Below are 72,089 nucleotides of genomic sequence, written 5' to 3'. Positions count from 1 at the left end.
CTGTCACACTGTTTAGGCTAACCCACGACCTATCACCTGGGTTCTTGGCCTCGAAGAAGTAGAGGAAGACGTCGGATGATGGAGGGTGCCCGAAATGGTTGCACAGGATTTCGAACGCGCGGATGAAGCCCCAAGCGTTCGGATGAAGTTGGCAAGGAGCAACGTTTAGCTCAGTAAGGAGCTCCTTCACAAAGAAGGTGAAGGGTAGGCGGAGGCGCAACCTCTTAAAGATCGCCGAGTAAATGAATGTGAAGGGCACCCCATTGGAGGCCCTATCATCTACGCAGATAGGCATGCCTTGGGGGGGGGATGCGCACGCCCAGGTTCCGGTCGTCTTCTCTATCGACGGCGCGTGAAGGATCGTCATCAGCACCCTTCAGCAGGGTGGCGAGATGATCAGTTGGGAGTTGGCTGGACGTTTCGGCAAGTAGGTGGAGGGGAGCCCACTTATACGCTTGCGCGTAGTCCTCTGGAGCGAGCGTCGCCTGGGGCTGTGTGTCCGCCAAGGGAGTGGCACTCGTGGAAAGCGATGAAGGTGCACTGGCGGAAGGCTGTGCACCCGAAGACGATGGGAAGGTCGTTCCCCTCGACCTTGGGGATTGAACTTTACTTATTTAAACTTCATTTGTAAATTTGTACTTTCTAACACTTGCTCTATAATTCTGACACTTAACTTTATTTAAATGTTTATTCGAGCTTTACTTTTACATCCTCGTGTACTTGTAGCTTCTTTGTTTTATTGCTTGCTTTACTAAATCAAAGGCATAATTGGTACTTACTTTCGATGCATCGCTTCTTCGCCTTGTCTTTAACTCTTTAGGTAGCACGTGACCTTCTCTCTTACCCTTCCCCTCTGAGTCGCGATGCATACCCTTCTCCTGATCTTTCCACTTAGAACCCCACTTGGCCTTTCTATCTGCGAGGAATCTTCCTCATGAAGGCGTCACCTGCCTCGTCATTGCCCAAAGGCAAGGGAGGATTTTAACTTTGCGTATTTTCCTTGTCTCTGATAACTCATGCTTTTATGCTTCTCTTTCTCACTTTTCGAGTTTCTTTTTCCCTCTGAACTTGTAAAATCTTCGCCCTGCTTCTTACTTACCTCATCGCTTTAGGATGAAAGAGGGAGTCTCTTTTTTTTGGGCCTCGACATCGCTCAAAGGCGTGGAGGACTTATCCCACCTGTACTGGGTATCTATTCTCGAGGAGAGACTTGCTCTGGGTGTCCTCAGCGTGTCTAAACACTTTGGGACAAAAGTCACGTTCTGGTGCCCACGCCCACGGAGAGGCCTATACAATAGTACCGTATCGTCCATGGAGTGTCTAAAGCACTAGGGCAACTTAGCCCTTATCATTTTGCGTTTGGTGCCCACACCTGAGAAGAGGCCTGCTACAGCAACGTCGTATCGTCCTTAAGGTGTCTGAAAACACCAAGGCGAAATTTTCTGAACATCAGACGCGGGGGCTAGCTGTTCATACCTGAGAAGGGGGCGTCCCGAAGGAATCCCTTAACCCCTACTCAAGGACTAGGCACCCAGATTCTAGCTTACATCTATCGTCTGATACCGGGGCCAGTTATCCTGAGGAAGGGGTGTCCCAGAGGAATCCCTTAACCCCTGCTCAAGGACCAAGCGCCTGGGTTTTTAACTTATGTCTAACATCTGATACCGGGGGCTAGCTATTCATACTTGAGGAGGGGGCATCTCGAAGGAATCCCTTAACCCCTGCTCAAGGATTGGGCTCCCGGATTTTTAACTTGTACTCAACATACCTATTATCTTGCTTCGCATCTGACTCCCGCTTCTTTATCTGGCGATGCCTTCTTCTGGCGACGCCTTGTTCTGGTGACGCCTTATGGTGATGTCGCTAACTTGGTGACACCTTATCTTGGTGGCGCTACATTTTTTGTTGGTGCCTTACTTTGGCGACGCCTTATCTTGACGACGCCATACCTAGGCGACGCCTTATCTTGGCGGCGCTTTACCTTGGCGACGCCTTATCTTGGCGGCGCCTTATCTGGGCGACGCCTTGTCTCTGTTTCTTTGATCTTACAAGAAAGGGAAAAACTAAGGCAGAAATATCTTAAACTTTTCTTTTCTTTATTTGGGTGACCTCATTAAAAAACCCTGGGAGGGAAAAAGAGTGTCCCCTTTACAAAATAAAACTTTAAATTAGCCGCATTCCAACTACGTGGGATGGGGGCCCCTTCTAGAGTTTCTAACTTATACGAACCATTCCCTTTGCCTTTGGTTGCTCTGAACGGTCCAGTCCACTTGGGAGACAACTTGTTTTCTAACTCGTAAGGGTGAGCTTTCCTCATGACCAGGTCACCAACCTGGAATTGTCGCAGCTTCACCTTGGAGCTGTACTGACGCTCCACTCTTCTCTTCACAGGTTCACCCTCCTTTCTTCGTTGGACTCTTCTGCCACAAAACCTAGGAAACGTGGCGAGCTCTCGTGGATTTCCACCGGGATCATGGCATCAGATCCATACACTAGGCTGAAAGGCGTCTCCATGGTGGAGGATTGAGGCGTGGTGTGGTAAGCCCATACAATCCTTGGTACTTCTTCTGCCCACGCCCCTTTAGCCTTCTCTAATCTGCGTTTCAAACCCCTCAACAAAACTCTGTTTGCTGACTCCACCTGCCCATTCGTCTGGGGGGGTTCGACTGATGCAAACACCTGCTTGATTCCTACTTCTGTACATAGCTTCCCCAACTGTTGGCTTGCGAACTGGGTGCCATTGTCTGAAATGAGACGCCTTGGCACCCCAAAACGACACACAATGTTCTTCCAAACAAAGTGTTGTACCTTGTGCACGGTGATCTGTGCCACTGGTTCGGCCTCTATCCACTTGGTGATGTATTCGATGGCAACGATCAAGTACTTCATCTGTGTTGTCGCCAATGGGAACGTGCCTAAGACATCAATCCCCCAAGTATGGAAAGGCCATGGGCTGTATATGGATCTCAGTTCCTCTAGCGGTGCCTTGTGCCAATCAGCGTGCATCTGACACTGCTTGCAATGCTGGACGTATCGCACGCAATCCTCTCTTACTGTTGGCCAGAAAAACCCTGCACGTATTACCTTGGATGCCAAGGATCTTCCTCCCACGTGGCTCCCACAAATACCTTCGTGGAGTTCAGCCATTATCCTGGTGCACTCGTCGCCGCTTACGCACGTCAAGATAGGGTGCGTAAACCCGTGCCTGAATAATATCCCATCTACTAATGTGTATCTTGCGGCGTTCCTCTTAATCTTCTTACCCTCTTCCGGCTCCACTGGGAGGATTCCGTCCGCTAGGTATCGCCTGTGAGGGGTCATCCATGTGTCGCCCTCCTCTAAAGCACACACCTGTACATCTTTTTCTTCTTCTGGCGAGGTCGCATAAGTACCGATGCAGGGTGCCCTCGCCGTATCTTGACTCAAAGAGCGATGACTCCTTGGTTATCCTCTTGTTGTACTAACATGAAGGACGTCCACCCTGTTGTCTGCAACAAACTTTCGCGGCGTCTTGAGGGTCTCTTGTATTACGGTCCTCTGCCTCCCCCCCTTGCCTGAGCTGGCCAGCTTGGCAAGCAGGTCAGCTCTGGCATTCTTCTCCCTAGGGACATGCATCAGCTCAAACGCAACGAAAGCTCTTTTCAACACCTCGACATACCTCAGGTAGGCGGCCATCTGTGGGTCCTTCACCTGATATTCCCCTGTCACTTGCCCTGTGACCAACTGTGAGTCGCTTTTCGCCAGTAGGCTCTGTGCACCCATTTCTTTAGCCAAAAGCATCCCTGCAATCAACGTTTCATACTCCGCCTGGTTGTTGCTTGCCTTGAAGGCGAAGCGTAAAGCTTGCTTTATCAATACTCCGTTAGGCCCCTCCAAGATTATCCCAGCGCCACTCCCTTGCTGGTTGGAAGATCCATCCACTGAGAGCATCCACTGTGACCCTAACTCCACTTCTTGGGGGTCTCCTCCTGGTGAAAGTTCCGCCACGAAGTCAGCATAGACTTGCCCTTTGATGGACCCCCTGGGTTCATATTGGATATCGAACTCTGACAACTCTACCGCCCAGCGAACCATCCTCCCTGCTACATCTGGCTTCTGAAGTACCTTTTGGATGGAGAGATTTGTCATCACCACCACCGTGAAGCTGTGGAAATAGTGGCGGAGCCTTCGTGCTGAGAATACTACCGCTAGCGCCGCCTTCTCTAGTGACTGGTACCTTAATTCTGGGCCTTGCTCACGAAGTAAATGGGCTTCTGCACCTGGTTTTGTTCTTGGACCAGTAAAGAGCTAATGGCCCACTCAGTCACCGCAAAGTATAAGCGGAGGGGGACGCCTACTTGTGGCTTGCAAAGCACAGGTGGCGTCGCCAAGTACTCCTTCAACTTGAGAAACGCTGCTTCACACTCATTTGTCCATACGAAACGGCTATTCCTTTTGAGGCATTGGAAGTAAGGGTGGCCCTTCTCCCCTCCAGCAGATACGAATCTCGATAATGCTGCCATTCGCCCCGTCAGTTGTTGAACTCCTTTCACTGAGGTTGGGCTCCTCATGGCGATGATGGCTGCACACTTGTCAGGGTTTGCCTCTATCCCCCTCTCTGTGAGCATGAAACCTAAGAACTTTCCCGCCTCCAAGCCAAAAACGCACTTTTCTAGGTTTAACTTGAGGTGATACTTCGATATGGTAGCAAATAACTCTTCCAGATCAGCTATGTGCTGCCCTCCCTCGTGCGAAGTTACCACCATGTCATCTACGTCATCTACGTAGGCCTGTACGTTCCTTCCCCGCATGGGTGCAAGGACCTTGTCCATCAGCCTCTGGTAGGTGGCGCCTGCATTTTTCAAACCAAACGGCATCACCTTATAACAGTAACTGCAGGTTTCCGTCATGAATGCCGTTTTGCTCTCGTCCCTGGGGTGCATCTTGATCTGATTGTAACCTGAGAATGCATCCAAGAAACTCAGCATCTTGCACCCCGAGGCGCTATCCACTAATGCATCGATGTTGGGCAGTGGGTACGAATCCTTGGGGCATGCTTTGTTCAATTCTGTGAAGTCGACACATATCCTCCACTTCCCATTTGCCTTCTTCACTAGAACTACATTGGCTAACCACTCAGGGTATTGTATCTCCCTGATGTGTCCAGCGCTGAGCAGCTTCTGCGTTTCTTCCTTCACGACGAGGCATCGCTCTTCGTTAAACTTCCTCCTTCTTTGAACTTCCTCCTTCTTTGTCTCACAGGGCGAACCTTCGCGTCCCTGGTGAGATGGTGGCACAAAAAGTCTGGGTCAATACCTGGCATGTCCGCCGCAATCCACGCGAAAGCATCTAGGTGGCGCGAGATTACTGCGGCTACCTCCTCTTGTTCACCTGGGCTCAGCAAGCGTCTTAATTTGAACACCTTACCCCCTATTTGTCTTTCTACTATGTTACCTTCTGGTCGGGGTTGCCCATTCTGCACATTCCCTGCAAGAGATTCATTCATGGAGTCCTCTTCCATAGGTGTCACCCCAACGGATGCGTCGGGCATCGCCTCCTCTGGCTCTTTTTCAGCGGGCGAGACATCGTCGTTTCTTCCTTCTGTATATGCATCTTCCATAGGCGTCGCCCATATGGTGGCTTCGACCGGCGTGGACTTCTCGGGCGTCGCCTCTTCCAACGGCTCCAACTCCATTTGCGAATTTGAAATGAGTGGTCGCTCCATCACCATGACCACGCCTCTTTTTGTCTTTAGACTATTTTCATAGCACTTGCGGGCTTCCTCTTGATCCGACTTGATTACGATCACCTTGTCACTAAGATCTGGTAGCTTCATCTTCATGTGGCGCGTGGAGGACACGACCCTTAATCTGTTCAAGGCGGGTCTGCCTAACAAAATGTTGTAAGCTGAGTTGGCGTTGACCACCAAGTACCGGATGCTCTCGGTGCGTGATGCCGCTCCATCAGTGAACGTCGTCCTCAACTCCAAGTAGCCACGTACCTCTACTGGGTTATCTGCAAACCCATATAAACATCCAGTATAGGGTCTCAAAAGGTTGGGGGACAACTATAGCTTATTGAAGGTCGACCAAAACATGACGTCTGCAGAACTGCCTTGGTCGACGAGAACCTTATGTACCTTCCTTCCCGCTGTGACTACTGAAATGACCACTGGGTCATTATCGTGTGGGACGACATCCCGCAGGTCAGCCCTTGTGAAAACGAGGTCTGACTCCCACGAGTCGTCTGGAAATTCCTCTGCAACCGAACTTACTGACCTCACATATTTCTTACGTTGAGAGGCAGTGGGTCCCCCTCCGGAAAAGGCGGCAGCGATGGTGTGCACTTCTCTGTGAGTTGGGATTTCATGCGCTTGACCTTCCTCTGGTGTCGCCGTGACTGTGGTCGTGGTGGACCCAGTGAGATAATCTTTCAAGAAACCATTCTTCACAAGCTCATCCAATTGATAGCCCAGTGCTAAGCAGTTGTTAATGTGGTTTCCAAATGCTTCGTGAAATTCGCACCATGATTCCTTGTGAGGTCACAGTACCTTGTCGGACTTCACCGGTGGCCTCAACTCGTCAGCTATGTTGGGCACAACGATGAGGTCTTTAAGTTCCACCACAAAGTGGTGCCTTAGGGGTCTATTTCCCTCTCTCCTTCCTTCTGATCGACTCCTAAGTTGGGTTCTCCTTGTCTCGTAGGTGCGTCTCCTATCTTGATTCTTTCTTTCTGTAGTGGCTTCGTGGACTCTAGCAGGTTGTGCGCGCATCTGCGCTCTCGGGCGTGCGGGCACAACAGTCGTGCACTTCTCGTATGCCTCGCCCTCAGAGGCAATGTGTTCTACCGCCCGACGCCTTACTTCAGCAAAAGTTTTGGGGCGGCTGCGATTGAGCGACTTGCTGAAAGATCCAGGGCACACCCCCTTCCTAAATGCGTCAACGATCATGGGTTCGTCTGTGGTATCTACCTTCACCACCTGCGCCCCGAAACGGCTTACGTACTCTTTCAGGGTCTCCCCTTGATACTGCTTCACGTCAAATAGGTCGTACGAGACTGGGGCTGGGGCCCTATTGGCTAAATACTGCTCTCTGAATAGCCGCAAAAGACGTGATGTGACCCTCTGGGAGGCTGATGAACCAGTCCATGGCCATCCCAGTCAAGGTGCTCATAAAGAGCTTGCAACTTACGGCATCAAAACCGCCTACCAGCATCATCTGTGTGTGGAATGCAGTGAGGTGTGCCTCAAGATCCTCCATCCCTGTGAATGTTACTTTGGGCCCCGTGAACGTGTTGGGGATTGTTGTCTCTAGGATTGCTTGTGAGAATGGTGTTGAGAATTCTCTGGGTGGGGTGGCAGTCTCAGGTTCATCTACGTCGCGCCACCCACGACGTAACTCCTCATTAGCGCGGTGGAGCTCATCGTTTCTCGCCTGAGATGCTGTGAGATCCGCCTGCATGCGTTCTTGCTCCGCTTTCGATGCTGTCATTGCTTCCTGCAGCCCTTGCATCATGCCCATGAGTTGTTCAATGGTCACTCTTCACTCCTAGCGCGTGCGGGTCTCATGTTCGTGGCTTCTGGAAGCCTTCTTGACTATAGTGCGATTTGAGAACTGGAACTGGGTTGGAAACTGCGACTGGAACTGAAAAACTATGTGATGGGACTGATGTTTTATATCGGCCCCACAATGGGAGCCAAATGTTCCCATCGGTTGACTAGGGTTGTCTTTGCGCGTGGCTTGTCCTCACGAGCTAGGGCACTTTCGTTCTGCTCCGTTTGTGAGTACCTGAAAAGAAGTGAACAAAGGGTCGCCCTCGCGGCCGTTTGCACTCCAACGATCAAGTCAGCTAGCGAGAAACATCAAAGGTGACACACCCCTAGTAGAACACTGTCACTGAATGCTCTGAGGGTGGTCGAATTCTATACTGAATGACTGAAACTGTGTTGCCCTAATCGTCTTGTGCGCACAGTGGGCGCAGCGAAAACAACTAGGTCAAAACGCGTTAAAGCGAGAATTAGGTCAAAACTCAGATCCCCTTTCAAATGCCCCAATGTCCCTTTTTATACATCTCTCGTGTTTAAAACGCGTTAAAGCGCATTGAAAGCGTATAAAAATATTCCTTGGAACGTTCGAATCTTAACTGAATTAGCGCGTACCTTAGCAAACTTTCACTGAAACATTTAATGAGCACGTGCTTTTTGCCACGTGCTCTTCTGACTTGATCGTTATTCTGCGCAGAGGGTCCCTCAGCGCCGTAACCCAACTTAGGGTTATTCCATTGTGTGAGCCCTCTTTCCTCGAAGTGCTTCTAGCGCATGGGGTGACTTCTTGTGTGGCAACTCATGCGCCCCAACCTCTAGTCACTCACCTTGGGAGTGTATCTACCTTTCTCTCGTACAATGCACGTGGTTCTCCCCTGGGCGTGGCCTCCTCATGGGTCGTATCTGTCCCGGGGTTTCCCAGCAGTGGCGTGGGTACTTCACGAGTCAGGTTACCCCCTACTGGTACTAGAACTTATGGCTTTGAAGCCACCTTTCTCTTCTCTTCATTGCTGTTCTGAGCCTCTGGGGCCCGAGACTTCCTCATGGTATTACCCCCCTCCATGGTCTTTCCTGCCCATGGGTATCGGGGGGTAACACCGTCGATGTCTTAACTTAGACTATTTCTTAACTTGGTGACACCTTAACCTGGCGATGCCTTAGCCTGGCGACGCCTTCCTTGGGCGACGCCTTTGCGAGGCGACACCTTTCTTGGGCGATGCCCCAAGCGGTCAACCTGTTGACCTTCCTTCCCTTCTTTGGGGCCTTTGAGCAGTCCCACCATGTGTTTACTTTGACTTTGACTTTTGGTCAACGCCTCGGGACGGTACAATTTTCACAATAAAAAAAATTGTCCATAAATGAAAAATAAAAATTAATAATAAGACACGAGATAGAAACTTAAATAGTAAAGTTCACGAAATAGCAATAATTATGGAATAAAATATATAACCTACAATTTTAAACCTATTCATCAATTATGTTTATTACAAAAATTGAAGAAAGTTTTGCCCTACTTGAAAGATACATGTGTGTGGGGTGGTCAATTACCTACCTTTCGGTAACGTTTCCATTACTCAAAATACTGTAAACTGTTTCTTTTTTTCTTTACCACCTCCATTGGTAATTGGTAACCATAACCATGTATGTCTCTCCCAAATAGTCACACTTTACCAATTATTCAGAACCAAATTCAGAGCTTGTTAGGGCCAATGTCTCACTATTATTAGCAAATTGGTAGCAGAGTTTACCACACTCACTCTCTGACTACATGAGTGGGACCCAAACCTAATCATGCAACCTATCTTCACCATCAAATCAGTTATCACAGGGTTCACCTACTCCTTCACATCTCATTTTGTTATCACTTATCAGGTCCAATCAATAGCTGCCCCAAGTTCACTAAACTCACCAAATTAATAACTCTCAACTTCAATGATCTTCATCACCATTTTGCATCTGCAAGGAAAAGAAATGGTGGAGTGATTGATGTGTGTGGTGTCCCACTTTGCACTTCTTGCCAATATTTTATTAGATCTTGTTCTTTGTTTTTAGTGACAGAGATTGGTGTTTTTGATGGTGAATTTTGTATGCACAAGCAAGATGACTTGGGATTCGATTGGAAACCTGAAATTACTTTAAAGGTTGTTTGTCTTGTTCATATATTTTTTATAATTTGAAAAAAAAAACATTAATTAGGGAACACCATACATACATGGAAGTCCGTGGATATTTTGTATTAGCATACAGTTAAAAAAATAGAATTAATTGTAAGTGTGGGTTAAGTGATGTAAAGTTATTTCAACTTAATCATGTCTTGAGTTGGAGTATCTGTTACTTTATGCAGTTGTTTTAAATTACTTTAAAAACAAATATTATTTCTAATAAAAAAGTAAATTATCTGAAATTTTTTAAAAAATATGATAAACTAGGTATTTAAATATTTGAGAAACTATTGAAAAAGAAATTAAGTTAGTTATAAATGTGAAAAAATATTATAATTATATCTACCAAATAAATGCAAAAAGAGATCGTATTTTTATAATACTCATAAAAATATAATAACTATAATAAAATATTTAGATTATAATCAATATTTTATTATAATTAATTATAAGTGGATATAAAATCGAAGGGATAATTTTTAAGATATTTAGATATTTTTTCATTAATTAAAATTTTTAATATTTGATTAAAATCTATTATTTTATTATAATAGAAGTAAATAATTAAAATAGAAATATTTAAATATTAAATAAGTTAAAATTAATTAATATAAATTTTGGTATTTTCGGAATAATATATTTTATTTTTTTATGATGAAATGTATCGTTTTTTCATTCATTAAGAATTTTAAAATAAATGTTTATTTTTATTTAAAATTTATTTTAAAATTGATTTGTTTTTTAAAAGTTAATTTTTAAACTAAACTGTTTTATAAAAATTACAGACATTGAAAAGGTATTAATATTTTATTTATAAGTAGATAGTTGGGTTTCGAAAGAAATTATTTAATTTGAGACGGTGATAACTATTTAAACATTTTTAATATTTAATTTTTTCTTTCCAATTGACCTCAAGTTAATTGGATGGGTAAGTTCCGTTTCTAGTCTATCTCTTCTTGGTGCACTAGAACAACACTCTGTTGAGATAGAGGAAACTCTACCTGTTGATCACACTCCGACAATCAAGTCAGTGAGAGATTACAAAATAATAATCAGTTTCAATCTCTAAATAGTGTATCTTTACCAGTGATCTCAAGTCTCTGTTATAGTTATCTCTTTAATAACTTTCACCCATGAGAATATAATCTTAACTAAAAGCATATATAACAAAAAGATATTTTGCCTACGGGCACCTTCTTTCACAGTGTTAATAATATAAGAGAATCTCGTGCGCCTTTATTCACGGGTGCTTGCTACTTAATTAACAGTTTTATCCATTTAACTAATGGCTTTATATATATCTAATAGCTTTTTCATATATTAACATATATGTTTGACTAATAGCTTTTACATAGATTAACATATATATTTGACTAACAACTTTATATATATTATCATATATATTCAACTCAATATTTTCTCTACTTTAATTATTTCTCACCATGCTTACCACTAAAACTGCGTCGAGCTCATGACCTGCCTTTTGAGCCCAAAGCCGAGCTGACCATACCCAAATGTTTGGACTGAGGTCCCGAGCACTCCTGTCCGGTACACAAACCCCCCAAGTTCGAGTTGAGCTTGACTTGGTGAAGAGGCTTCCTAGCATTTTGGCGGCTAACGCGACATTTTCCCCAGTGGGTAGGTGAGGCGCAACTACCGAAGCATCCCTGATGAGACATCTCATCACAATGAATTTGAGACGTCCACGTGGGTAGGAAGAGTTGTCGCTCCATTTTCCCTTTTAAACCAAAAAGCTCTCTCTTTGCACCTCTTATTTCCACTCAGCCGTCACACCAGGTATTTTCCTTTCACCAATATTTATTGTTGAATACTTCTCATCTTATCAATTGCATCGTCTGAACTGGAATTTTCTTTTGATCCATTTTCTTTGCCCTGAATTGTGCTCGTATCTGGTTTGTGTTTGTTTCGTGTTCTAGATATAACTATAATGAATTACAATGTCATAAATGAAACCTCTTTTTATACTACCTGTGAACGTGTTAGGTATTTAAGGAAGAGTGGTTGCACCTTTGGTAAGAGGCACGATAGGTCTGTAAGAATAGCATAGTGTAGGGAAGATGAGCCTGTATGTTGTGATGAATCATCGGACCCCGAGGGTCCATTCTGTTTCTTTTATGCCACCTCTTTTAAGAAAGTCCTTTTGCGTCTTCCTTTGTCAATTTTTGAAAAGGAGTTGTTAACCGAGCTCAACGTAGCTCCTGCCAGCTACATCCGAATAACTGGGCATTCATTCGTGCCTTTATTATTTTGTGTTCACAGCTCGACATTTTGCCGATTGTGGAAGTTTTCCTTTACTTCTTTGAGGACAAGCATTCAGACCGCCAATTATGGGTATCTGGAAAAGCTTTCCTCACACTCTTCCAGTCTTCTTACAAAAATTTCAAGGACAAGTTCCTAAAAATCCGAGCTACCAAAGGAGATCCGATGCTTGTGGACAGGTTTCCTTTATACTCGACCCCTGAACCAAGATTCTAGAGTGCTAGACACCTGGACGACTTGTCACCACAAGATCAGGGAGTATCTGAATTCTTGACGAACCTCAAGGTTTTTTTTGACACTTCCTTCCTCCTGAACAAAGAGTACCTTCCTGGTGTTTTGAAATCCTAGACTAGTACTCCTCGTTTCCTACCTTTGGTAACATAAACTCCATTACTGTGCTTAACCACGTACTTGTTTTTTTTTCTTTGCAGAAAGGATGTTGTCCGGCATCGGCAAATCATATATGGTTGAACGTATTAGAAAGATGAAAGTTGCTACCAACCTAAGCAAGGATTCTTCAACTAAAAAAAGGAACGCCCTGATCGAGGTCGTTCCCACCCCATCTGACGAGGATGAGCACACCAATTCAGCTTTGTTTTTAAGAGAAAAAGACGAGAAGTCGCTCCCCCCACTGAACCCTCCAACTCGGATGGTCGAGCTCCACATCAGGAGGTCCTCACCATCCAAGAGTGTGAGCTGAAAGCTCTCGCCGGGATGCTAGTTTCGACGCACTCGCTCACAACAAGGCCTTCTTTCTGATTCCTAAAGATAAAGCCAGATGTGGGTACACCGATCTCCACTTACACAAGTGAGGATTTGATGGGTATAGTCGTGACGAAAAAGTTTACCATCTATCAGGGTATACCTCCCCGCATTCCTCTTAACTGTCTTAGCCTCCATAGGCTCGACAACAAGTAACCCATCAGCTAGATAATGTTGGTAAGGTGTTATCCAAGTCTTTGTGGTGTCGACCTGCAAAACCTCAAGAAACTTATCTCCCAACAACCCATAGGTAGTTATCCTTGGGACTTTCAGGGTCTCGTGATTCATTGACCGATGTCTTCTCTCTTTTCCTGAGTTGATCCCCAGAACCTCCATGTGGCTGACATCGATTGGTTCTCCTTCAACTGTCCTGGGTGACTTCAATGTCTCCTGAATTACTAACCTCTGTCGACCTATCTTTCCCAAACTAGCCAACTTAGACAAGAGGTCTGCTCAAGATTTATGCTCTCTAGGCACGTGAACGAGGTCGAACGTAGAAAAGGTTGCTTCCAAGATCGTTACATACCTAAGATATAAGGCTAGCTGCGAATCCTTGGTCTGATACTCACCCATGACTTGCCAGTGATAAGCAACGAGTCACTCTTCACCAACGAACTCCCAACTCCCAACTCCTTGGCTAGCAACATCTCTGCTATCAAGGCCTCGTACTCAACTTGATTGTTACAAGCCTTGAACGCGAACCTCATGGCTTGCTCGATCAACATCCTGCTTGATCCCTCTAAAATGACCCCAACCCCACGTCCCTGCTGATTAGAGGATCCATCCACTGAAAGAACCCACTGGAAATCATTAGGATCAAGATGGGTGTCATCAGATGAAAGTTCTACCATGAAGCCAGCATATACCTGACCCTTGATCAGCCCACTAGGTTCATACTATATGTCAAACTCAGATAACTCCACCGCGCAACGGAGCATCCGACTTGCTTTATCGGGCTTTTGAAAGACCTTGCGAATGGGCAGATCGGACATCACAATCACGGTGAAGCTCTGAAAGTAGTGGCGACGTTGTTCAGCTGTAAACACCACGGCTAAAGCAGCTTTCTCGATAGCCTGATAATAGCCGGATACCGAGTTTTCGGTCCCTGCAGTACCTTACTCACAAAGTAAACTGACTTTTGGACCTTATCTTGATCTTGCAAAATGACTGAGCTAATTGCCCGATCTGTAATTGAAAAATAAATACGAATAAGGGTACCTGGGACTGGCTTACCAAGAACAAAGGAACTGACCAAGTACTATTTCATCTTGGTGAAGGCTTCCTCACATTCTTTGGTCCATACAAAACGGTTTTTCTTCTTGAGGCATTGGAAACAAGGATACCCTTTATTGCCACTGGCTGATAGGAAGCGAGACAGGGCGGCCATGCGCCCAGTTAAGTTTTGGACCTCTTTCACATTGGTCGCTCCTCATTCCTATGATTGCAGCGCATTTGTCGGGGTTCGCCTCTGTGCCCCTTTCATTTACCAAGAAACCAAGGAACTTCCCAACTTCCATCCCAAATTGTACTTTGCTATTGTTCTGAATAGCTCTTCTAGGTCGGCAATATGTCGATCCTTCTATTCTGACGTGACGACCATTTTGTCTACATATGCCTGTATGTTTCGCCCGAGCATCGAGGGGAGGATTCGATCCATCAGCCTTTGATAGGTGGCGTCAGCGTTTTTAAGGCCAAAGCGCATGACCTTGTAGCAGTAGCTACCGAACTCGGCCATAAAGGTTGTCTTGCTTTCATCCTTTGGGTGCATACGAATCTGGTTATACCCCGAGAACGCATCCATAACACTTAACAACCGACAACCTGAGGCATTGTCCACCAAGGAGTCTATGCTTGGTAAGGGGTACGAATCCTTGGGACAAGCCTTTGTTCAGGTCAATGAAGTCGACACACATCTTGCACTTCCCATTGGCCTTCTTTACCAATAGAACATTTTTGCAGCCTTAGGGTTTGACTAAGTCAAACCCGCATCCTAGGCTTGTCCTTCTAGAAACTAGGTCAAAATGCCTCCCAAAAGGGTTAAGAATAAGCTAAAATGCTACCCACACCCCCTATTATGCTAGAGGTACCTTATTCTAGCCTATATTTGCTATTTGGACCCATAAAGAGAGCCCAAATTAATTACTACATATTTGTATCTTATAAGAAGAACAAAAGGAAGAATAGTTGGTGTGTTGGTTTATGCTCAGCTCATCTGGTGAGGTTCATGTGATCCTTAGTGGGGTAACGAATTGGTCATTGAGATTTTGCATTTTTCTAATATAAATGCATCATTCACACTTCTTCAATCATGAAAATAAAATTTTAACTTTGTTAGGATTAGAAGTGAAAAGTGAGAGACTGAAAAAGAAAAAGAAAAAAAAGAGTAATAAAATGAAAACTCATTTTTTGGATAAGGAAAGATGAGTGCACACTGAAAATAAATATTAGAAAGTAAATATTAGAAAGTTTATGAATATTTTGATTTTTGTAATAGAATAATATATTTATAATTTATATATTTATAAATAATGAAATTATCTTTATGTTAAAAATGGAATATGATTATGTATTGGACAGGAGTGCTCGGGACCTCGGTCCAAACATTTGGGTTATGAGTAGAAGTGGTACAATTCAAATGACACATGAATATTTTATTATTAAATTTAAAAGATCATATAAATAGAAATTTTGTTATTCAGGTTTCATTTTAAAAAGAACCACCATCTCTCTAGAAAGTTCTTTTTCCTTTCCTATCCCTTCTCTCTAAGATTCTGACTTCCTCGCTCATCAGTTCGACGATTGGAGTCCACCATCAGACTCCTGGCAGTGAATACTACAAGACTGCCCGATCAGAATCTCTGATAGAGTAAGTTCATTTTTGCTCTTCTCTTTGAGTCAAATTTTGAACTTATTAGGTTGTTTTTGTTTTTTCTTTGCATGTGACCCTTTTAACTTCAGGGTTAATCTCTGTTAGCTCAGGGTCCTAGTGATATAGTTAGATTTTTTATTAGAACTTTGTGGTGCAGGTTAAGTTACCTTTGAGTTCTTGGTGGTTTTGGAGCTCTTAGTGAATATCTACTAAATTTCAGGTAAGGGAAGCTAGCCTTAATTTCCAATAGAATACTAGGCTAGAAGATCTGGATGTGAGGGTGACGTGGTCACCAGTCTCAAACTTTCTTCCAGGATTGTTTGTTTTAAGTGTATTAGAAATTGACTGAGATTTGAATGTGAAATTTGATATATGGTTGTTGTTATACAATTATAATGTTGTTAAGTATTAGTGGTTTGATGTTGATTTAGAGTAATTTCAGCTATAACAGGGACTTTGTTATTTTGGGTGCTCTCTGGTGTAATTTAAATCAAACTAAACTCTTTTCGTTCAATCCAAAATTTTTGGGTGCTCTCTGGTATCATTTAGATCAAACTAAACTATTTTCGTTCAATCCAAAATTTGTGGGTGCTCTCTGGTGTCATTTAGATCAAACTAAACTATTTTCGTTCAATCCAAAATTTGTGGGTGCTCTCTGGTGTCATTTGGATCAAACTAAACTATTTTCGTTCAATCCAAAATTTGTGGGTACTCTCTGGTGTCATTTAGATCAAACTAAACTATTTTCGTTCAATCCAAAAAATTTGGGTGCTCTCTGGTGTCATTTAGATCAAACTAAACTATTTTCGTTCAATCCAAAATTTACGGGTGCTCTCTGGTGTCATTTAGATCAAACTAAACTATTTTCGTTCAATCCAAAATTCCTGGGTGCTCTCTGGTGTAATTTAGATCAAACTAAAATATTTTCAATCAATCCAATTATATATATATATATATTACTATTATTATTATTTTAGCATAGTTTATTTTGGATTATTATTGTTAAATAACTTTTTGGATATATTTGGATTGTTAGAAAGTTTAAATTATATGTTATGATTGAATGGTGTATTGATGTGTTAAATGAAGTGTGCAATGATGTGAAAGTAAGATCAAGACATAGTATTTTCACGAAAGAAAATACCGTGTTGAGATTGTTATTAGGGTGTATTGATTTGTGAGTGTCCTGTGAATTAGATGATCCTGACTCTACTGACATAATGGAATCACATGGATGAAGTTATTCCGTTGGTGAGAGTCAATGGAGTTTCATATGACTTTGTTTGGGGTTTGAAATATAATCTGGTCTTTCAGGTCATATGAATTTACCCTGTCATATGAGTTGGTGAGAGTATATTGAGATAATTATGCGCATGGCTGTATGGATTTCACAACAGTAGTATGACAGGTGCAGGTCTCTGGATGCTAATTTCAATACACGAGTCTTCCGGAAGTAGAGTCAAGTGTTTATGTGATATGAGTCAGTGGAAGTCTGACATGTGAAAGATGAATATTGAATTTTAATAGACACTTGATGATTTGAGAATTTGTATGAGACTTGATGATTTGAGAATTTATATGAGACTTGATGATTTATGTTTATTAATTTAAAAATTGAAATTTTATAGAAATTTGTTTTATATAGCTAGCTTACCGTGTTATTTGTTTGTGTTGTTTCTTTATCTGTGATGATCGTGTATTTACACAGGAGCAGATGATGTTACAGGTGATAGAGCTCCTCAATGAGAAGCTGGATGATTGAATTAGTTTATTTGAAATTTGACTCTTTGTTTTAGATTTATGTAGATATTTAAAGTCTTATGAATATGTTTTGAAATATTTTAAGAAAGGGTTGTGGACATATTTGTATTATGTTTATATATTCATTTTAATAATTTATATAGATTATAGCTTTTAGATGTGAAAAAATATAGGGATGTTACAGCAAAAACATTGGTTTCTATTTAATGATTTTCGTGTAACGTAAAAAAAAACCCTACTGTTGATTAAACTTATAGCTAAACCCTAAACTTTTGTTTGAAAAAAAGTTTTCTAAAAGTATTGATAGAAAAATAAAAGTTTTAAAATATCTATTGACTTCCTCAACTTAGTGTACAACTAACTTTTAATAACATTACTTGATAATAATATTAGGAGATAAATTTATATTTATTTATTCACTAGTTAAATGAGATTTTTTTTTTCGTTTTGAAGGTTAAATAAATATTATCTCACATATTAAATAAATTCATTTATTATTAAATTCTTACAAGTTTTAAGTTATAAGTAATTTTGATCTTTTATAGGAGTATATTTATGCTTTATTGATATTGAATTTCTTGAAAATTCCAACAAAGTAAATTTGTAGGATCATCTTAATAACCAATTTATAAATAAAGAATGTAACATTGTTATTTTAAAAAAAGTTTAACTAATAGAATATACTTAGATATTAACATTAAAGTAAAAATAAAAAAGTTTTCCAATTCTACACCTGAACATTAAAAGAGTATTTGTATTAACATTAGAAAAAATGATTTTCATATTAAAAGTGATTTTTAAGTGATGTGGTTTATGTTATATTTTTGTTCTCGCCGGTTGACTCGCTTCGCCGGTTGATTCGAACACCAGCCTTTGACCCTCCTATCTCCGCCTGAGAATCGTACTTCCTTGATCAAAGAATCTCTCACCTGCAAAGACAAAAGGGCGTCTTGACGGTCGTTTGCACTTCGATGCTCAAGTCAGTATAAGGGCAAAGAAACACCAAGTGTATAAAGTAGTTTCAGTCTTAAAAACGGTGTACCTTGCTAGGGTTCTTAGCACCCTTTATATAGGTTGAAACTAGGATTTACCTTTGTTTCCTTACCCACGTCTAGGATTCCTTGGAGAATGTCCCTGCACCGCTATTACATAATCTTAGCGTTATCTGACACATGGAATTTCCCTTAACTGGAGTGCAACGACTAACAAAATAGCCGCCTGGGTACCAACTTATGCACCTAATCTCTGACGCCATCTGTTCTGCGGGTGCCCTAAGTGTTCACGTGCCATGCATGCAGTTTTCCTTGGAAACCCGAACCCTAATGGGCCTTAGTGCCTCCAAGGATTACTTACTCGTGCCGCGCCTGAATGTACTATACACACCACATGCATGAATCCCTCGTGACTTAGGCTTTTCTCATATCTGATGCTTTAACTGATAACTTAGTATAATTCTAGGGCCACCTTACGTGGCCCAATACAACTGTTCAGACCGTCGACATCCGATCTCTCCCTCTTATGGCGAGGTCTGATGTCGATCTCCAACGTCGAAGTCTATGGTACTGATGTTCAAAGACTGACCAACACCCTGATATGTGTATCTGGGACCCACCTTACGTGGCCCATCTTTGCTATCAGGCACCGGTGTGCGATGTCTGATGTTAGTCACTAGAGTCGATGTCCGAGAAATGATCGGGAGTATTTTTTTTTATAAAAATAAGTTAATTGTAAATCTTAATATATGTTTTCTATTCAACCTTAACAATTATCTAAAATAACTTTATAACTCAGAATAAATTTTGGAATCTAGAATCGATTTCTAAGTTAGTCATATCAACTTTTTCTTCTCTAAAACGATGTCATCTGGTATTTTAATATGATTATGAAGAAACTAAAAAAAAACACTTAAAACAAAATCAGGTTGAAAAAAAAGAAGAGAGATTAAAAAATGTCACGGGTAATAATGAATGATGTGATAAAAAAGGAAAAAGAAAATATAGAAAAAATGATGTACAAAAGAGGAACTAAATATATATTTTATATATTAATTTTTCAAACTAAATTTATATATCCTCGTCTAAATAGTACATACACACTTGTTTCCCTCCTCTGTCGTGAAAGCCAGAGACACATGTGGGTGTAGTTGTACACTTGTACTTGTACTTCCCTTTGTCTCTGACTCCATTTTTTTTCATCTCTTATAAGTTACTTATATTACTACCAATTTCAACTTTGTGTTCTCACGAAACTTCTATGTGTAGCAGAACAAATTCTGCTCCTGTTTTATCTATCTACGTCATCATTATTGTATTCCCACAAAACGTAGAGTATTTGAAGTAGTGTTGAGAAGGAGATAAATAAAAAGAAACAACTTAAGATGAGGTCACTTTGTTCAGATTTATGGTGCTTGTGGACCATTACATAATACAAAAGTAAAATGAAATTTTCTTGATGTATATTGTGAAATGTAAAAACATTGCTTTTGGAAGATGCCCAACAATGATACAGGTGAGAAAAAAGAACTTTGTTTTCTTCGGGATGTGTGGGATTTTAAAATTGAAGCTTTAAAACTTGATTATTCAAGTGGGATACTACCTTGGTTGTTTTTCTTGAAAAGATGTGCTGATTGCTTGCTTGATTCCACCTTAAGCTCTTTCCCGATCTCATAAAAACAGCAGTAGTCGGATGAAACAAAAAACATGAATAGTGTTCTGGTAAAGGAGTTGGATTGAGACATTATCCTGGTTGACTCGATAATTTGTTTTGTTTGTGACCATTTTTTTTTTATCTTGATCTTTCACTTTTTGTTTTTAAATTTCACTTTTTGTGTATAAGTTTCCGCTCATTCGGTATAAAAATATAATAAATATTATAATAATAATATATCTTTGTTTTAATTCTTTTATATATTCAGAGTTTTGATTTTATTGAATTTTTTTACTATTAAACCGATATTAGAACATGTATCATGATTAACATTCATATCATTTAATTTTCTTACAATTTAAATATGTCCTAAGACTATTCTGCCCAAACCGTACATAATAAAGAGAGCAACTAATGAACTATTTCGTCACTAGATTTGGACATGCTGCAACAACAAAACATTTTGCTTCGATTTGAGGGGAAAGAGACTCACTTTCTCTTTGATCACCTCTGACCTTTAGAATCAAAAGATATGAACAAATGGCCTAATTAATTACTTGCTAAAGAACTTTGTGATTTTGTTCTCTTTCCAGTTTTCTTGCAGTGCAAGTGGGTCACATTGTGAAGGGATATATGTACTATAATCAAGAGAGACACTAAACTGAGGGAGCAGCATATTCAAAAGAAGACTAAGAGTGAAATTAAAAGAAAAAAAAAGGTAAATCTGATTGTGTGGGTCTAAGCATAAGTCTGATTAATTATTGCTTTAGTGCAATTACATTATTTATACGCATAAAAACTCAAATTATAATATGAATAATTTTACCGAAACACACTCCAAAAAAGATGAACCTTCCTCACAATCAAATAGTGACGAAGTGCATCAAAATATAAATGCACACGTTCAATAAATATATTTAAGATCATTAAGTTATTCTTTTAATATGATATATCTTATTAGTGAGAATAATTTTCCAATTATTTGACTATGATCGTGTAACACTCCTTATTACTAATGAAATAATATTTTCAGTCTTTTTTTTTTAAAAAAAAAAAAACAATGTATCCATATATATTTGTCATAGTATATTATTTTTGTTATTGATTCAAATTGACATAAGTCTTGTTAATTTGAAATAAGACCTATTAATAGATCAATATTGTGTGATATAATTGACATACAACTATATTTTTATATATCCGGTTAGAATTTATTTTTTAATTATATTTATGTATATATGAAATAATATTTGTATACTCTTAGATAAATTTAAATATTTTAAAAGATTTAATCTTTACTTATACTTTCGATTGGAATCGGGTTAAAAGATACCTATAAATAGGTATTAGGGTCATATATTTAAATGTTTTTTTTTCTATCATTCAATCTCCCGTATTATTAAGATTTTAAGGGTTATATTACAAATTTAAGAACTTTTATTATTTTAAATTGTTGATTGATTATACTTATAAATCAGATACTCCATGGGTTATCCACCTAAAGCAAAATTTGGCAGACTCACACGTCCACATCTATCCTTTTTCATTCATTCAAAAATCAAAATCAAAATCATTGAACAAAGTTCATATTCTTCTCTCTATATAACAACGTGTTAAGTTCCCCACCATATCCAAGTCAAGTTCCACTAGCTTTCGCCTCACCACTGCAACACCCTTCTAGCAAAAACAATGGATTACATTCACCCTGCCTCATCTGCAGGATCCTCTTCAAAGATAAACAGAAGCAAGGAGAAAAAGGGTGCTAAGAAATGCAAAGGAGTGAGGCTCTCCACCGATCCTCAAAGCGTGGCAGCAAGAGAACGAAGGCACAGAATCAGTGACCGGTTCAAGATCTTGCAGAGCATGGTCCCTGGTGGAAGCAAGATGGACACAGTCTCCATGCTGGAGGAAGCTATTCAGTATGTGAAGTACCTCAAAACTCAGATTTGGCTCCACCAAACCATGATCAATTTCTTTGATGATAACGACTCACTTTCTCCTATCTACCTTAGTGATTGTTACTTCCCTTCTGACCCTTCTGAACACTTCATTTCCCCTCAGCAAGATCCACAGCTTGATCATAGCATGCACAATTTTCCTCATCTGCCACAACTACAATGCAGCTTCCATGGTGAAGACACAACCTACTTTGACATGCCTCTTTAAAATATTGGCCTGCTTAATTAGTCTCTTAGTTTCTCAACCCTCTTTGGTTCTATGTGTACTACTTTTATATGGGCTATGTCCATTGTTGAGAGTATGGTAATCAAGTTAATGTATTTTTTAATACGTTTATGACTGCTATATATATGATCTTATATATATGTGTGTGTGATTTTGGGAAAGCTTAGTGTAGAATTTAGATGTAATTGTGTAATGTGGCGCGTGGAATTGTTAATTAATGTTGGCGTATATATGTAACAAACACTTAGTTCTTGCTGCAGTTATGTGAAATGGTTGTGGCTGTTTATTAGCATATGTTGAACTTTTTTCTAAGTGGAAGAGAATAGGGTTCTTGCTACTCGTAAGCCAATATTTTTTAATGCATTCTCTAACAATCGATTTTCTTTCCACCTCTCTTCATTATACTCACTTTTTTTTCCTCTTCACTTTCCTCTTCTCTGTAATTGTATTTTGTTTGAGAAATTTGGCAAGAACCAATTTAATATTATCTCACATGATTTGTTAATATTTTGGATTATTATATCTTGCGTTGCATTAATTAAAAAAAAATGGCAGAATACAACTGTTATCATCTTTTTTAATTCGTATGATGTTTTTTTTAATGAATACTGAAAACTTAGAAGTGATAGCTTCAATTTTGTAAAACTTTATTATGTGTACAGGAAAAGAGTGTTTGAGGGTTCGGGACCTCGGTTATTAGACAAAAGGGTGCGACATGAGTTTAGTCTAGATGTTGGTCAGTCCATAAAAGATAGAGAAATATTTTATCTCTTGTGATATTATTCTGAAGATAAAAGATATAATTGTTATCTCTTGTGATGATATACATGTCAGTTGCATAATAATTAATAGTTGTTTTGAATAAAAGACAAGTATGGAAGAATAATATTTTTAGTTCAGATTTTATTCTCTCAAACGAGAACATGGTGCATGTGTGGATATAAAAGGGGTCAGATGAAGGTACACTGTTTTTGCACACTACACTGAAAACTGTTTACTTTTTGTGAGCCCTCTATCACAATGGAGTCACTTTTCAATTTAACAGAGAGACACAAATCAATATTCAACTGCGACAAAGAAAGAAGTGTTCAACCTAGTCAACCGGCTAGAACAATTTCTCTGTACTAAAAGGTGTGATATGTGCTTTTGGTTCGAATATTGTAATTTTGCAAGAAAAGGATTGGCTAAATTTCATGAGTGTTTTTTGAGATAAATTTGGATAAAGGAATCCAAAATTTATAATGCTTATATATAAATAGATAGATTAGTCGGTGGTAATTTTTATTTATGATTGTCGTTCAAAACTTGTAAACTAATGTTATATCGATGGAAGAAAAATTAAATAAATTCACACCTGAAACAGTTGGAATGTCAAACGCAATATGTGCTTAATTTAAGACATAAATTTAAGAAAGGTTAATTTGAAAACTGAAAAGTAAAATAATATTTAATTTAATAAATAAATTTAGAATATGTTAATTTGATAATTTACGACCCAAATTATAATTGAGATATAACTTAATATAATTTTAAAATTATTTTATCTTTTTATAAGTGTTCATATTTTAGTAAAAGATTTTTTTTACTTGTAATCTCGTGCAGATTATATTGTATATAATTTTTAATGTAATAAACTTAAATTTAAATATATAATAAAAGATTAATTTATAATTAAATATTAAATAAATATTAAATAAATAATATTAAAAATTATAATGTGATTATATAAAAAATATACATTCTAATATATCATTAGATAAACGAACTAGTTTAATTTTTATTTTACTTTTACGTGCTAATTTCAAGAATACAATCATAACTATTACAAGAAATAATGTTTTGAGGGCCCTTTCATGCTTAGCTAGGCACTCATACGCTGACTTTACAGAGAAACAACCAGATTCATCACTTCTCCATACCTGGGTGTCCACCTCATCCTTCCTAACATTGACCCTGGAAATGTGGTTCTCAAGCTCAGATTCCAATACCGATTCCCACTCAAATTTGTTACTCAAATTTGTTTCTCCTCCAGGTTAGGGTCCATCTCCATTCTAAATCAACCCACACTCCAACCTCTTCCACCTTCTGACCTTGGTTCAACGATAGAGAGAACAGTCTAAGAAACAATGTTTTCAAATTCAAGTTGCCTACCCACACGTCCTCCCAAAACCTAACTTTGTCTCCGCTCCCTATTAACCTCTGGAAAGCGAAGACCTTCCCTAATTTGCTGTTCACGGCTTGGAGAGCCTTGCTGGGCAGACTTCCAACAAGGTTGTGCTTGAGTAGGAGAGGGGTAGTGATGAATTCCACAGTGTGTGCTCTATGCTTGGCCGAGGAGGAGTCTTGTCAACATCTCTTCATGGAATGTAAACACGCACAAGGAGTGTGGAATAGGTGCTTTAGATGGATTGGTATTTTGTTTGTCCAACATAACGATATCGCGACCCATTTTGCGGGCTTCTATCTGACTACTTGCAGCCAAAAGCAGAATATGGTCTGGAGAGGGATGTGGACAACTATAGTACAGTGTCTGTGGGACCATAGGAATAAAGTGGTGTTCAATGGAGGTGTAGTGGACGAAGAAGAGGTGTTCCATGAAGCTCAACTTAAATCGTGGTTGTGGTTAAAACATAAAGGAAATAATTTTTCCTACTCTTTCTCTGATTGGGTGTTGAACCCTTGGACTTGTATAAGTAGTTATAAGTAACTTTCTGCAGGTTATTTTGGAAGATGATGCAAGAGGGAGTCCCGGGGGGTTTCTCGCTGTATTGGAGCAGGGACGAAGGCTGGACTAATGACAGGCTTATCAACCTTTATAGTTGTAGAAAGGCATAGCAGGGAAGAGAGGTCAGGGAGCACCGAAGCTCTCTCACGCTAAGGGTACTCTGCAGTTTGATCGTGTTTTGGGAGGCTATGGAGTCCTGTGGTCCAGTCCTGGGATGGAACGGTTCCTTAGATGTTATGCAGGTGCTGGTTGGAGATGGGGTGGTGATGTTGTAACTATGAGCAAGGACTTCAAGTTGCCACGATGCCTCAAGGACGCTCAATCATAATTGTGGCTGTCTTGAGTAGTAGTGGTACATGAGTGGAGATTGGAGGCATTTATATGAAGGCGCCACGGTGTTAAGGAGGAACGTTTTTCTGTTTTGTATGCTGTAGGCAGCAGCAGGTCTTGATGGGGTACCCAATGCTGGTGTGGGGTGACTCTGGAGTGATTGGTATAAAAGTACGGCTGAAGATGATATGAAGGTATTGGCTGGAGATGGGGTGGTGATGCTGTAGCCATGAGGCATTTACACAAAGGAGCAACGGTGCTAAGGAGGAACATATGTTATAGGTGTTTTTGTTGTCCTTTAAAGTGTTGAAGAGTAGAATGCAGGGCAAGGTTGCTGGTTTCTGATCCTTTTTTTGTCTGGTTGGTGGCACTGTAATGCATGATGCTCTCTTCGGTGTTTCGCTGTTGGTAAGCTACTAGGTTGCTGGTTTTGGTGCCCAATAGTTGCTACGGAGGGCTCTTGTTCTTTGGGTGTGTTTAGGCAGGCTAAGCAACTTTCTGATTGCTCCTTTTTCGGCCTTTAGAGAAGTATTTATATGGTAGTTGTATACGGGTTGGGGTACCCCTGAAGTACCCCGTTAATTTAATTCATTTTATTGCTGATAAAAAAAAAACAAGAAATAATGTTAACAATATTGTACCGACCAGTTCTCGGGTGTCGTTGACCACCAGTAATGTTGGGGCCATGTAAGCGGGGTTCCACGAGCAGCATAGGCCAGTGTCTCGTGAGGCACGTGCGCCAAGGGACCAAAGAATGGTCAGACATCGGTCACCAGGATGTACCGACGTGCCACTAGACAGTGTGGAGAGGTCGGACATCGGGGACTCGAACAGCAGAGCTAGGCCACAAGAGGTGGATCCCAGACCACACACCAATTATTAGTAAGGGAGGAGCCTAGGTCACGAGAGTCCATGCGTGTAGAGTGGATGACGCGTTCAGGCGTAACATGAGTATAGAGCCACTGGAAAGGATACGACCTTTGAGGGTCACATTCCAGGGGTGAGCAGCATGCATGGCACGTGAACAGCTAGGGCGCTCCCAAGACGGGTGACCCCAGAGATCAGGTGCACGAGGAGGCATCAGGTGGTCATCTCGTCAGAGGTTGCACTCCAGTTAGGGAACCCCACGCGCTAGGTTATCCTTAGAGTGGGTAACTGCAGCGCTGAGGCCCACCCTCTCAAAAAGCCTATTTTGGGTAATGGAAACCGTGGAAACCCTAGGCTATATAAAGGAAAGTAACAAATTTAGTAAGGTACGCTATTCATTTGCGCCGCTTAACACACACAGTTACACAAAGCCTTACGCTTAACAGTTTTGGTGTTTCCTAGCTCTAAGATTGACTTGAGCTTCAAAGTGCAAACGGCCTCTAGGGCGCCCTTTGTCTTTGTGTTTCAGGTGTTCAATCGGAAGGAAAACACGAGTGAACGCAGGGATTCTAGTGAGATTGTCGTAGGCGCACGAAGGCGTTTTCGGTCAACCGGCGGGAACATTTGGCGCCCACCGTGGGGCATGATACAAAACATTGTCCCACCAACAAGAACCAGAAAGATCGAGAAGATGAGAAATACGAGGCAAGGATCTGTTGCACCAAACGGGGGCGAAAGCCTCACCCTGCAACAGGTTATGGAAATGATGCATGCCCTCTAAGAAAAAGTGGCTGCGTTGAGAGCTGATCAAGAACGCATCCAGGTTGATCTGGCTGCGTCGCTGTTGAGAAACGAAGAATTGCAGAGAGCCAACGAGGAGTTGCACAGGGTCTTGCACAATCAGGCAGGGGAACGGGAAGTGGAAGATCAAAAACCTGCGCCGCCGCCCAGGGAGTTCCCGATGCCCTTCTCGCAAGAGATCATGGATGCCGTGATACCAACAATGTTTGTAGGGCCCAAAGTTACCTTCTACGGTACGGAGGACTCAGAGGCCCATCTCACAGCTTTCCATACGCAGATGATGTTGGGGGCTCCGATGCGGTGAAATGCAAGCCGTTCATGAGCACTCTGGTGGGAACAGCGATGGATTGGTTCATCAGCCTCCCTGATGGCGACGTGACGTCGTTCCCACAACTCACCAAGCTGTTCAGAGCACAATACATCACGAATCGGGCGCCCCCACCCTTCTCTTATGATCTCTTTGACATAAGACAATATCAGGGGGAGTCCCTGAATGAGTTCCTTCACCGTTTCTGAGCACAGGTGGTGAAGTTGAACACCAAGGACGAAACGATGATGGTGCACGCGTTCAGAAAGGGCATTATGCCAGGGCCCTTCTGTGAATCGCTTATCAGAAACCGCCCTAAGACTTTCGCTGAGATAAGGTGCCATGCGGTGGCTCATATTGCGGCGGAAGGGGAAGTTAATGAGCAGCGCACGTGTGTGGTTCCCACGCGCCCGCGTGCATCAGGTCGACCTCAACCCCTAAGGGTGCATGAGGTAACGACAAAGAAGAAGATCTCCGCAAAGCAGTAGCCCTATCAACCAAGAAAGCTTCAAACCAAGAGGTGTGAGAGGGAGAACGTGCCACCAAGGCACGACTTCGTGATAGAGGTGAAGGACCTCATCGCTATCCCCAACATAGCGGAAAGGCCGAAGGTACCCCCCAAGACTGACAAGAAGCTCGGGCCCTACAAGAACGCCTGGTCTGAGTTCCACCAAGCATTCGGCCACCCCATACGCTACTGTTTGGCACTGGGGCACCAGCTAGATGAGTTGGTGAAGAACGGTTTCCTGAGGGATTACTTGCAGGAAAAGCAGGGTGCGGAGGACGTGGCGGTGACAGGGGTGGCCAGGGGCATGAAATCTCCGTGCATGGTGAGATTCACACCATTGTGGGAGGTTTTTCAAGAAGAGGCTACACCGCTTCTCAGTGGAAAAGGTATGCACGGGCGGTGATGTTAGTAGAAGCACAAAGGGCTGACGATGCTTTTGATGTGGACCTTGTCTTCACAAGGGCCGACCTCCAAGACGTTGTTCCCCATGACAACGACCCGGTGGTAATCTTAATAGTAACCGCTAGGAGGAAGGTGCACCGTGTGCTGGTGGATCAAGGAAGCTCGACAGACGTAATGTTCTGGACGACTTTCAACAAGTTGCATTTTTCTCCTGACATGCTAAGGCCCTACACTGGTTGTCTGTACGGTTTCGCGGGAGACGAGGTGGAGGTGCGTGTGCACTTAGAGCTGATGAACACCTTCACGGATGGTACCGTGTCCCGTACGGAGAACATGAGGTATCTCGTCGTCAATGCCCCCTCCGCTTATAACATGTTGCTGGGCAGACCTACGTTGAATAGGATGGAGGCGGTGCCGTCGACGAGGCACATGAAGATGAAGCTTCCTGACTTGGCGGGAAAGGTGATTACCATCAAGTCAGACCAGAAGGAGGCCAAGAGGTGTTATGAGAATTGCAACATATCTTGCAATTCTTGTGTGAGTTTCTCTCTGTTTCTTCTCTGCCAATCATGGACTCAACTCCTCCCACCTCAAGAAGAGTCAAATCCAGAGCAGTAAGGTCTGGAGGAAGGCTGGAAGGATGGTTTTCTGGTGATAATGATCTTATTGAGAGGTATAGGTTTGAGACTAGCACCAAAGTGATAAACAACCCCAAGGTTGTTTTCTTTGATTGGCTGAAAAGCCAAAAGCTGGACAATGCCAGAAGGCTCCTCAAAGATTAATCCCTCAGAAAATTCTTGGAGATGAAGAGGAACATCTACCCAGATTTGATAAGAGTTTTCTACACAAATCTCAAGTTTGAGGGAAATAACCTTGTTTCTCATGTAAAAGGTGTAGATATGGAGATCACATATTATGTGTGGACTGCAGTAGATGGTCTTAAGTACTCTGGCCTCAGAATCAACAAGGGGAACCTTGGAGTAGTGGAGGATTTCAACAAAGTCCAATACTATAAGAGCTGCTTGAAGAACCAAAATGCTCAAGTTAGGACTTGTTCGGTTGGTGGCTTAAGGCTTGATGAAAGGTTGCTAACCCTCATTGTGACTTGGATTCTAACTCAAGGGGGAGCAATCATTCTATTCTTACAGAGGAGGACCTGGTGTACATCTTCTGCATTATGAAGAAGATCAGAATAAATTGGATCCACATGCAAAAGGCAATGAGGTTAAGTGACTATCACTATCCATATGCTGTTTTGGTTTCTAAATTTTTACTCTATTTTGAAGTGAACCTAGAGGATGAAACATCTGAGTTGGTCAAGTCAACTCAAGAGTTGAACAATGGATCTCTCAGTAAAATGGGATTCACCAAAGTAGGTGGCAAATGGATTAGCAAAAATGGTGATCTTGGTGCCTCATCAAGTGCTGCTGCTGATCTTGAAGAAGGTGAACATGCTGATGATATGGATTTTCAACATGAAGATCAACCTGAAACACATCAAGATGTTGGACCAAGTGCTGGTGCTGGAAATCAAGAAGAAAGAATGCAAACCATGTCTTCTTTTGAGAGACTCATGGTCAATAGGTTTGATAGCTTTGCGGAGAACCAAAGGAACCTCCATGATCTATGTGTTAGCAATTTCCAGAGGATTGATAACAAGTTTGACAGCATGGATGCACGGTTCATGACCTTAGATGAACAGATTGAGGCAGTTCAGAACCAGATCTTTGATCTTCAACACGCTGATGATGAGTGAAGAGGAAAAACAACCGGTTGATGTATCGAAACAACCGATTGTTTTTTATTGTTCTATAAGTTTGTCTTGTTTTCTATTTCTGCTTTTTAAATCTGTTGTATTAAGAACAATTATCTTTTTCATCTCTTCTTTTTTGTCTATTTTTTGAAGACAAATAGGGGGAGATTTATGCTGTGTTTAGTTTTAATTTTCTGCAAAACAGTTTGTATGGGTGAAACCTTATAGGTTTTTGCTCTTATATTGCTTGTGTTTTTTGCTCTGATTTTATGCTCTGAATTTCTCTTTTGCTTTGCTTTGATTTTGTGCTAACCAAATATTAGAAGTTCTATGCTTTGCTTAAAACTGTATCTTGCAGGAACTGCTTCAGATTCAATCAGGTATAACACAAGCATCAGGGATTTGTCTTCATCAAATAGGGGGAGATTGTTGAACCAAGTGGTGTTCAAGCTTTAAAGAATCCAAACCCTTTGAAGGATGATGAAGGCTGGTTGTGCTTGCTGTTGTTGAGTTGTCCTTTAGATAGGATCTGGGGTAGATTTAATGTGTAATCCACTCTTGATTGAATCCAAAGAATAAGCACTCTCAATCCTTTTAAAAGAAAAGTGTTTTTCAAGCTAAGTGAAAAAAACCTGTTGTTTTGTCGAAACAATCGATTGTTTTATACTTAGGTGTTTTTAGAAAAGGTTGAAAACTATTTTTCAAATGGTTGAGCTGTTAAAACCAAAACAACCGATTGATTCGAGGAAACAACCGATTGTTTCTTTTGGTACCATAATAGAAAAATGGTTTGTGCTTTGACTGAGCATTAAATGATTTTCTAACTGTTTACGCTCTAGTTTTTAATGCTTTGACCAATCTTTAAATGCAATTAATAGTTTGTTAAGATTTGATAACAAACAACATCTTTAATATATACAGAAAAACAGATTTCAGTTTTTCACAGATTTTGAGTTTTTGAAAGAGTTCAGATTGCTTAGAGATTGAGATTGATCAAAGAGTGTGAGCTAGGATTTTCTCTTGTATTGATTTCAGATTTCTTCTGTAAACAAGTGTAATCCTTGTATCTGTTGAAAGAAACCTTGTGTGTTTGCTGAGAAGTGTTGTGTGTTCTTGAGGGGATCAAGATCAACATTCTTAGTGTTGATGTGTTGACCAAGAGGAGTGTGTGTCTTGAGGGGATCAAGGTCACTTCTTTGGTTGTGGTGTAAGTGATCTAGGTTTGATTGCTTAGTGGAATTCCACAGTGGTTTCTGTACCGTCTTGTCCCCGGGCGTTGACCAAAGATCAACGTCAACACATGTGGGACCCCTTAAGGGACCCAAGGAAGAAAGTCAACAGATTGACCGCTCGAGTCACCGCCCAAGAAAGGCATCGCCCAAGAAAGGCATCGCCCAAGAAAGGCATCGCCCAAGAAAGGCATCGCCCAAGAGAGGCATCGCCAAGCAAAGACGTCGCAAGGAGGCTTCGGGCCTCGACAGTCCAGAACAGTAGCAAGGAGAAGAGAAAGGTGGCTTCAAGGCCATAAGTTCTAGCACCAGTAGGGGATATCTTGACTCGTGAAGTATCCAGGCCACTGCTGGGAGACCCTGGTACAGATACGACCCATGAGAGGGCCATGACCAGGGGAGAACCACGTGCGTGGTACGAGAGAAAGGTAGATACACCCCCAGGGCGAGTGACTAGTGATTAGGACGCATGAGTTGGCACCCAGAAAGTCAACCCACGTGCCAGAAGCACTTCGAAGGAAGGAGGGCCCACACAATGGAATAACCCTAAGTTGGGTTGCGGCGATATGGGACCCTCTGCGCAGAATAACGATCAAGTTAGAAGGGCACATGGCAATGCACACGTGCTCATTAAAGATTTCAGTGAAAGTGTACCGACCAGGTCATCGGGTGTTATGACGTGTCTTGCACGAGACTAGGTGGGGTGTGCTCAGCGGAACACGTAGGCAAGAGAAAGATGGATGGTTCAGAGGTGGGCGTAGTCGCCGGTTCATGGAACTGGCGTTCTGCAGTGAACATGGTCGGTTGTCGTCGGGTTATCTGTCATCGACACGTTGGGCGATTGGCGACCAAGTAGCTTAACATCGCCGCAGGAAGCACGTCGCCGGATTTCCCGACAGACTCAGTTGAGGCCACTGGAAATCCGGCGAGTAAGTCTAACGCTACAATTGTTGTGCCAACGTAGGGCGTGAAGGGCGTTTGGGTTGAGGGGACAACTTGCCTATCAGCGATAGGATTCCCAGAGTGGACATTCGTTGAAGGCAAGGTTTCCTCAGCCAGAACATGCATGGCGCTGCGGTAAGGAGGGATCTCAAGCGACAAGCGATATCACAGAGATGGTGCACTTTGCTGCACCCGATACTCGCCTTGTCAGGTGGTGTTCTAGAGCATGTCGCGTGCTAGTTTACTCCTTGAGTAGAGAACTTAGCCGCGCGACTAGTTACTACACAGAAATGACGTTCAAGTTGCCCCAACCCAGATGACGACACGGGTAGGGTTGGATGCTATCAGTTACTCCAACCCAGGTGATGACACGTGTAGGGCTGGGAGCAACAAAGAAATGACGCTCGAGTTATCCTGGCTCAGATGATGACACGTGTAGGGCTGGGTACAACATGCAACCCCAGCCTAGATGGTGACACGTGCAGGGTTGGATGCGAGCCACGCGTCCAAAAGCATAACGCACTGGAGAGAGAAGAAACCTAGCTATAAAGGTAAACTTAATAGAATTTGCAGAGGTAGGTTTTTCATTATGGCTCATTCTACTAGGGTTGTGTGCCTTTAGTACGGTCCAACAGAGCATATTTTCTCTCAGTTTTTTGGGTGTTCTTGTCACTGACTTGAGCGTCGGAGCGCCACCGGCCGCAGAGGCGCCACCTTGTGTGTTTCAGGTTCTCAGAGAGGCTATTTGTGGTGTGGACTTGGAGGGCACGTGGTATCAAACTGGTGAGGAAGATCGTGACGAGGCAACGCGCTCGCACTAGGTCAACTGGCAGGATCATCTGGCGCCCACCGTGGGGCCGTATAAAAGGTGATTCCCAACCATAGTTCGTGTTTGTTGTTGTTTTGGTGTTTTCTGTTCGACTGCTCGCTATCGCAGTCGATTCCTGGAGTTTTCATCGTTTGTTCGAAGTTTCTTTGAGTTGCTGAGTTTGCTGAGAAAAGATGAGGACAACACGCTCCAGTTCAGTCGCGCCGTCAACAGACGAGGATGCTGTGTCCATGACACAAGTGATGGACATGAGAAGGACGCTGCAGGAGAACGTGGCTGCATCGCGTTCTGAATAGGAAAGGATGCATGAGGCGCTGGTATCCTCGCAAGCTAGGAATGAAGAACTCAACAGGATCAACGAAGAGCTACGCAAAGCCCTTCAGGAGCGGGAGGAGCGCGCGGTCGGAGACAGATCTGCACCCCCATTCCCACCACGCAGCTTTCCCATGCCTTTTTCCCAAGAGATCATGGACTCGGTGGTCCCGGCTAACACTATGGCGGTGAAAGCGTCTTTCACTGGGGTGGAGGACCCTGAAGCCCACCTCACGGCGTTTCATACTCAGATGATGCTCTCGGGGGGCTCAGACGCGGTTTACTGTAAGGTGTTCATGAGCACTCTGAGTGGAACAGCGTTGGACTGGTTTGTCAGCATACCTACTGGCCACATTACCACATTTCAACAGTTTTCCAAGATGTTTGTCGAGCAGTATATAGTGAACAAGGCGCCACCATTGGTGTCTTACGACCTGTTTGATATAAGGCAGTACCAAGGGGAGTCCTTGAGGGATTTCCTGAACAGATTCGGAGCTCAGATAGTCCGTTTGCCAGGAAAAGACGAAGAAATGTTTGTGCATGCCTTCAAAAAGGGTGTGTTACCTGGGCCCTTTAGTGAGTCGCTTATCAGGAGTCACCCCACCACGTTTGCTGAAATCTGGCGACGTGCTGTGGCTCACATCGCCACCGAGAGCGAAGTCTCCGAGAAGAGGGGAAACGTGGCCCCAGCTAAACCGCGCGCCCAAGCAAGGGTCCAGCCGCAGAGGGTAATGGAGGCGGCAGCGGGGAAGAGGGACCAAAGGACGCGCCATCCTTACGACTCTAAGAAAAATAAGAACAAGGGGCCAGGGCGGCCCAGAGAGACTAATCGCCCCCCAAGGTATGTGTTTGTAATGGGGTTGGCCGATTTGATCGCCATCCCAAACATTGCTGCCAGGCTCAAGGTGCCTGAGAAAACGACGGAAAAGGTTTTGGGACCAAAACCAGACGCATGGTGCGAGTTCCACAAGAGTTTTGGCCACTGTATCAACTCGTGTTTGGCTTTGGGACACCAGCTCGCCGAGCTGGTCAAATGTGGTTTTTTGAAGGATTACTTGCAGGAGAAGCAAGCGGGCCAAGCGTCAGGATCCCAACCGGAGGGCAGCAGCACGAGGTGCCCATTCACGGTGAGATCCACACCATAGCCGGTGGATTCTCCGGCGGGGGGTGCACTGCGTCGCAACGCAAGAAGTACGCGAGGTCAGTAATGTCAGTGGAAATTTTTGAGGATCACTCACCCGACGTGGACATCACGTTCACCAAGGGGGACCTTAGGGACGTTGTGCCTCACGACAACGACCCTATTGTGATCTCGCTTGTAACGGCGGGAAGGACTGTCCACCGGGTGCTGGTCGACCAAGGAAGCTCAGCAGATGTAATGTTTTGGCCGACGTTCGAAAAGTTACAACTGTCCCCCGATCAACTGAGGCCATATGGGGGCTGCCTGTACGGTTTCGCCGGAGATCAAGTGGAGGTGAGGGGGTATATTGAGTTAAGGACGACCTTCACTGATGGTTTGGCCTCACTAACGGAGAAGATCAGGTATCTTGTCGTAAACGCCCCGTCAGCGTACAACATACTGTTGGGAAGGCCAACGCTCAACAGAACGGGAGTTGTGCCTTCGACAAGGCACATGAAGGTCAAACTGCCGTCTATGGAGGGTCTGATCATCACTATTTGCTCTGGCCAAAAGGAGGCGAAGAAGTGTTACGAAAACAGCCTCAAGAACAAGAGGTCTGTGTGCCACGTAACCGCAACGCCTCCCCCTGGCGCAGAGCCGGCGCAGGAAACCCGGCGAGTTTCGGATACGACATTAGAGGTGGTCGCTGAGGGTGACATGCCGATGGAGGATATAGAGGCGAGATCCGAGAACGCCGTTCAGTTGGAAGGAGAAAGAAACTGCTCAGAGACCGCTAGGGAAACAGGTATCGCAAGGGCGCTGATCGCTAGCGAGAGGAAACCTCAACCAGTGGAGGAATGGCTTGAGAAGGAGATCAGCGGCAAGGTGTTTAAGCTGGGGAGAACCTTGGATAGCGAGACGCAAGACCAAATCGCCAAGGTAATAAGTAGACACTTGGATGCGTTTGCGTGGGCTGCATCGGACATGCCGGGGATCGACCCCGATTTCTTGTGCCACCGCTTGGCAATGAACCCCCAAGTCAGGCCTGTCCGCCAAAGAAGGAGAAAGTTCAATGAGGAGAAAAGACAGGCGATCAAAGAAGAGACACAAAAACTCCTTACAGCAGGCCACATCAGGGAGATCCAATATCCAGAATGGCTCGCCAATGTTGTCCTGGTCAAGAAGAGTAGCGGAAAATGGCGGATGTGTGTCGACTTCACAGACCTGAACAAGGCCTGCCAAAGGATTCTTATCCTTTGACAAGCATAGACGCCCTGGTGGACAGTGCATCAGGGTGCAAGCTGCTCAGTTTTCTGGACGCCTTCTCGGGGTACAACCAAATCCAAATGCACCCCATGGACGAAGAGAAGACCGCCTTCATGACGGAAAGGTCCTGCTACTGCTACAGGGTAATGCCTTTCGGGTTGAAGAATGCGGGGGCCACGTACCAAAGGCTGATGGACAAGGTGCTTGCACCTATGCTCGGAAGGAATGTATAGGCATACGTCGACGACATGGTTGTGACATCCCTGGAGAAAGACAAGCACGTCGCCGACTTGGAAGAGTTGTTCATCACAATAGCCAGGTACAAGCTGAAACTGAATCTTGAGAAGTGTGTTTTTGGTGTAGAAGCAGGGAAATTTCTGGGGTTACTCCTGTCGGAGAGGGTAATCGAAGCTAACCCCGAGAAGTGTGCCGCCATTTTGGTGATGAGGAGCCTCGCCACTGTGAAGGAGGTACAGCAGCTCACCGGGCGAATGGCCGCCTTGTCTCGATTTGTATCGGCCAGTGGGGAGAAGGGCCACCCATACTTCCAGTGCTTGAAGAGGAACAACAGGTTTGCCTGGACGAAGGAGTGCGAGAAGGCCTTTGTGAAGCTCAAAGAATATTTGGCGAGCCCACCAGTTCTATGCAAACCCCAAGCCGCAACGCCACTCAGGCTGTATTTCGCCATAACTGAGAGGGCAATAAGTACAGTGCTTGTCCAGGATCAAGATAAGGTCCAAAGGCCCATCTATTTTGTTAGCAAAGTGTTGCAAGGCCCAGAGGTGAGGTACCAGGCCCTAGAAAAGGCAGCGTTAGCGGTTGTATTCTCGGCGAGAAGACTGCGCCATTACTTCCAGAGCTTTACGGTGTTGGTAATGACTGATTTGCCAATCCACAAGGTTCTGAAGAAACCAGATGTGGCCGGAAGGATGGTGAAGTGGGCGGTTGAGCTATCGGAATTCGACATCAAATATGAACCCCGGGGATCGATCAAGGGGCAAATCTTCGCTGATTTCGTGGTCGAGTTGTCCTCCGAAATAGCACAGAACGCCAAGGATGACTTTCGTTGGGTACTCTCGGTTGATGGGTCGTCCAACCAGCTGGGCAGCGGGGCTGGGGTCATTTTGGAAGGACCCAACGGCGTGTTGATAGAGCAATCACTGAGGTTCGCTTTCAAAGCAAGCAACAATCAAGCAGAGTATGAGGCTTTGATCGCCGGAATCTTGTTGGCAAAGGAAATGGGGGCGAAGGTGCTGATGGCCAAGAGCAATTCGCTGTTGGTCACTGGACAAGTGACTGGCGAGTTCCAAGCCAAGGACCCGCAGATGGCAGCCTACTTGGAGTACGTGCAAGAGCTAAGGAGATCTTTCACTTTATTTGAAGTGGTGCACGTGCCGAGAGAGCAGAATGCCCAAGCTGACTTGCTAGCCAAGCTCGCCAGTTCGGGCAAGGGGGGCAGACAGAGGACTGTCATTCAAGAAACCTTGAAAGCGCCTCGAGCATTCGTGGCAGACCACCAGGTTCTTCATGTGTGCACATCGACGGAAAGAACGGCGAGAAGCCATAGATCCCTAACGCAGGAAACTTTGAGGACGCCGAGGGTTAGAGCGCGCCCAGCGGAAGAGGTGGGATCGATGCAAGTTTGCGCTGTCCACGAGCCAGACACGTGGATAACGCCATACCAACGCTATTTAGCGGATGGCGGGCTTCCAGTTGACTCAATAGAGGCCATAAAGATAAAGAAGAGCTTCAGCAAGTTTACCCTTATTGACGGCAAGCTCTACAGGTTTGGATTTACACACCCTCTTCTCGTATGTGTACATGGAGAGAAGTGCCTGAGGATAATGGCTGAGCTCCATGAGGGAATTTGCAGGAGCCACATTGGAGGTCGGTTGCTGGCGACAAGGACTCTCCGTGCAGGCTATTACTGGCCCACGATGAGGGAAGATTGCAAGAGATATGCCCAGCGTTGCAAGCAATGCCAGCAGCACGCCGACTGGCACAAGGCGCCCCCAAAAGAGTTAAAGTCAATTTATAGCCCTTGGCCGTTCCACACGTGGGGAATCGACATCCTGGGACCTTTCCCGTTGGCAATCAGACAAATGAAGTATTTGGTTGTGGCAATCGAATACTTCACGAAATGGATTGAAGCAGAACCAGTAGCCCAGATCACCGCGCACAAAATCCAGAGTTTCGTATGGAAGAATATTGTGTGTCGTTTTGGCATGCCCAAGCGTCTAGTATCAGACAATGGGACCCAGTTCGCAAGCCACCTGTTGAAGAAGCTGTGCGAAGACATCGGGACACAACAGGTTTTTGCTTCCGTGGAACACCCGCAAACGAATGGGCAAGTGGAGTCCGCTAATCGGGTTCTGCTGAGAGGATTGAAGAGGAGGTTGGAAAAGGCCAAGGGGTCCTGGGCTGAGGAGGTTCCCCGCATAGTGTGGGCATATCATACTACTGAGCAATCGGGAACCCACGAAACCCCGTTTAGCTTAGTGTATGGATGCGATGCCATGATTCCGGTTGAAATCCAGGAAAGCTCACCCAGATTCGAACGAAGAAAGGAGGATGAACTTGGATTTGCTGGACGAGGTCAGGGAGGAAGCGCGGGTGAAGGCCAAGATAAAGAGAAGGGTCGAGCATAAATACAACTCCAAGATAAAGTCGAGACAGTTCAGAGATGGCGGCCTGGTGATGAGGAAGGCCCACCAATACGAGATGGAAAACAAATTGTCACCCAAGTGGACAGGTCCATTCAGAATAACCGAAGCGCTCGGGAACGACGTCTACCGCTTGGAGACGCTGGAGGGAGGGGCGATCCCTCGCACTTGGAACGCCACCCACCTCAAGTTTTACTACAGTTAAGGCATTGTAAGTAGCAATAAACTCCAACAGTTTAAGATGTATCAGTTTAAGCAATTTTTCAAGGGGGCACTCTTTTTCCCTGAGAAGGGTTTATAATGAGGCCACCCAATAAAGAAGGTTTCGAAGTTTATCAAAGTTTCCCAGTTATTAAGTTTGCATGCTGTTTGTTTTTCAAAATTAGTGGGGCAAGATTAAAAATGGAAAATCCAAATCGCATGCATCCAGTACAAAACTCTCGAAACGTAGGTGCAAGTTTAAGCTTTTAAGTCCTCACCGCCTGATGTGAATGTAATAACAAGAATACATGATTCTTTAACATTTTTAGGAGCAACTTGAGTTGGTCATGAATTGGCACTTTACTTAGAATTGGATCAATGTTCTAATTCACGAACTCACCAAGACTTTGCACCGACCTAAGCTCATATGGAAGTCCATATATTGTCAAATGGAATCAAACAACAAGAATTGAAGAACAACAAATGAAAACCGAACAGAAATTGAAAGCTAAGCTACGAAACACAAAGTTAATCGGTGAAAAAGAATGAAGAACACTAAACATTGGAAACTACCGAATGAAATTGCAAGAGATGAAAGAATGAACACTTATGGAGTGAAGCTTGCTGGATTTGAGACTTTGGAATTGCATTCACGCCACTTGGAGCCTTGTTCCAAGATAAGTGAAAGGTTGCCGCCACTTGAAGCTCACCATTGGCACACAAGATAAGGCAAAGGAAGAAGAAGACAACAAGACTCACAATTTCTCTCTAAACTTGAGTATAGTTTCTCTATTTATAATTTCCAAATCTGATTTGTACAAGGGCATCACCTTTATTTATAGCCTATAAGGTGCTGAAATGCTAAGCTAATCAAATGCAAATGTGCCCCTAAATGACACTCAAATTCGGCACCAACTAGTGCATGAAGGAAGTGTGACTTTCCTTCCTAGTTTGGCACCTCCTATCTCATATCTACACTCCCCCTAGCATCCCTTACTAATTTCACACCAATTTATTACATCCGCACCCGTACTCTATAAAAGAAATAAGAAGAGCCATCTTTTGATACTCTTGTCCCAAAGCTCTTGCCATGCTCCTAATGATTCATTGGGCTTGGGCCCCTTGTTGGGCTTGGGCTTCATGGGCTTGAGCATCCTCTACTTGGTTTCCATCATACTCCCCGGGTTGGAGAGAATTCGTCCACGAATTTGGGAAACCTGCATCAAAAGGAGTGAGATCAGTAACATTGAAAGAATTACTACCAAGATAAGTAGTAGGCATATCTAACTCATAGGCATTATCATTAATCCTCTTGATGACTTGGAAAGGGCCATCACCACGAGGCATAAGTTTGGACTTCCTTAAAGAAGGAAATCTATCCTTTCTCAAATGAAGCCAAACCCAATCGCCGGGCTCAAAGATTAATGCCTTTCTCCTTTGGTTGGCAGTGTCAGCATACTTACCAACTTTCTTCTCAATTTGTAACTTGATGCGGTTATGAAAATCCTTAATAAAAGAAGCCTTTTCAAAACTGTCTTTGCATAGAACCTCATCAAGTACAGGAATGGGAAGAAGATCTAGAGATGTGAGGGGATTAAACCCATAAACAAACTCAAAAGGAGAATGGTTAGTGGTGGAATTTACTACCCTATTATAAGCAAACTGAACATGAGGTAGTAAATCCTCCCAAGCCCTTGGATTCCCGGAAATAAAGCATCGCAATAATTGAGCCAAAGTTCTATTAACCACTTCAGTTTGGCCATCAGTTTGAGGGTGGCAAGTAGTAGAAAACAGAAGTTTGGTGCCAAGTTTCCCCCATAAGGTCCTCCAAAAGTGACTTAAGAACTTAGAATCCCTATCGGATACTATACTTCTAGGAAGTCCATGTAAACGAACAACTTCCTTGAAGAAGAGATTTGCAATACGTCATGCATCATCCACTTTGTGGCATGGAATAAAATGAGCCATTTTAGAAAAACGGTCCACTACCACAAAGATGGAATCCTTACCCTTCGATGTCTTGGGCAATCCTAAGATAAAATCCATAGAAATATCAACCCAACGCATTGTAGGGATAGGCAGAGGGGTATATAAACCATGGGGTTGGACCTTAGATTTAGTCTTCCTACATGCTATACATTTATCACAGAAGGTATGTACGGATTTGCGCATGTGAGGCGAAAAGAAATGTTCATGCAATGTTTCTAAAGTCTTAGCTACCCCAAAATGTCCCATAAGCCCACCCTCATGAGCCTCTCTAACAAGAGATTGTCTTATGGATCCTTGGGGAACACAAAGTCTTTTTCCTTTGAAAAGAAAAATGATCCTGTATGTAGACTTAGCGCAAGAGCGTTGCCTCGCACTGTCTTCCTCACCAGCTTGTCACCGCGTGCCCTTCAAGTCCACACAGCAGATAGCCTCTCTGAGAACCTGAAAGACACACAGTGGCGCCTATGTGGCCGGTGGCGCTCCGACACTCAAGTCAGTGATAAGAACACCCAAAAAACTAAGAAAAAATATGCTCTGTAGGACCGTACTAAAGGCACCCAACCCTAGCAGAATCAGCCGTAATGAAAAACGTACCTCTGCAAATTCTGTTAAGGTTACCTTTATAGCTAGGTTTCTTCTCTCTCCAGGCTGTTATGCTTTTGGACGCGTGGCTCGCATCTAGCCCTGCACGTGTCGCCATCTGGGCTGGGATAGCAGGTAGCGCCCAACCCTACACGTGTCGTCATCTGAGCTAGGACAACTTGAGCGTCATTTCTCTGTAGCTCCCAACCCTACACGTGTCACCATCTAGGTTGGAGTAACTGGTGACATCCAACCCTACACGTGTCGTCATCTGGATTGGGAACGTCATTTCTGTGTAGTAATCAGCTCCACAACTAAGTCCTCAACTCAAGGAGTAACCCAGCACGCCATACGCTGTGAAACACCTCCTGACGAGGCGAGTATCAGATGCAACACAGTGCATCATTTACGTGATATCGCTCGTCGCAAGTGGCACCCTCCTTATTGCTACGCCATGCATGTTCCGGCTGGGGAAACCTTGCCACCAACGAATGTCCACTCTGGGAATCCTGTCGCAGGTGAGCAAGGTGTTCCCCCCAACCCCCTCAGCCTCATGCCCCATGCTGGTGCAACAATCGTCTTACTGAACTTACACGCTTGAAATTACCCTTCTGAGCCTTCAACAGCTTTGACTAAGCTTATTGGGAGACCCGGCGATGTGCTCCTTGCGGCAGCGCGCAAACCACCCGATCTCCCAGCATTCTCCGGCGATCTCTGATCATCTGATCTCTTAGCACTCTCATACGGCGACTGTGACGTAACTCTGGTGACCGCCGGTTACGCACACTAGAGATCGGAGAACGCCAATTTAGCGATCAACGACTATGCCCACCTCTGAACCACTCATATTTTCTAGCCTACGTGTTCCACTGAGCACGCCCCACCCCGAGCACGTGCGAGACACGTCATCACACCTGATGACCTGGTCGGTACAAAAACCATTATGTAAGAAAAAGTCTTTGTGACCTCCCTTGGAACACTCTTGATAGATTAGAGAGAAATCTAAGTCATCATGATAAAGTTCCATTATGTGATCAAATCCTAAATATTGAACATTCAAAACATTTAACAAGGTATATCTTCTTGAAAGAGCATCGGCAACCACATTAATTTTACCTTGTTTATGTTTGATTACATAAGGAAATTGCTCAATAAACTCCACCCACTTAGCATGTCTCTTATTAAGCTTGCTTTGGCTTTCCAAATATTTAAGGGACTCATGATCACCATGGATCACAAATTCCTTTGGAAAAAGATAGTGTTGCCAATTTTGCAAAGGTCTAACAAGAGCATAAAGTTTTTTTATCATAAGTGGAGTAATTGAGATGACTCCCTTTGAGTTTCTCACTAAAATAAGCTATGGGGTGTCCTTCTCGAAGGAGAACGGCCCCAATGCCTATATTAGAGGCATCACATTCTATTTCAAATGTCTTAGCAAAGTTAGGAAGGGCTAGAATGGGGGCTTTAGTTAATTTATCCTTCAAAGTTTGAAAAGTGTTTTCTTGCTCTTGTCCCCACTTAAAAACCACATCCTTCTTTACTATGGTATTTAAAGGTGCGGCAATTGTACTAAAGTCTTTCACAAACCGCCTATAAAAACTAGCAAGTCCATGAAAACTTCGTACTTCATTAACATTGGTGGGTGTAGGCCAATGTTGAATTGCTGCAACTTTTGTTTGATCTACATGCACCCCTTTATGACTTACCACAAACCCTAGGAAGTCTATATGATCTAATGCAAAGAAACATTTAGCATGATTAGCATATAATTTCTCCTTCCTAAGAGTTTCTAATACTTCTCTAACATGTGACTCATGATCTTCTAAAGACAAGCTATATATAAGAATATCATCAAAGTAAACCACAACAAACTTGCCAATGAATGCTCTTAATACATGATGCATGAGTCGCATGAAGGTACTAGGAGCATTAGTCAAGCCAAAAGGCATGACCAACCACTCATATAGACCAAATTTGGTCTTAAAAACGGTTTTCCATTCATCACCATGTTTAATTCGAATTTGATTGTAACCACTCTTAAGATCAATTTTGGAAAATATTTTAGACCCATGTAATTCATCCAACAAGTCATATAACCTAGGAATGGGATGCCTATATTTGATGGTAATGTTATTTATAGAGCGACAATCCGTACACATCCTCCATGTCCCATCCTTTTTTGGAACAAGTATGACAGGCATAGCACATGGACTCATGCTATCTTGTACCCACCCCTTAGCTAATAGTTCCTCAACTTGTTGTTGAATTTCTTTGGCCTCTTGGGGATTGGTCCTATATGCAGGGCGATTTGGTAAAGAAACCCCGGGCATGAAGTCTATTTGGTGTTCAATCCCTCTTAGAGCTGGTAAGCCTTTAAGAGGATCTTGAAACACATCTTCATATTCCTTTACCAAATTGTCCAAACATGTGGGACTATCCTTAGCCGACTCACATTCAATAGTTCTAGGAATAGCTAAAAAAATAGGCTTTTGAGTAACTATTACCTTTTTAACTTGTTGGGTAGACATGAGAAGGCTTCTCTTGGAACTTTTTTTATCATTTTCTTTCTCTCTCTTTTCTCTCATTTTGACTTGGTCCTCATGCACTTCCTTTGGAGAGAGAGACTTAAGAATGACTTTGTGCCCATGGAAGTTAAAAGAAATTTTGTTGGTAAAGCCATCATGAAAAACTTTTCTATCAAATTGCCATGGCCTACCTAAAAGAATATGAGTAGCTTCCATTGGGACAACATCACACAAGACTTGCTTGTTCACCACTAGCTCACCAACCTCACTTAACCATTGTAACTTGTAGGGCTTGGCATGAGAGATGGTAGGCAATCCAAGTTTGTCTACCACTCTTGTGCTTGCCATATTAGCACAACTCCCCGCATCCACAATCAAAGAGCATACCCTATCATTAATAAGACACCTTGAATGAAAAATATTTTCTCTTTGAGTTTCATCAAAAGGTTTTAAAACTTGTCCAAGCATGCGTCTTATTACTAATAGGTCACCCTCATGTGGGCTCTCACTCTCACTCTCACTTGGGGATCTAGAAGGTGAGGAATGTCTAGAAGATTCAGACTCATGCTCACTACCATCTACCCCATCATGCATATACATAGTTCGCTTAGAAGGGCAATTAAAAGCAATATGTCCATAGCTTAAACATTTAAAACACTTCTTACTAGACGTTTTAGATGGTGATTTGGGCCTAGAAGTGGAAGTGGAAGGCTTAGAATCTCTAGGTTTGAAAGTAGAGTCCTTAGAAGGGATATTTGAAAAAGAACTATTTTTATTTTTCCAAGAAGAGTGGTAGTAGTTATCCTTAGAAGAATTTTTGAAAGCATTTTTCCTTGCAAGTTGATTTTCAATTTTACTAGCAAGGTGAACCACATTTTCCAAAGAAGAATATTCTTGCAACTCTACCACGTCTTGAATGTCCCTTCGAAGGCCACTCACAAACCTAGCTATCTTAGCTTCCTCACTCTCATCCATATTAACTCGAATTAAAAGCGTGTCTAGTTGTTTAAAGTAATCATCCACACTTAGCGTGCCTTGATGAAACCGTTGGAGTTTCAACAATAGGTCTTTCCTAAAGTGTGGGGGTACGAATCTAGCGCGTAAACAAGCTTTCAAATCGTTCCAAGAGACCACGGGCGGTCTCTTGTGTAGGTCAATGTCCATGAGATATTGATGCCACCATTGCATGGCATAGTCTAAGAATTCTAAAGATGCTAATCTAACCCTGTGCTCATCTCTAACCTCATTTACATCAAAAATTTGCTCAACCTTAGCTTCCCACCCTAAGTACACATTAGGATCACTTTCACCACTAAAGCTAGGAAGTTTTACATTAGGGGAATAAGGGCCAGCCACATGTTGGTGCCTCTCTTCTTGGTGATTGTGCCTTGGCCGTGCATTGTCTTCATAATATCCATGAGAAGAATGAGAATGCCTTGAAGAATGCCGAAGAGGAGGATGATGTCTTCTCTCCCGGTTTTGATGGACTTCTTCACGGCTTAACTCCAAGCTTTGGAGCCTTGCCTCCATTTGTCTTATCACATCAAGATATTGAGCATTTGATTGTCTAGCATTCTTTAAATCTTCAAAGAGAGCTGCCTTTTGAGGTGAGCAAGGTTTGGAGGATTCTCCACTAGAAAAATGAGCCATGATCAAAAAGTACAAAAAACAGAAACAAACAATTAAAGAAACTTGTTAGCAAAATAAAGTGAGATATAGGTTGCTAGAAAATGCCAAAGAAAGTACTCAAACCACTCCAAGAAAGTATTCTGTCCTCAACTAAGCCTTTCTTGTGGAATGGAGGAGCTTCAAATGAAAATTGTCAAAGCAAACCACACTCACTTAAGAACAAGTCTCCACAAAACTTTAGAAGAACAAAAAGACAAGCAAGAAAAGGTATAAGCAAGAAAAGCTAAACCAAAACAGAAAGCAATATATGACAAACTGGAAAAGAATATGAATGAAAGACAAGCAAGAAAATAAGGAACTCAATGAATAAAGAAGGCACACCAAAAGAGTCCTAGAGAAAAGTACTAGAGTAGATTTAAGAAACAAAAACAGAACTACAAGAAAAAAAATGTTGTATGCAAACTGTGCTATGTTTACAGATTTAACTGGAATGATTGAAAGCGAACTGGAATGTGAAAAATTAACCACAGAAACTTCAATGTCTTAACTCAATAATGGCACTGGAATGAGGTAAAAACAGTAAGCCAATTGAGAGAAATAAATTTTTCAAAATCGCTGCCCAATTACCGTATTTTTTTCGGCAGAATTGTACACTTTTCGTATTTTATTTATCATTTTTTGTGTACTTGGAATTTTTGAGTACTTTTTTTGCTATGGTTTTGTAACACTCTGAAGAATGTAAATCCAAATTTTCACAAATTTCCAGTGAGCCAATTAATTGCAGTAAATTGTAAACATGACTAAGACAAAACTTGACATGATTACAAAATTAAAAGACATATCACAAGATATAACAAGTGAAAGGAAGCTTAAGGTCAGCTTAAGGAAGGAGAATGCCTTTCCAAAAAGCAGCCAAACTCATATGAATAATGAGTGCCATAATCCTTTTCACAAACACTTGGTGTAACAAAAGAAAAACAGCAAGGAAACTCAAAATACAGCCTAAAAACAGAATGGTAAACAACTTGAATTAAAGAGCTCTTGAAAATAAAGTGCAGCACAACTCAAAAATTAAGCAACACAAAACCTAAACTCTAGATACCACATGATGTGAATGTAATAACAAGAATACATGATTCTTTGACATTCTTAGGAGCAACTTGAGTTGGTCATGAATTGGCACTTTACTTAGAATTGGATCAATGTTCTAATTCAAGAACTCACCAAGACTTTGCACCGACCTAAGCTCATATGGAAGTCCATATATTGTCAAATGGAATCAAACAACAAGAATTGAAGAACAACAAATGAAAACCGAACAGAAATTGAAAGGAATAGCTACTGTACCGAACAGAATTTCAAAGCTAAGCTACGAAACACAAAGTTAATCGGTGAAAAAGAATGAAGAACACTAAACATTGGAAACTACCGAATGAAATTGCAAGAGATGAAAGAATGAACACTTATGGAGTGAAGCTTGCTGGATTTGAGACTTTGGAATTGCATTCACGCCACTTGGAGCCTTGTTCCAAGATAAGTGAAAGGTTGCCGCCACTTGAAGCTCAACATTGGCACACAAGATAAGGCAAAGGAAGAAGAAGACAACAAGACTCACAATTTCTCTCTAAACTTGAGTATAGTTTCTCTACTTCTAATTTCCAAATCTAATTTGTACAAGGGAAGCACCTTTATTTATAGCCTATAAGGTGCTGAAATGCTAAGCTAATCAAATGCAAATGTGCCCCTAAATGACACTCAAATTCGGCACCAACTAGTGCATGAAGGAAGTGTGACTTTCCTTCCTAGTTTGGCACCTCCTATCTCATATCTACACTCCCCGTAGCATCCCTTACTAATTTCACACCTATTTATTACATTCTTACCCCTACTCTATAAAAGAAATAAGAAGAGCCATCTTTTGATACTCTTGTCCCAAAGCTCTTGCCATGCTCCTAGTGATTCGTTGGGCTTGGGCTTCATGGGCTTGAGCATCCTCTACTTGGTTTCCATCACCGCCCCTCGGCGATCGGAGGCACAAGTATTAAAACTTTTTCGACCGCCACCAGGCGAGAAAGAGATTTAAAAGTCCTCCTCGCCTTGAGCGAGTGTAGGAGAGAAAGAGATTTAAAAGTCCTCCTCGCCTTGAGTGAGTGTAGGCGAGAAAGAGATTTAAAAGTCCTCCTCGCCTCGGGCGAGCGCAGGCAAGAACAGATTAAAAGACCTCTTTGCGTGAGCGAATTAAGGCAAGTTGAAAGCCCTCAGTGCATCCGGGGAGGAGGAGATGTAGCCCCTGGGCAAGTTGAGGCATCAGGAAAAGCCCTTCTCACCCTCGAGTGAGTTCAGGCATTATGAAACTGAAAAGCCAGGGGTGTTAACGATCTCAAGTATGGGAAAGGAGGGTGGGAGAAGAACTCTTTCCCCTTGAGTGAGGCACCAATATTGGCCTAGTAAGACCAGTTAAGTCAGAAGTTAAAGGGTGGTAGGAGAGGTTCGCAGAGGGCACCCCACCACCCAAATCATTGTTCTGAAACTCAGGGAGGTAGAGAAGGACCCGAAAGGCACCTCTACCCCCAGATGAGGGGGCAATGATACGAGTTATTTCAGGGTAAAGACTCGGGGTGTGATGACGTGTCATGCACGAGACTAGGTGGGGCGTGCTCAGCGGAACACATAGGCAAGAGAAAGATGGATGGTTCAGAGGTGGGCGTAGTCGCCGGTTCATGGAACTGGCGTTCTGCAGTGAACATGGTCGGTTGTCGCCGGGTTATCTGTCATCGACACGTTGGGCGATTGGCGACCAAGTAGCTTAACATCGTCGCAGGAAGCACGTTGCCGGATTTCCCGACAGACTCAGTTGAGGCCACTAGAAATCCGGCGAGTAAGTCCAACGCTACAATTGTTGTGCCAACGTAGGGCGTGAAGGGCGTTTGGGTTGAGGGGACAACTTGCCTATCAGCGATAAGATTCCCAGAGTGGACATTCGTTAAAGGCAAGGTTTCCTCAGCCAGAACATGCATGGCACTGCGGTAAGGAGGGATCATCAAGCGACAAGCGATATCACAGAGATGGTGCACTTTGCTGCACCCGATACTCGCCTTGTCAGGTGGTGTTCTAGAGCATGTCGCGTGCTAGTTTACTCCTTGAGTAGAGAACTTAGCCGTGCGACTAGTTACTACAAAGAAATGACGTTCAAGTTGCCCCAACCCAGATGACGACACGTGTAGGATTGGATGCTATCAGTTACTCCAACCCAGGTGATGACACGTGTAGGGCTGGGAGCAACAAAGAAATGACGCTCGAGTTATCCTGGCTCAGATGATGACACGTGTAGGGCTGGGTACAACCTGCGACCCCAGCCCAGATGGTGACACGTGCAGGGTTGGATTCGAGCCACGCGTCCAAAAGCATAACGGCCTGGAGAGAGAAGAAACCTAGCTATAAAGGTAAACTTAACCGAATTTGCAGAGGTACGTTTTTCATTACGGCTCATTGTGCTAGGGTTGTGTGCCTTTAGTACGGTCCAACAGAGCATATTTTCTCTCAGTTTTTTGGGTGTTCTTGTCACTGACTTGAGCGTCGGAGCGCCACCGGCCGCAGAGGCGCCACCTTGGGGTCAGGTTCTCAGAGAGGCTATCTGTGGTGTGGACTTGGAGGGCACGTGGTGTCAAGCTGGTGAGGAAGATCGTGACGAGGCAACGCGCTCGCGCTAGGTCAACCGGCAGGATCAGAAAGTTTGTCAAGGTACGCGTTAACTTAGTTTACGTATCAAATGTTTCAAGGCACATTTTTATACGCTTTCAATGCGCTTCAACGCGCTTTAAATGAAGAAGGTATATAAAAAGGGGCCTTGGGTCATTTGAAAAGGGATCCGAGTTTTAACCTAATTCTCGCAGTTTTTACACAGAGCCCAAACCCTAGTTGTTTTCGCTGCGCACCCACTGTGAGCACAAGGCAATTAGGGCAACACAGTTTTAGTTATTCAGTATAGCTTTCGACCACCTTGAGAGGGTGTGTCACCTTTGGTGTTTCTCGCTAGCTGACTTGATCGTCGGAGTGCAAACGGCCGCGAGGGCGCCCCTTTGTTCACTTCTTTTCAGGTATTCACAGACGGAGCAGAACGAAGGTGCCCCAGCTCGTGAGGACAAGCCACGCGCAAAGACGACCCTGGTCAAATGGCGAGAACATTTGGCGCCTACCGTGGGGCCGATATAAAACATCAGTCCCACTACACAAGTTTTTCAGTTCCAGTTCTCAAAACCCAGATAAGTTAAGAAGGTTTCCAGAAAGTCACGAAGATGAGACCAGCGCACTCTAGGAGTGAAGAGATGACCATGCAACAACTAGCGGGCATGATGCAAGGGCTGCAGGAAGCAATGGCAGCATCAAAAGCGGAGCAAGGGCGCATGCAGACGGATCTCGCAGCTTCTCAGGCAAGAAACGATGAGCTCCACCGTGCCAACGAGGAGTTACGCCGTGGATGACGCGATGTAGACGAGTTTGAGATTGCCTCCCCACCTAGAGAATTCACAACACCATTCTCACAGGCGATCCTAGAGACAACGATCCCCAATACGTTCACGGGGCCCAAGGTAACCTTCACAAGGATGAAGGATCCTGAGGCGCACCTCACTGCGTTCCACACACAGATGATGTTGGTTGGCGTTTCTGATGCCGTAAGGTGAAAGCTCTTTATGAGCACTTTGACAGGGATGGCTATGGATTGGTTCATCAGCCTCCCAGAGGGTCACATCACGTCTTTCGCACAGCTCTCACGACTATTCAGAGAGCAGTATTTAGCCAACAGGGCCCCAACCCCAGTTTCGTACAACCTTTTCGACGTGAAGCAATACAAAGGGGAAACCCTGAAAGAGTACATAAGCCGCTTTGGGGCACAGGTGGTGAAGGTGGGTACCACGGACGAGCCCATGATCGTGTACGCATTTAGGAAGGGGGGGTGTCCTGGATCTTTTAGTAAATCGCTTAACCACAGCCGCCCCAAAACCTTTGTTGAAGTAAGGCGTCGAGCGGTAGAACTCATTGCCTCGGAGGGCGAGGCGTACGAGAAGTGCACAACTGCCGCACCTGCACGATCAAGAGCACAGATACGAAGGTGCCCACAGAGAGAAGGAACCCAGACAGAAAGCGCACCTACGAGACAAGGAGAACCCAACCTAGGGGTCGGGCAGAAGGAAGGAGAGAGGGAAACAGACCACTAAGGCACAACGTTGTAGTGGAACTCAAAGACCTCATCGTTGTGCCCAATATAGCTGATAGGTTGAGGCCACCAGCGAAGTCTGACAAGATACTGGGACCTCACAAGGAATCATGGTGCGAATTTCACGAGGCATTTGGGCACCATATTAACAACTGCTTGGCGCTGTGATATCAGTTGGATGAGCTTGTGAAGAATGGTTTCTTGAAGGATTATCTCGCTGGATCCACTGTGACCCCAGACGCGGCAATGCCAGAGGAAGGTCAAGCGCATGATGTCCCAACTCATGGAGAAGTGCACACCATCTCTGGCGGCTTTTCCGGGGGAGGACCCACTGCCTCTCAACGAAATAAATACGTAAGGTCGGTAAATTTGGTTGCAGAAGAATTTCCGGACGACCCGTGGGACCCAGACCTCGTTTTCACAAGAGCTAACCTGCGGGATGTTGTCCCACATGGCAATGACCCGGTGGTCATTTCGGTAGTCACGGCGGGAAGAAAGGTACATAGGGTCCTCGTCGACCAAGGCAGTTTTGCAGAAGTCATGTTTTGGTCGACCTTTAACAAGCTACAATTGTCCCCTGACCTATTGAGACCCTATACGGGGTGCTTGTATAGGTTTGCAGATAACCCAGTAGAAGTACGTGGCTATTTAGAACTGAGGCCAACGTTCACTGATGGAGTGGAATCACGCACCGAGGGCATTCGATACTTGGTGGTTAACGCCAACTCAGCTTACAACATTCTGTTAGGCAGACCCGCCTTGAACAGATTAAAGGTTGTGTCCTCCACACGCCACATGAAGATGAAGTTACCAGATCTTAGCGGCAAGGTGATAGTCATCAAGTCAGACCAAGAAGAGGCCCGAAAGTGCTATGAGAATAATTTAAAAACAAAGAGAGGCGTAGTCATGGTGATTAAGCGACCACCTGTCTCAGATTCACCTACAGAATTGGAATCATTGGAAGAGGCGACGCCCGCAGAGTCCACGCCAGTCGAAGCCACCTTAGGGGTGACGCCTATAGAAGACGCACATACAGAAGGAAAAAACGGCGAGGCCTCGCCGATGGAAGAAGTACATGGAAAGGCCTCGCCCGCAGATGAAGTACCAAGGATTGTATGGGCTTACCACACCACGCCTCAATCCTCCACCATGGAGACGCCCTTCAGCTTAGTATATGGATCGGACGCCATGATCCCAGTGGAGATCCACGAGAGCTCACCCTGTTTCCTGGGATTCATGGCGGAAGAGTCCAACGAAGAAAGGAGGGTGAACCTGGACCTGATAGATGAAGCTAGAGAAGAAGCGAAAATTAAGGCTGAGGCCGTGAAGAGAAGAGTGGAGCGTCAGTACAGTTCCAAGGTGAAGCTGCGACAGTTCCAGGTTGGTGATCTGGTCATGAGGAAGGCCTACCCCTACGAATTAGAAAACGAGTTGTCTCCCAAGTGGACTGGACCGTTTAGGATAACCAAGGCCAAAGGGAATGGTGCGTATAAGCTAGAGACTTTAGAAGGGGCCCCCATCCCACGTAGCTGGAATGCGGCGAATTTAAAGTTTTATTTCAGTTGATGTTATTCTAGTTGAAGTTTTAAAAGGGGACACTCTTTTTCCCTCCCGGGGGTTTTTTAATGAGGTCACCCGAATAAAGAAAAGAGAAGTTTAAGATATTTTTGCTCTAGTTTTTCTCTCATTCGGATGTAAGATCAAAGGTTAAAGAAACAAAGACGAAAACTTGAGGTGCCACCAAGATAAGGCGTCGGCAAGATGAGTCGTCGCCAAAACCAGTCGTCGCCAAGATGAGGCGTCGCCAAGAAGAGGCATCGCCAAGATGAGGCGATGCCAAGATAGGGCGTTGCCAAGATAAAGCGTCGCCAAGATAGGGCGTCGCCAAGACAAGGCGTCGCCAAGATAGCGATGCCAAGATAAGGTGTCACTATAACAGGGCGTCGCCAGCACAAGGCGTCGCCACCAGATAATCGAGCAGAAGTCGAGTTCAGAGCAAGATAACAGGTATGTCTAGTATAAGTTAAAATCCGGGAGCCTAGTCCTTGATCAGGGGTTAATGGATTCCTTCGGGACGCCCCCTCCTCAAGTATGAACAACTAACCCCGGTGCCAGATATCAGTATAAGTTAAAATTCGGGAGCCTAGTCCTTGATCAGGGGTTAAGGGATTCCTCTGGGACGCCCCCTCCTCAAGTATGAACAACTAGACCCGGTACCAGATGTTAGTATAAATTAACATCCGGAAGCCTAGTCCCTGAGCAGAGGTCAAGGGATTCCTTCGGGACGCCCCCTCCTCAGGTATGAACAGCTGGCCCCGGTGTCAGATGCTAGACATAAGTTAAAAACCCGGGCGCTTAGTCCTTGAGCAGGGGTTAAGGGATTCCTTCGGGACGCCCCCTCCTCAGGTATGAATAGCTGGCCCCGGTATCAGACGATAGATGCAAGCTAAAATCTGGGTGCCTAGTCCCTGAGCAGGGGTCAAGGGATTCCTTCAGGACGCCCCCTCCTCAGGTAGGAACAACTAGCCCCAATGTCTGATCTTTAGAATGTTACACCTTGGTGTTTTCAGACACCCTGAGGACGATACGGTGTTGCGGTAGCAGGCCTCTCCTTAGTCGTGGGCACCAAACGCAAAAAGATAAGGGCTGAGTTGCCCTGGTATTTCAGACACTCCATGGACGATACGGTACTATTGTTTAGATCTCTCCATGGGCGTGGGCACCAGAGCGCGACTTTTTTCCCAAAGTATTCAGACACACTGAGGACACCCAAAGTAGGTCCCTCCTTGAGTGTAGATACCCAGCACAGGTGAGATAAGTCCTCCTCGCCCTCGAGTGACGCTGAGGCACCAGGGAGGAACAGATATAGTCCTCCCTCGCCTTTGAGCGATGTTGAGGGGCCCTAGTAGAGACCAAATCCTTCCTTGCCTTTGGGCAGTGACGAGGCAGGCGATGCTTTCATGAGGAAGATTCCACGCAGATACGAAGGCCAAGTAAGTTTCTTGGTGGAGAGACCAAGGGAAGGGTACGCATCACGACTTAAAGAGGGAGAGTAGGAGAGGAGATCACGTGCTACCTAAAGAGTTAAAGTCGAACACGATGAAGGGGAGTATCGAAGATAACGCACGCGATATAGCAAAGAAAGCAGAAGCAGACACAAGTATGCAAAGATAAAGCAGATAGCATTTAAGCATAGTCAAGAGTTATAATTACAGGTAAGATTCATGACAGTGGCAAGTTAAGCAAAAGGCAATTATATGCAAGTCAAATATTTGGTTGAAACGTGAAGTAAGGCTATTCTTCAGGGGCCTCCAGGGGCACTATTTTGCCATCAACCACTTCGTTCAAAGGGCTGCAACCAGAAACGTCAATACTAGGATTTGCGCAGGCAGTTTTTACACAGAGCACAAACCCTAGTTGTTTTCGCTGCGCACCCACTGTGAGCACAAGGCAATTAGGGCAACACAATTTTAGTCACTCAGTTATTTCTGACCACCTTCAGAGCATTCGTTTATGGTGTTCCGATACGGAGGTGCGTCACCTTTGATGTTTCTCGCTAGCTGACTTGATCGTCGGAGTGCAAACGGCCGTGAGGGCGCCCCTTTGTTCACTTCTTTTCAGGTACTCATAGACGGAGCAAAACGAAGGTGCCCTCGCAGGCTTTTTAAAGGACTATCTCGCAGGGTCTACTACAAATGCGGCCACGATGGTGCCAGAGGAAGGCCAGGCACACGAGATGCCAGTCCATGGGGAGGTTCACACAATTTCTGGCTTCTCAGGAGGAGGGCCCACTGCCTCTCAACGTAAGAAGTATGCAAGGTCCGTGATGTCAGTGGAGGCTTTTGAGGATCACTCGCCCGACGTGGACATCACGTTCACCAAAGAAGGTCTTAGGAATGTTGTGCCACATGACAATGATCCCATTGTGGTCTCGCTTGTTACGGCGGGGAGGATGGTTCACCGGGTGTTGGTCGATCAAGGAAGCTCGGCAGATGTGATGTTTTGGCCGAATTTCGAAAAGTTACAGCTGTCCCCTGACCAGCTGAGGCCATATGGGGGTTGCTTATACGGTTGTACCGTCCCGTATCCGGGCGTTGACTAAGTCAAGGTCAAAGTCAACGGCTGGAGAGTCAAAGTCAACGCAAGGCGTCGCCTAGGTGGAGAGACGCCAAGTGTCAGCATCGCCAAGAGGAAGCGTCGCCAAGGCAAGGCGTTGCCTAGGTGAAGGCGTCGCCCAACCAGGGCGTCGCCAGATCAAACAGTGCTGAAGCAAGGCGATCACAGTGTGGTTCCCCGATACCCATGGGTAGGAAAGACCATGGAGGGAGCGACGCCGTGGGAAGGCCTCAGGTCTCGATAGCACGGGGCAGCGATAAAGAGAAGGAAAAGGTGGCTTCAAGGCCATAGTGAAAGCATCAGTGTAGGGCAGCCTGACTCGTGAAGTACCCCTGCCGCCCCAGAGACGCCTTCGGGACAGATACGACCCAAGAGGAAGGTCACGCCCAGGGTAACCGGGTGCAGGGTACGAGAGGAAGGCAGATACGCTCTCAGAGTAGGTGACTAGATGATTGGGGGCATGAGTTGGCACCCAAAAAGTCACCCCTAGCGCAGTAGCACTCCCAAGCAGGAGGACTCACACGCAGAAACGTCCCCAGGTGGGCAGAAACGCCCCCAGATGGGGTCATGGCGTCGTGAGGCCCTCCACGTGTACGACAGCCATGTCAGAATAGAAACACCCTCTAGTCAGGTGCCAGGTAATTAAAGTCATTCAATACAGTTTCCGTTTCGAGCGTTCAGGTACTATGATGGCTCCCAAGCGTTTCAACGTCTTAAATGCACTACGTTTTCTAATTAAACGCTTTAATGAGTGCGTTACGTTTGTGATTAAAAGCGCTTTAAGGCGCTTTAAATGCTTGGGAGGTTTAAATAGCGCGGGGAATGTTGGAAACGGGGTTGGAACTTTTGGCAAATTTAGGAGAACTCTCTGGTTGCTTGCTCGTTACGTACAAGTGACTGGGGAATATCTTTGCCTGAAGGAGACAATACACAGATTATTTTTTACCACCTTCAGAGTGCCATACGCGGTGCTCAGAGACGTAGGTGAACAATTTTGGTGTTTCTTGCTGGCTGACTTGAGCGTCGGAGTGCAAACGGCCGCTAGGGCGCCTCCGTGGGGCCGATATAAAACATCAGTCCCATCCCAAGTTCGAGAAAATCTACGAAGTCGCAGTAACGTTGGAGGAGGTTGGAGTGACAATGGTCCCCACCAGACGAAGCACAGCACGCGCAGCCCCAGTAGAACTATCCATGCAACAGGTCCTGGAGATAATGAGGGGGCTGCAACAGGACATGGCGGAGTCGAAAATGGAACAGGAACGCATACAGGCAGATCTTGACGCCTCGCATGACCGGAACGAAGAGCTCCACCGTGTGAATGAGGAGTTGCGCCAGGGCCTGAGAAATGATAGGAGGCGGCCTGGACATGACGAGATGGAGAACCATTCCCCACCAAGGGAGTTTTCCACTCCTTTCTCGCAGGAGATCCTAGACGCAGTGATCCCGAACACGTTCGCGGGGCCCAAGGTGATCTTCACCGGGATGGAGGACCCAGAGACGCACCTTGCTGCATTTCACACGCAGATGGTCCTGGTAGGCGGTTCTGACGCTGCCAAGTGCAAGCTCTTCATGAGCACCCTGACCGGGATGGTTATGGACTGGTTCATTAGCCTTCCAGAGGGTCATATCACATCTTTCCGCCAATTGTCGCGGTTGTTCAGGGAACAATACTTAGTAAACAAGGCCCTGCCGCCGGTCTCTTACGACCTATTCGATGTGAAGCAGTATCAAGGGGAGACCCTGAAGGAGTATATCAATCGCTTCGGGGCCCAGGTCGTGAAGGTTGGTACGACAGAGGAGCCTATGATCGTGTACGCATTTGTGAAAGGCGTATGCCCCGGTCCCTTTGGAGAATCCATCATCCGCAACCGCCCTAGGACTTTCGCTGAACTACGGCGTAGGGCGGTGGAACATATTGCTTCTGAACGGGAGGTGTGTGTGAAGCGCCCCAGCGTCGTGCCCTCACGCCCGAGGGGACCGGCGCGAGCTCAACCCGTCAGGGTCAATGAGACCACTGTTGAAGATGGTTGCTGCCCCTTCAAGATTGTGTTTGATGAAGGCTTATATGTAGTGTTTGATGAAGACTTATTTGTACATTTCATTTGTATTTTGCTTTGCTTTAAGCATGTCTTAGGTAGTGCTTAGAGGTTGTCTAAGAGTGGGCTTTTTGCTGAGTAACTCACCTCATAACCACTGGCCAGGTGATAAGAACAAGCATAAGTTTTCTTAAACTGTTTTTCACATGTTTTCCAAAAAACACGTTTACTGCATAAAAATAAATTTGTTCTTTTCTAAATAAACAGATTCATTTTTTACACTGATGCCTTGGCTTTGTCTTGTGAAAATTAGATTTTGTGCATCAGGTATTTTGACTAAGTCTTCTATCTTTCAAAACGACTGAGTTTTAAATGGTTAAACTTTCTCTGTTTTCGTTTTGAAAAATAAATCTGTTCATCTGTAAATGAATAGATTCTTTTTGTCTCTGGTGCCATGTCAAGCTTAAACGTTTTCAGTTTTATCTCTGCACCAGAACGGTTGACTAAGTCTCCTCACTTAACAGATTCTCTAACTGCATTTTGAAAATAAATCAGTTCATTTTATTTTCAATCTGTTCATTTTTATAACAGCTTTAACTGTTTTTCAAATATCTGTTATAAGTTGGTTCTCTATAAAATGCAAACTTGTTTTCTGAGTTTATCATCAATTCAACAATTCATACATTTGCAAAAACGAGTTTTACAGCAGAGAATCAAAAGTTTACAAAGGATTAGGATTTGTTCTTCAAAGATTTCGAAAATCACAAAGTGCTTGTTCTTGGTTTGGTTCCAAAAGCTTGGTGTGAGGTGCAGCTACTGTTCTAGCAATCTTGCCTACTGGTTTAAGGCAGATCTTTGTAACCTCAATCAGGTGTAGTCGTTTCACTTTTTATTCCTTGTAATAGTTTGGTTGAACACTCTTCTTGATAGGTGTTCTTGGAGAGTGTGTGTGTGTGAGCTGAAATAGGTTTTTTCAGCAAGAGTACCTAAGTTCTTGTAGGTTTCAAGAACAGTGGGAAGTGTACTTGGTTGTACTGTGTTTTAGTGATTTCCACCTGTTGTTGGTGAAGACTGGATGTAGCTCAGGTTGAGTGAACCAGTATAACTGCTTGTGTTCATTCTCTCTCACTATCTGCAATTTCGTTTATGCATAATTGATAAAACAGCAAAGAAATAAATCTGTTCAATTGAAAATAAATTTGTTCTTTCTGGACACTGTGCATACTGTTCTTGATTTCTGAAAAAGCTGTTTGAATCTGATAAGAACATATATAATCTGCTAAAAGCCATTGGAACACATTGACTGTGATAGGCTGCTCAAGAAACTGTTAAAGCTATTAATTGAACCTTAAACAATTGCTGAAAGTTGAAGCTTGCTGTTCTGTGATTCATTGTTCTTAATTTCTGGAAAATTGCTTGACATCAAGAAGAACACTCATAGTTTGTTAAAAGCCACTGGAACAGGTTGTTTGCAAAGGTCACTCAATTAATTAGCATGCTATCAATTGAACCTTAATCATTTGCTTGAAATTAAAGTTTGTTGTTTTGTGTTTCACTGTTTTTCATTCTGATATCTGTGTGTGTGCATCTGGAAAATCTATCTGCATGATCTTGTGATTAACCTTGCTGTATTAAAAGCTTTTCAAACAAAAAACAGTGCTGAAATAAATCTGTTCATTTTCATATAAATCGATTTATTTTCTGTAAAACTGTGTTAAACACTGTTTCTGCGAGAAAGTTTTAAAAGGTCAATTCACCCCCCCTCTTGAACTTTGGCATTATTAAACCCAACAATTGGTATCAAGAGCTAGGACTTGTAGTTTAATCAAGTTTGTTTGTAAAAATGTCTGAGTTTAATGTGCTTTTTGCTGAGGGTTCTGCTGTAAATAGACCACCTATGTTCAATGGAATGAATTATGCATTTTGGAAAGTTAGAATGAGAATTTTTATGGAATCCATTGATGCATTAATTTGGGAAGTTGTGGTCAATGGACCTTATGTGCCAATGCAGATTGTCAAGGATGAACAAGTGGAAAAGCCAAGATCAGAATGGAATGAGACTGAAAGGAGGAAGGCTCAACATGATCTTGTGGCCAAGAACATCATAACCTCTGCATTGACAATGGACGAGTTCTTCAGGATATCTCAATGTAAGTCAGCTAAGGAGATGTGGGAAGTCTTAGAAGTGACTCATGAGGGGACTGAAGATGTGAAAAGGTCAAGGAAACATGCACTCATTCAAGAATATGAGCTGTTCAGAATGCAACCCGAAGAGAGCATTGCTGATGTGCAGAAAAGATTCACCCATATTGTGAATCACCTCACTGGCTTGGGAAAAGAATTTGACAGAGAGGAGCTCAACATAAAGATATTGAAGTGCCTCGACAGAAGCTGGCAACCAAAGGTGACAGCTATCTCTGAAAGCCGTGATCTGTCAAAATTGGGAACTGCTGCACTGTTTGGAAAGCTGATGGAGCATGAGCTAGAGCTTAAAAGACTTAAAGAGCAGGAAACAACAGAGAGAAAACCCAAAGGTCTTGCACTAAAAGCAACTGAATTGGATGAGATCAAGGAAGAAAAAGAAGATGCTGAAGATGATGATACAATCAGCCTTCTTACAAAAAGATTCAGCAAATTCCTGAGGAAGAAAAGCAAAAATAGGAACCAGCAGAAAAGAAGGTATCCTAAACCCAATGATTCAAATTCCTCTAAATATACTTGCTTTGGATGTGGCAAAACAGGGCATATCAAAACAGATTGTCCAGACAATCAAACAAGGGACAAATCTGCCAGCAAGAAATTTGAAAGGAACAAGGGAAGAAGAGCCTACATCTCATGGGAGGAAAATGAAGTATCCTCAACTAGCAGCTCTTCAACAGAAGATGAGGAGAACAATTTGTGTTTCATGATGAAGGATGAGGAGTCAAGCTCTGAATCAGTAAGTAATTTTTCTGCTGATTCTGATAACTATGATGATTTGCTTGCCGCCTTCAAGGAAACACATGATGAAGCCAATAGGCTAGCTGTAATATGTAATAAGCTGCAAAAGGTAAATAATGTGCTTGCACCTAAAGTAAAAACACTTGAGGAAGAATTGCATAAGGCCAAAACAGATTTGGTAAGCCTTGAACTGACTTGCTTGCATGCTTCTATTAAAAACTGTGAAAACTGCAAAAAATTGGAAAAACAAGTGGAATATTTGCTGAAAACCCTTTCCAATTTCACCAAGGGAAGAGAAAACCTTGAGTCTCTCCTTGGATCACAGAATGCTGTTTTCAATAAGAATGGACTTGGTTATATCCCTGGAAATACAACCAATGTCAAAAAGCTTTCAAGTTTTTTTGTTCCAGCAAAATCAGTTTTTTCAGCTTTTAACAGTGGCAAAAAGGCATCTCATGTAACCTGTTTTTACTGCATGAAATCTGGTCATACATCTAGGTCTTGCATTGCTAGAAAGCATCTTGTTCCTAAGAACTTAGCAAAATGGCTACCAAAGAGAAGGTTTTAATCTGTGCTGGACCCTATACTGAAAAGGGTACCATTTGTATATTTTTTATTCTGTTTTGCAGATTGGAAGCAAGAAAAACCAGTGGTACTTGGACAGTGGCTGTTCCAAGCATATGACTGGAGATCTTACAAAGTTCACCAGCTTAAAGCTCAAAGCAGAAGGACATGTAACCTATGGTGATAATAACCGAGGGAGAATTTTGGGCAGAGGAACTGTTGGAACAGGGAGCTCAACAACCATTGAGAATGTGCTGTATGTAGAAGGACTTAAGCATAGTCTTCTCAGCATAAGTCAGCTTTGTGACAAAGGATACAAAGTGAATTTTGAGTCAAATGGCTGCACAATCTCAAGTAATTCATCTAGTAAGGTACTGTTTACTGGTAAGAGAGTGAATAACATTTATCTGTTGAATATCATGGAAACTAACTCTTCAAATGAGTGTTTGCTGTCCAGAAGTGATGAGTCTTGGTTGTGGGACAGGAGATTAGCTCACATACACACAAATCACTTGAATAAATTGAAATCTAAAGATTTAGTTTCTGGTTTGCCTAACATTAAATTTCAGGACAACAGGCTTTGTGATGCTTGTGTGAAAGGTAAACAAATCAAATCCTCTTTCAAGTTAAAGGATATTGTCTCTACAAAAAATCCATTGGATGTGTTACATATGGACTTATTTGGTCCATCTAGAGTTGCTAGTTTGGCTGGAAATTTGTATGCTTTAGTTGTTGTGGATGATTACTCTAGATTTACATGGACTCTATTTCTTGCACATAAACATGATGCTTATTCTGCCTTTAAGAAATTAGCAAAAATTCTGCAAAATGAAAATGGTTGCTGCATTAAATCAATTCGAAGTGATCATGGGGGAGAGTTTCAAAATGCTAAGTTTGAGAGGTTCTGTGAGAAGCATGGGATAGCTCATACCTTTTCAGCCCCTAGGACACCCCAACAAAATGGTGTAGTTGAAAGGAAAAATAGATCACTAGAGGAACTAGCTAGAACTATGTTAAATGAATCTAAGCTTCCTAAGTATTTTTGGGCTGATGTTGTTTATACTGCAGGTTATGTCTTAAATAGGACCTTAATAAGACCAATTCTTAAGAAAACCCCATATGAATTGTATAAGGGCAGAAAACCTAGTGTAAGTCACCTTAGAGTATTTGGGTGTAAATGTTTTGTACTGAGTAATGGCAAAGAAAATCTTGGTAAGTTTGATGCTAAATCTGATGAAGGTGTGCACATTGGTTATGCTTTGAATGGTCATGCATATAGAGTCTTCAATAAAAGGTTGCTCATTGTAGAAGAATCAATGCATGTTGTTTTTGATGAAACTGATCATAGTGTATCTAAAACGGCTGCTGATGAACCTAACAGTAATGAATTTAAATCTGTTTTAAATCAAAATGAATCGATTCATTTTGATACTGCTGATACACATGCTATACAAGAATCTACTGCAGCTGCAGGTTTGCCAAAAGAGTGGAAAACCCCAAGAGATTTAACACTTGATAATGTCATTGGAAACATTGAGAAATGAGTGTCAACTAGAAAATCCTTGAACAATTTCTGTGAAGCAATGGCCTTTGTATCTCAAGTTGAACCCAAGAATTTGAAAGAAGCTCTCAAGGATAGCAACTGGATTTTAGCTATGCAAGAGGAACTAAATCAGTTTGCTCTTAATGAGGTCTGGACTCTTGTTCCTAGAATACCTGAGATGAATGTAATTGGAACAAAATGGGTATTTAGAAACAAGATGGATGAGCATGGAGTGATCACCAGAAACAAGGCTAGGCTTGTAGCTAAAGGGTACAATCAAGAAGAAGGAATAGACTATGATGAGACATTTGCACCAGTGGCTCGGTTAGAAGCTGTTAGACTGCTGCTTGCCTTCTCCTGCATCAAAGGATTCAAGCTATTTCAAATGGATGTGAAAAGTGCCTTTCTAAATGGCTATATAAATGAAGAGGTATTTGTCTCACAACCACCAGGTTTTGAAGACCATCAACATCCAGAATATGTGTTCAAACTCCAAAAGGCTCTCTATGGACTCAAGCAAGCTCCTAGGCAATGGTATGAGAGGCTAAGTGATTTTCTCACCTCACAAGGCTATGACAGAGGCACATCAGATAAGACCTTGTTCATTAAGAAGAAAGGAGATGACTCAATTCTAGTCCAAGTATATGTGGATGACATCATTTTTGGATCAAACAATGGAGAATTGTGTGAAGCTTTCGTGAAAGTCATGAAGAGTGAGTTTGAAATGTCAATGATGGGTGAGTTGAACTATTTTCTAGGCTTGCAGGTCAAACAACTCAAGGATGGCATTTTCTTAAGTCCAGCTAAGTATTGCAAGGATCTGCTGAAGAAATTTGAAATGGACAAGTGTAAACCAATCAGCTGTCAAAAGGATTTTGAAGTATTTGCAAGGAACTAAAGAAGTTGGCTTGTGGTATCCAGAAAAGAATTCAGGTTCAACCATGGCTTCTTCTTCCAAGAAACAGAAAAATAAGGGGAAGCAAACCACCTCTCAAGGTGTGTTAGAAGGTTGGTTCGCTGGAAATGAAGAAGGCATCAACACCTACATTCACGAGACAAGCAGGAAGCAGATCAACATACCCAAGGTGCTGGATTTCAACTGGCTGAAATCTGAAAAATTGGTAGAAACAAGGGCTGTGTTGAAGCACCAGAAACTGAAAAAGATGCTGGAATTAACGGGTAATGTTTATCCTGACTTGGTTAAGGTGTTTTATACTAACCTCACATTGGATGGGAAGAATGTTGTCTCTTATGTGAAAGGAATTAAGATGAAGATCACAAGTGAGGTGTGGAACTCTGTGGCTGGAATAAAATATGCTGGATTGAAAGTAGGCAAAGGAAATACCAGTGGAATTTCAGAATTCAACAAGCTGCAATATTATAAGAGTTGCATGAGGAATCCTACAGAGAGTATAAACAGGTTTCATGCTGGGCATTTGAACCTCACTCCACGTCTAGTTGCATACATCATAGCATGGCAACTGATTCCAAGAGGGACAAACCATGCTGTCTTACATGAAGAGGATCTCATTCTCCTATATTGCATCATGAACCAGATTAAGGTAAACTGGGTGTTCATTGTCAATGAACACATGCTCAAGTCAAAAAGGTTGGCTAATTACCGATTTCCCTATGCTATTCTTGTTTCCAAATTAATTGATTACTTTGGTGTTGATGTTACAAATGAGAGAAATGACCCTATCAAAGCTGTAAGTGAGATTGATACTTCAACTCTCACCAAAATGGGTTTTCACAAAATTGAAGACAAGTGGGTGGTTCTCAAGGAGAAGGACCCTCAAGCAGAACATGAGGGTGAGGATGAAGCTGTTCCTATGGATGATGACTCACCTGCTACCCAATCTGAACATGAGGAAGTTGCTGCAAATGCCATAGTTGCCTATCAAAGTCCAGAATACCGTGGAGAACCAATGTCTATGTTTGAGAGGCAAGTGCTGTACCGTCTTGATGTCATGTCTGCAGAACAAAGGGCACACTTTGAGACTACTCATGCAAGGTTCCAACACCTTGATAATCAGATTGAAGGGGTTCAGGCACAACTTGCAGAGCTTTACTACAAGGATCAATAGTTGTCTGTTTTTAATGCTTTCTTTATCAGTTTTCAAGTTTCTGTAATGTTGAACAATTTGGTTTTCTGTTTCTGAACTATTGTGATTATGGTTTCTGCTTTATATCCCTTTATTCCCTATGCTTATATGATGTTTGATGAATCCAAAGGGGGAGAAAAATAGCTCACCATGCTAGGTGAAGCTAGCTGAAACAGGGAGTTAATTCTGCACCTTAAAACCATGTCTTATGTTATGCAATACTGCTGTTTTTTTCTGGTTTAAAATCTGGTGCAGTGCAGGTGCAATTCTGGTTTAAAATCTGGTGCAGTACAAGTGCTTAAAACAACAAAGCTATGAGGTTAGCTATGGGGATTTGTCTCCATCAAACATGGGGAGATTGTTGAAGATGGTTGCTACCCCTTCAAGATTGTGTTTGATGAAGGCTTATATGTAGTGTTTGATGAAGACTTATTTGTACATTTCATTTGTATTTTGCTTTGCTTTAAGCATGTCTTAGGTAGTTCTTAGAGGTTGTCTAAGAGTGGGCTTTTTGCTGAGTAACTCACCTCATAACCACTGGCCAGGTGATAAGAACAAGCATAAGTTTTCTTAAACTGTTTTTCACATGTTTTACAAAAAACACGTTTACTGCATAAAAATAAATCTGTTCTTTTCTAAATAAACAGATTCATTTTTTACACTGATGCCTTGGCTTTGTCTTGTGAAAATTAGATTTTGTGCATCAGGTATTTTGACTAAGTCTTCTATCTTTCAAAACGACTGAGTTTTAAATGGTTAAACTTTCTCTGTTTTCGTTTTGAAAAATAAATCTGTTCATCTGTAAATGAATAGATTCTTTTTGTCTCTGGTGCCATGTCAAGCTTAAACGTTTTCAGTTTTATCTCTGCACCAGAACGGTTGACTAAGTCTCCTCACTTAACAGATTCTCTAACTGCTTTTTGAAAATAAATCAGTTCATTTTATTTTCAATCTGTTCATTTTTATAACAGCTTTAACTGTTTTTCAAATATCTGTTATAAGTTGGTTCTCTATAAAATGCAAACTTGTTTTCTGAGTTTATCATCAATTCAACAATTCATACATTTGCAAAAACGAGTTTTACAGCAGAGAATCAAAAGTTTACAAAGGATTAGCATTTGTTCTTCAAAGATTTCGAAAATCACAAAGTGCTTGTTCTTGGTTTGGTTCCAAAAGCTTGGTGTGAGGTGCAGCTACTGTTCTAGCAATCTTGCCTACTGGTTTAAGGCAGATCTTTGTAACCTCAATCAGGTGTAGTCGTTTCACTTTTTATTCCTTGTAATAGTTTGGTTGAACACTCTTCTTGATAGGTGTTCTTGGAGAGTGTGTGTGTGTGAGCTGAAATAGGTTTTTTCAGCAAGAGTACCTAAGTTCTTGTAGGTTTCAAGAACAGTGGGAAGTGTACTTGGTTGTACTGTGTTTTAGTGATTTCCACCTGTTGTTGGTGAAGACTGGATGTAGCTCAGGTTGAGTGAACCAGTATAACTGCTTGTGTTCATTCTCTCTCACTATCTGCAATTTCGTTTCTGCATAATTGATAAAACAGCAAAGAAATAAATCTGTTCAATTGAAAATAAATCTGTTCTTTCTGGACACTGTGCATACTGTTCTTGATTTCTGAAAAAGCTGTTTGAATCTGATAAGAACATATATAATCTGCTAAAAGCCATTGGAACACATTGACTGTGATAGGCTGCTCAAGAAACTGTTAAAGCTATTAATTGAACCTTAAACAATTGCTGAAAGTTGAAGCTTGCTGTTCTGTGATTCATTGTTCTTAATTTCTGGAAAATTGCTTGACATCAAGAAGAACACTCATAGTTTGTTAAAAGCCACTGGAACAGGTTGTTTGCAAAGGTCACTCAATTAATTAGCATGCTATCAATTGAACCTTAATCATTTGCTTGAAATTAAAGTTTGTTGTTTTGTGTTTCACTGTTTTTCATTCTGATATCTGTGTGTGTGCATCTGGAAAATCTATCTGCATGATCTTGTGATTAACCTTGCTGTATTAAAAGCTTTTCAAACAAAAAACAGTGCTGAAATAAATCTGTTCATTTTCATATAAATCGATTTATTTTCTGTAAAACTGTGTTAAACACTGTTTTTGCGAGAAAGTTTTAAAAGGTCAATTCACCCCCCCTCTTGAACTTTGGCACTATTAAACCCAACAACCACGACGGGAAGAAAGAAGCCAGAGGCGAGACGCCCCTACGAGGCCAGAAAGCCCCAGCCCCGGGGTCCAGCAGGAGGCGATCGCCCGGCCAGAGAAAGAGCGAGACCGGCGAGGTACAACTTCGTGGTTGAGTTGAAGGATTTGATCGCCGTGCCTAACATAGCTGAGAGGCTGAGGCGACCTGCAAAGACCGACAAGGTGTTGGGGCCTCGTAAAGACTCTTGGTGCGAATTCCATGAGGATTTCGGGCACCACATTGACAACTGCCTGTCGTTGGGCTACCAGCTGGATGAGCTGGTGAGAACTGGGTTTTTGAAGGACTATGTCGCAGAGCCCACGACGACCGCCACCTTGCCGCCGCCGGCGGAAGAACCAGCACACGAGATGCCTGTGCTTGGCGAGGTCCACACCGTTGCTGGAGGTTTTTCCGGCGGGGGACCCACCGCCTCCCAGCGGAAGAAATACGCGAGAGGGGTAAATTCAATCGAAGAGAGGCTCTCGGGGGAGCCATGGGAGTCGGATCTCGTGTTCACAAGAAGAGACCTCCGAGATGTGGTACCCCATGACAACGACCCCGTTGTCATCTCAGTCGTCACAGCCGGAAGGAAGGTGCACAGAGTGCTTGTAGACCAAGGAAGTTCGGCAGATGTCATGTTTTTGTCGACCTTTAATAAGTTACGGCTGTCCCCCGATCTGTTGAGTCCCTATACTGGTGCCTGTATGGGTTCGGGGATAACCAGGTGGAAGTCTGGGGGTACCTGGAGTTGAGGACTACGTTCACAGACGGAGAAGCCTCCCGTACCGAAAGCATCCGGTACCTTGTCGTGAACGCCAACTCCGCCTACAATATTTTGCTGGGCAGACCGGCGTTAAACTGTCTGAACGCGGTGTCCTCCACACGTCACATGAAGATGAAGCTGCCGGACCTCAATGGCCAGGTGATAGTCATCAGGTCAGACCAGGAGGAGGCAAGGAAATGCTATGAGAACAGCCTGAAAACGAAGAGAGGCGTGTTCATGGTGTATGAACGTCCGCCGAGCGCGGACACGACGATGATTGAGGCGACGCCCGTTGGGCTGACGCCTAAAGAGACCATAGCGGAGAGGGCGATGCCCGAAGCAGATGCGCTTATGGAGGAAGGCCCTGACGACGCGGCGCCCGTGGTAGAGGCGGCGCCCGTCGAAGATGATAGCAGGGAACAGCCCGCGGCTAACGCCGTAGAAAGGGAGATTGGCGGCAAGGCTTTCAAGTTAGGAAGTTCGCTGAGCCCAGAAGAACAGGAAGGGGTGGCAGAAGTGATTTCATGCCACCTGGATGCCTTCGCATGGTCCGCCTCGGATATGCCAGGCATTGATCCTGATTTCCTGTGTCACCACCTCAGCATGGACGCCACGGTCCGTCCCGTGCGTCAGAGAAGGAGAAAGTTCAACGAGGAACGACAGCAGGTGGTGAAAGACGAAACGCAAAAGCTGTTGAGTGCTGGCCACATCAGGGAAATTCAATACCTTGAGTGGCTCGCCAACGTCGTCTTGGTGAAAAAGGTGAACGGAAAGTGGAGGATGTGCGTTGACTTCACGGACCTGAACAAGGCATGCCCAAAGGACTCGTATCCGCTGCCCAGCATCGACGCCTTGGTAGACAGTGCGTCCGGCAGCAAGGTGCTGAGTTTCCTGGACGCCTTTTCGGGGTACAACCAAATCAAGATGCACCTGAGAGACGAGAGCAAGACTGCATTCATGACTGAGACCTGCAGTTACTGCTATAAGGTGATGCCTTTTGGGCTGAAAAATGCGGGCGCCACGTACCAAAGGTTAATGGACAAGGTCCTGACGCCAATGCTCGGGAGGAATGTGTACGCCTATGTAGACGACATGGTGGTGACGTCACAGAATAGGGCGCGCTGAGGCAGGGGTCGACGCCATGGCTAATGGAACCGCAGCAATGGGAGGAGGAGAAGCAGACGGTGGAGGAATCGGCAGGGAAGCGACGGTGGGCACGTCAGAGGCGACGACGTCCCCACCTTCTTTGGTAGATTTTGCCTTCTTCAGAAATTTGGCAAGAGCAAGCCGCCTTGAGGAAGTCATCACTGAACCTGCAGCAGCGAAAAATAGTAGAGTAAAGGTTGGTTCAGATGAAGCAGAAGGGAAATTCTATGGCCAAACACACGCAGATAACCACAACAGCTAATGCATCATAAACAATCAAGGGCAGATACCAAAGTAGGTAGAAAGCCCATGGGCGTTGAATTCGTTCGCGATGAGTTTGGCGGTATCGAAGACTACCCCCAGTCCCGCCAAGGCTTTGCACACATCCCGGTCGGAGGGGGTAAGCTCATCCAAAGCCAGGGCCTTCATGGTTATGGGCTTATCCGTCCAGTATAGGGGAAAGCCCTCTAGGATGGTAGGATTGCGATTGGTCGCACGTACCTTGAAGAATTTCCCTTTCCATCCTTTGAACGAATTTTGGAAGAGCGTAAGGATGATGCGCCCGGCGATGCCAGAAAAGCTCATCCATAGGCTCTTCCCCTGTTTCTTTACCTCGAAAAAGTGAAGAAAAACGTCTACCGAAGAGGGGACACCTAGATAGCCGCAAAGAATCTGGAACCCCCTCACGAAAGCCCAACTGTTGGGGTGGAGCTGGGCGGGAGCGGTGTTTATCTCTGTAAGCAGCTCTTTCTCGAAAGAAGTAAGGGGCAGACGCAGGCCCACTCTCTTGAGCACCATTTGATAAAGGAAGAAGAAGGGGCTTCCCCCAGTATCTCTTGAGTCCGCACAAACGGGCATCCCAGGTCGCACCCAGCATACCAGGACTTGGGAGTCGTGATTTTTATGAAAGGCGTTGAAATTATAAAGCGCAGGGTCCCCCCTGTGAGCCTCCACGTCCTCAAAAGAGTTTAGGAGGGAGCATTCGTCGAGAAGATCGTCGGGAGCCCAGTCGTATTCGCCCTTATAATAAGACTTAGGGAGCGGGGAAGGCGCGGCGGTCTTAGTTTTCGCCATCAATGCCAAAGCTGAAGATCAAAAGAAAAAGAAAGGGTTCAGAGAAAAGGGGTTGGGAGAAGAAAAGGGGAAAAAATGGGAGAATCCTAGGAGCGCCCTACCCACACGAGAGAGAGGGGGAACGAGAGGAACAAAGAAGCATACAAACGATATCCAAAGAAATGCGGTAATATGGACAGTCCCAAGCAGTTCATATAGTGAAGAGAATCATCAAGGAGGGAAAAAACCGTACCTTTGGAGGCTGAAGGGCGTGGAGAGCGGAAGCACGAATGAACAGGGGTCGCGAGAGAAGGGATTCAGAGAAGATGAACAGTGAGAAAGGGCAGAGAAAGTGGATATAACAGTAGTGGCAAGCGCGGGGTTTGGGTAACTTAAACGTTACGAGAAGCGCGAGGGACAACAAATGATGACCGTGTGATGATGCACGTGTTGCCGGATTAAGCGCTCAAGGGGAGCGCAAGAGGTTCTTAAAGATGACCGCACGATGAGCCACGTGGCACGCGATTAAGCGCAGCCTCAAAGGGCATTATTTTTCCCATTTCAGGGGATGTCCAATCAGCCATTAAGAATACCCCTATGGTTCAGAAAGTGTCACGTCAGTAATTCGAAGAATTGTTAAGTCAGCAGAGAATAACACGTCATCAGGAGGGCACATGGACGGCGTGGGCGAGGCTTTAGTCTTTGCGCTGAAGACAAGTATTCGGCTTAAGACTGGGGGGCTTGTGTACCGTCCCGTATCCGGGCGTTGACTAAGTCAAGGTCAAAGTCAACGGCTGGAGAGTCAAAGTCAACGCAAGGCGTCGCCTAGGTGGAGAGACGCCAAGTGCCAGCATCGCCAAGAGGAAGCATCGCCAAGGCAAGGCGTCGCCAGATCAAACAGTGCTGAAGCAAGGCGATCACAGTGTGGTTCCCCGATACCCATGGGTAGGAAAGACCATGGAGGGAGCGACGCCGTGGGAAGGCCTCAGGTCCCGATAGCACGGGGCAGCGATAAAGAGAAGGAAAAGGTAGCTTCAAGGCCATAGTGAAAGCATCAGTGTAGGGCAGCATGACTCGTGAAGTACCCCTGCCGCCCCAGAGACGCCTTCGGGATAGATACGACCCAAGAGGATGGTCACGCCCAGGGTAACCCGGTGCAGGGTACGAGAGGAAGGCAGATACACTCTCAGAGTAGGTGACTAGATGATTGGGGGCATGAGTTGGCACCCAAAAAGTCACCCCTAGCGCAGTAGCACTCCCAAGCAGAAGGACTCACACGCAGAAACATCCCCAGGTGGGCAGAAACGCCCCCAGATGGGGTCATGGCGTCGTGAGGCCCTCCACGTGTACGACAGCCATGTCAGAATAGAAACACCCTCTAGTCAGGTGCCAGGTAATTAAAGTCATTCAATACAGTTTCCGTTTCGAGCGTTCAGGTACTATGATGGCTCCCAAGCGTTTCAACGTCTTAAATGCGCTACGTTTTCTAATTAAACGCTTTAATGAGTGCGTTACGTTTGTGATTAAAAGCGCTTTAAGGCGCTTTAAATGCTTGGGAGGTTTAAATAGCGCGGGGAATGTTGGAAACGGGGTTGGAACTTTTGGCAAATTTAGGAGAACTCTCTGGTTGCTTGCTCGTTACGTACAAGTGATTGGGGAATATCTTTGCCTGAAGGAGACAATACACAGATTATTTTTTACCACCTTCAGAGTGCCATACGCGGTGCTCAGAGACGTAGGTGAACAGTTTTGGTGTTTCTTGCTGGCTGACTTGAGCGTCGGAGTGCAAACGGCCGCTAGGGCGCCTCTTTGTCCTTCTTTTTTGCAGGATTCCACAGGTAACCAGTGGCAAGGAGACCCTAGCTGACGGTTGAGGTCGCGCAGGAAGACGTCCCGGTCAACCGGACGGAACAACGGTTTTTCCGGTGATCAAGTGGAGGTCAGGGGGTACATTGAATTAAGGAAGACGTTCACAGATGGGTCGACCTCGCGCACAGAAAAGATCAGGTACCTCGTTGAGAACGCTCTGTCGGCATACAACATCCTGTTGGGAAGGCCAACACTCAACAGGACAGGAGCTGTGCCTTCAACAAGGCACGTGAAGGTCAAGTTACCATCAATGGAAGGGGTGGTTATCACCATTCGTTCAGACCAAAAGGAGGCGAAGAAGTGTTATGAAAACAGCCTCAAGAATCCTTTGGACAGGCTTTAAGATGCATCCCAAGGATGAGGAAAAGACTGCTTTCATGACAGAAAGGTCGTGCTATTGCTACAAGGTGATACCCTTCGGGCTGAAGAATGCGGGGGCCATGTACCAGAGGCTAATGGACAAGGTGCTCGCCCCTCAGGGACAAGGTCGTAACATCTCTGGAAAAGAGCAGGCACGTCACTGATCTGGAAGAGTTGTTCGTCACAATAGCCAGGTACAAGCTGAAACTGAATCCTGAGAAGTGTATTTTCGGCGTGGAGGCAGGGAAATTTCTGGGATTTCTCTTGTCGAAAAGGGGAATCGAGGCAAATCCCGACAAATGTGCCGCCGTTCTGGCGATGAGGAGTCCTGCCACTGTAAAGGAGGTGCAGCAGCTGACGGGCCGGATGGCCGCCCTGTCTCGATTCGTATCCGCCAGCGGAGAGAAGGGCCACCCTTACTTCCAATGCTTGAAGAGGAATAACAGGTTTGTCTGGACGAAGGAGTGTGAAGAAGCTTTTGTGAAGCTCAAAGAGTACTTGGCAAGCCCGCCGGTTCTGTGCAAACCTCAAGTGGCAACGCCCCTCAGGTTATATTTTGCCATAACTGAGAGAGCGATAAGTGCGGTGCTCGTCCAGGATCAAGATCAAGCCTAGAAGTCCATCTATTTTGTTAGCAAGGTGTTGCAGGGCCTGGAAGTGAGATATCACAAAGTGGATTGAAGCAGAACCAGTAGCCCAAATCACCGCGCACAAGATTAAGAGTTTCGTGTGGAAGAATATTGTGTGTCGTTTTGGTGTGCCCAAGCGTTTGGTATCAGATAATGGGACTCAATTTGCGACTCACCTATTGAAGAAGTTGTGTGGGGATGTTGGAATACAGCAGGTGTTTGCTTCTGTGGAGCATCCACAAACGAATGGGCAAGTGGAGTCAGCCAATCGAGTTTTGCTGAGAGGCTTGAAAAGGAGGTTGGAGAAGGCCAAGGGGTCTTGGGCTGAGGAAGTTCCCCGCATAGTATGGGCATATCACACCACCGAGCAATCGGGAACCCACGAAACCCCG

At 43.9% G+C, this 72,089-nt stretch overlaps 3 protein-coding genes across 3 annotated transcripts; 2 read left to right on the top strand and 1 right to left on the bottom strand.

Annotated features, from left to right (window-relative positions):
* Positions 1-3,444: 3,444 nt before the first annotated feature.
* On the bottom strand, positions 3,445-4,128 carry LOC137816709 (uncharacterized). Its single transcript, XM_068619984.1, has one exon. The coding sequence runs from the start codon at positions 4,126-4,128 to the stop codon at positions 3,445-3,447; it is 684 nt and encodes a 227-aa protein (XP_068476085.1).
* A 17,563-nt stretch (positions 4,129-21,691) lies between these two features.
* On the top strand, positions 21,692-22,168 carry LOC137816698 (transcription factor LAX PANICLE 1-like). The gene has a single exon (XM_068619961.1). It carries the CDS (start codon positions 21,692-21,694, stop codon positions 22,166-22,168), a length of 477 nt encoding a protein of 158 aa, XP_068476062.1.
* Positions 22,169-33,181: 11,013 nt separating this feature from the next.
* Positions 33,182-34,336, top strand: LOC137816693 (uncharacterized). Its single transcript, XM_068619948.1, has 2 exons — positions 33,182-33,573; positions 33,679-34,336. The coding sequence occupies exons 1-2, from the start codon at positions 33,182-33,184 to the stop codon at positions 34,334-34,336; spliced, it is 1,050 nt and encodes a 349-aa protein (XP_068476049.1).
* Positions 34,337-72,089: the final 37,753 nt, after the last annotated feature.

Source organism: Phaseolus vulgaris, chromosome 10 (assembly GCF_000499845.2).
Source record: "Phaseolus vulgaris cultivar G19833 chromosome 10, P. vulgaris v2.0, whole genome shotgun sequence".
In the NCBI taxonomy this organism is placed as follows: domain Eukaryota; kingdom Viridiplantae; phylum Streptophyta; class Magnoliopsida; order Fabales; family Fabaceae; genus Phaseolus; species Phaseolus vulgaris.
This window is presented reverse-complemented; position numbering and strand designations above follow the sequence as displayed.

Bases quoted from the DNA above. Each gene is read 5' to 3' on its own strand.
- LOC137816709 (XM_068619984.1), bottom strand. From the start codon at position 4,128: ATGACAAATCTCTCCATCCAAAAGGTACTTCAGAAGCCAGATGTAGCA.
- LOC137816698 (XM_068619961.1), top strand. From the start codon at position 21,692: ATGGATTACATTCACCCTGCCTCATCTGCAGGATCCTCTTCAAAGATA.
- LOC137816693 (XM_068619948.1), top strand. From the start codon at position 33,182: ATGCATGAGGCGCTGGTATCCTCGCAAGCTAGGAATGAAGAACTCAAC. The intron at 33,574-33,678 runs GTTTGTCGAGCA...TTTCCTGAACAG, and splicing joins TTTCAACAGTTTTCCAAGAT to ATTCGGAGCTCAGATAGTCC.